The 72,089-nt window shown below is 38.6% G+C and overlaps 3 protein-coding genes and 1 long non-coding RNA gene across 4 annotated transcripts; 3 read left to right on the top strand and 1 right to left on the bottom strand.

Moving 5' to 3' along the window:
• Positions 1-6,985: 6,985 nt before the first annotated feature.
• LOC140243615 (sulfotransferase 1A1-like) lies at positions 6,986-23,668 on the bottom strand. The gene is made up of 6 exons (XM_072323281.1): positions 23,437-23,668; positions 17,350-17,591; positions 16,190-16,313; positions 13,049-13,143; positions 11,986-12,175; positions 6,986-7,095 (listed from the first exon to the last, which is right to left on the bottom strand). The coding sequence occupies exons 1-6, from the start codon at positions 23,666-23,668 to the stop codon at positions 6,986-6,988; spliced, it is 993 nt and encodes a 330-aa protein (XP_072179382.1).
• Positions 23,669-34,641: 10,973 nt separating this feature from the next.
• LOC140243367 (alpha-amylase B-like) lies at positions 34,642-39,362 on the top strand. Its single transcript, XM_072323045.1, has 4 exons — positions 34,642-34,769; positions 35,833-36,017; positions 37,224-37,327; positions 37,735-39,362. Exons 1-4 carry the CDS (start codon positions 34,700-34,702, stop codon positions 38,669-38,671), a joined length of 1,296 nt encoding a protein of 431 aa, XP_072179146.1. The 5' UTR covers positions 34,642-34,699; the 3' UTR covers positions 38,672-39,362.
• Positions 39,363-43,017: 3,655 nt separating this feature from the next.
• On the top strand, positions 43,018-55,878 carry LOC140243718 (uncharacterized). Its single transcript, XM_072323382.1, has 8 exons — positions 43,018-43,106; positions 45,422-45,503; positions 45,876-46,121; positions 47,192-47,269; positions 48,399-48,477; positions 49,104-49,150; positions 51,445-51,509; positions 54,504-55,878. The coding sequence occupies exons 1-8, from the start codon at positions 43,063-43,065 to the stop codon at positions 55,507-55,509; spliced, it is 1,647 nt and encodes a 548-aa protein (XP_072179483.1). The 5' UTR covers positions 43,018-43,062; the 3' UTR covers positions 55,510-55,878.
• An 843-nt stretch (positions 55,879-56,721) lies between these two features.
• Positions 56,722-59,175, top strand: LOC140243703 (uncharacterized). The gene is made up of 2 exons (XR_011902244.1): positions 56,722-58,066; positions 58,235-59,175. It is a non-coding gene; the product is annotated as an uncharacterized lncRNA (long non-coding RNA).
• The last annotated feature ends 12,914 nt before the right edge of the window (positions 59,176-72,089 follow it).

The following is a 72,089-nucleotide window of genomic DNA, read 5'->3' as shown; positions in this document are numbered from 1 at the left end:
TTCGCCTTAGAAATTAAGGGGAGGGGGCGCACCGGGCGCAACTGCTGGCAATTACTGACAGCAACATCAGGAGAATTGCATAACGATAAAATGCGAGCGAGCGAAACGAGCGAGCTTGAAAATTTTGACATTACCCCAAACTGCCGTTTGTAGCTATAACGATAAAATGCGAGCGAGCGAAGCGAGCGAGCTTGAAAATTTTGACATCACCCCAAACTGCCGTTTGTAGCTATATTTTTTCGCTTTAGAAATTAAGGGGAGGGGGCGCACCGGGCGCAGCTGCTGGCAAGTACTGACAGCAACATCAGGAGAATTGCATAACGATATAAATGCGAGCGAGCGAAGCGAGCGAGCTTGAAAATTTTGACATTTTACAGTCCCCAAACTGCCGTTTGTAGCTATATTTTTTCGCTTTGGAAATTCGGGGGGGGGGGGGGGGGGCGCACCGGGCGCAACCGCTGGCAATTACTGGCAGTAACATCAGGAGAATGGCATAACGGTTAAAATGCGAGCGAGCGAAGCGAGCGAGCTTGAAAATTTTGACATTTTACCGTCCAAAAACTGTCGTTTGTAGCTACATGTATATTTTTTTCGCATTGGAGGGAGGGGACGCCCAGTGCGCCCCCTGGATCCGCCACTGGTTGTCAGGGGTGTCGGTTTATGTTCATGATTGGGGGAGGTATGACCAGCGAGGGGGCGTCGAAGTGACCAAGCGGGAGAAGGATGTCCAAAATCTGCACTAATATAGAGCATCCCCTAATTTGTTTGTGTTTGTGAGTGTGTGTGTTACAAATAGATGGAAAAGTTAGGAAATAGCCAAGGTCAAGTCTTATTATTTGCAATGCAAGGCATTTTGATATAGACTAATATGTAAAGCAACACTGCAAAATCAATGATCAAGCTTTGATAGCATATGTGTACAACCTATCAAACAGTGCACAACATTGCAGCGACTCTTTTTGCCATTCCGATATTCTGAGTACACTGCGCACATCCTGCTTGTATTCAAAATGCCAACCAGGAATCACGCTGAATCACAATCTTTTCTCGTTTCCGGGCTTTTTGAACAATGTTATACCTCTTTAATTATATGGTTAAAAGAAATCTTAGAAAAATATCTTTTTTTTTTCTTGATCATCCTTTCATATCGATTTCAAAAGCAGTTTACTAACTCTTGAATTACCATTTTCGTAGGTTTTTTTTTTCTTTTTTTTTCTTTTTTTTTCTTAATCAGCGGATGGGGGGGGGGGTGGCACGTGCCCCCCCCCCCATGCCCCCGTAGTTACGCCACTGTTCCTTGACCTAGATATCTAATGAATTTTAGGCGCAATAAAGTCATCCAACCACAATTTGTAGACTCACACTCAGTTATCTTTCAGTTTTAACTTTCAGTCATTGAAAAGATTCATATCTACTATTACTAAAGGTTAACCAAGTCCATGTGCTATTACTAATTACAATGAGTAGCAAGTAACTTGCTACTCCCAGAGCTTCCAGAGCTTGCTGCTTCCAGTAGGCTACTATACTGACTGTACTTGGTAGTCAGTGGCGTATCTAGGGAAAACGGCGCCCGTGGCAAGCGCGAAAATTGCGCCCCTAATTTCTGAAAAAGTATTCAACCCCAACCCCATCCCGGTAGGGACTTTAAAAAAGTCCTCATGATAAATGCTTTTTGAAGCACTTAAGAGGGGTCTTTTGAGGGTGATTTAAATGTATAAGCTACCCTAAATTTTGATATCATTTTGGCGAGCGAGCGCAGCAAGCTAGCCGAAAATGTTTATATTTCAGCTTTATACATAACATGGAATTCTTGTCATTTTTGGTTATTAAATCTTCGAATTACAATTCTAATCATAGTGACGGCCTTATAGATAACGATTTGTACCAACAGTGTCCAACCCCATCCCGGTAGGGACTTAAAAAAGTCCACATGATGTGCTTTTTCAAGCACTTATATAGAAGGGATCTTTTGAGGATGTTTTAGATGTTATAGATATTGAAAAATTATGGCGAGCGAGTGCAGCGAGCGAGCCGAAAATTCTTGTCATTTTCGGTTATTAAATCTTCGAATGACAATTCTAATCAAGATAATTATAGTGACCGTCTTATAGATAACGATTTATACCAACAGTGTTCAACTCCAATCCAATCCCGGTAGGGACTTTAAAAAAAGTCCACTTGATATGCTTTTTCGAGCACTTCAAAGGTTTTTATTTTTTTTTTTTTTTTGAGGGTGATATAAAATCTGATAAATTTTGATAAATTTTGGAGAGCGAGCGCAGCGAGCGAGCCGACAATTTTTTTATTTCACCCTACAAAACATGGAATTCTTGTCATTTTTTGGTTGTAAAATCTTACAATATTCTAATCAAGATGTAGTGACGGCTTCATAGATAACCATTTATGCCAACAAACTAAGGACTTGGAAAAATACTCTGAATTACTACGAGTGAGTGAGCCGAAATTTTTATATTTCCAGGTCATCATTACGTTTTGTTCTTCTTGTTTTGTTTTGTTTTTTTTTTAATTTTGGCGAGCGGGCGCAGCGAGCGAGCCGAAAATTTTTATATTTCAGCGTTACAAAACATGGAATTCATGGAATTCATGTTTTGTTTTTATCTTGTTTGATTTGGTTTTCTGCCCCCCCCCCCCCCCCCCCCCCCATTCTCCTTCCCCCCGTCCGGGCGAGATTTTTTATTTTCTTCTTCTTTTTTTTCCCCGTTTTTTTTTTTCACGTGCCCCCTTGCTCCCCCCCCCCCCCCGATACGCCACTGTTGGTAGTTGATACTACTGACTTAGCATGCAATGTGCATATAATAGGCTGCAGCGCAGCATGCATTGTACACACCTACGCATCATACACAATTTACGGTACCGCGTACGGTATAATACAGGTAAACGGTGATTATTATGCGCAATGTATCTTCGCGATTCGGTCAGAAAGCAAAGCAGGGATCGGGAATGTCTACTGTTTGCGCGTCGGCTTCGCGCGCGGTGCAGTAACGTAGTATTAACACGTACTGTACACGAGTTCTTTAGTGCGTATGATACTAGTATTATGTAACTCTATAATGTATCATCATCCAGACAAACATTAAAACAAGGAGGAGAGAGAGAGAGAAAAAAATGAACGCAAAAGAAAGGAAAGGTGGAATTCAAAACGGAAATAAAAGCGGTAAAGACAGCTTTTGTTTGCTGAAGAGGGGTGTTGAATAGCTCAAACACCTCCCTTTTGCCCAAGGGGGGTGTTTGAACACCTTAAACACCCCCCTTTTGGCAAAGGGGGGTGTTTGAACACCCAAAACACCCCCCCCCCCCTCGGTACGCCCTTGGGTTCGTTAATGAACATTTGTGGCGTTATTCCGAAGGTTCGTTAATCCGACAATAAAATAGGGTCCGTAACAAACCTTCGGAATAACGAACCTTATTTCTTTTTCGGATTAATGAACCTTCGGAATAACAAACCATATCATATTTTCGGATTAACGAACCTTCGGAATAACGAATCTTCGGAATAACGAACCTTCGGACTAAAGAACCTTTGAAATAACAAACCTTCGGAAAAACGGGCTGTTACCGGCCAGTTGTTCTGTACCACATGAGTATTTTTTTTATTTAATCTAAATATAAGGAGATATCACTATATTTCTCAATAAACCGTAACTGTGGACGGTTTGGTCTGGAAATGAAACAAATTAATTAATCACATTGTTCACATTTTGTATATTTAACAAAACTTTACACTTATTTTACTAATTCAATTTTTTACATTGGTTGTTTATATCACTCACATTTTTACGAACTATTTTGAAAGCACTGATGCTGGGTTTTTATTCCATCTGCAAATTGTAAATTATTGTGAAAGTAAAAACCGCACGTGATGACGAAAATTGCAGCTTTGGGAATGATCAACAGCATTATCAAATCACCGGTCTGATAAGATTAATCTCGTTAAGAATAACTAAGAAATGCTGCTGGTATTGTGTGCCTGAAATGAGTAAGCTTCGAAATTCATTCACATTGCTGACTAACCATACAGATACGAACCACACACACACACACACACACACACACTCACAATAAGTTTTATTCCGTTTCATCATACATTATCATGCTGCATGAATACTGTATATCAAAATGCAAGATAAAATGAGTTATTGTTTGTTTGTTTATCTGATTATTCCTTCTCCATTAAACATACCAGAAATACATAAAACAGGACATAATCTAGTAATAATGAATCAGAAGTAAGATTACAAAATGGATTAACTACACATTTCAAATTTATGATTCATTTCTTCTCTCGGTCTAATATGTGGTGATCATCACTGATCACAATATGTTATATCAGTATGCTTGTCGAAACCTTGTTAATCCGTTATAATTATGGTTCACCTTAAGAATACCGTAGAAATTTGCAAGCATTTATCATATGAATTGCAGATTCATTTGAAATTGCAGAACCAATTTTTATATACAGGAAAGAATAACGAAATGGCTCACAGCTATGTAATTCATCAGAATAAAAGAAAAGAATCAACAGTCAGCGACTGTTTACATATCAGGGCAGGAGTGTTCAACACCCTTGATATTTCTGTTAAAGTTCATTATTCCGAAGGTTCGTAATCCGAAGGTTCGTTATTCAGAAGGATCGTTAATCCGAAAATGTGATAAGTTTTGTTATTCCGATGTTTATTAATCAGAAAATGAAGTAAGGTTCTTATTCCAAAAGTTTGTTACTCCGAATAAAAACAATAATTACGGACCCTATTTCATTGTAAGATCAACGAACCTTCGGAATAACGAACCCTATTTCATTTTCGGATTAACGAACCTTCGGAATAACGAACTCTATTTCATTTTCGGATAAACATGCCTTCGGAATAGCGAATCCTATTTCATTTTCGGATTAACGAACCTTCGGAATAACGAAACGAATGTTCGGATTAACGAACCCTTTTTCATTTTCGTGAATTTTCGTGAAATTTTCATGAATACGTTACTTGTTACAGTAATCTTATTCAGCTAGACTATAACATCACACCGCCGGTTGTTCAGATGATGTTGATTAACGCACATTTGCATTTTTACTTTTGTTCATGCAACGGTAGTCAATTCAATAATCCTGACCTTTTTTTTTTTTCTTTTCATTTGGAACCATCCACGAGATTCTATTCAGGAAGATATTCCTTTATTGAGTCTTCAAAAGAAAACGTAATTACCATAATAAATGATTTTAAGAAAAAATACAATACTTATACAATTAGCACATAAAGTAGATATTTAGTGAGTCATTCAATACACATTTAAACCAAATAAAAAGGTTGTACAAAAAGACAATTTTTCCAAAAACAATGATGTCCCCTATTCAAGCCGGATCTCTGTCCCCAGGAGCCGATAAACCAGTTTGAAAATCAAATTGTCCAAATGTGCTATTACTTTTATTATCATTATTCTACCAACAGAATCCGAATTCTATATCACTCGCTTGAAAACCATGTAGGTTTCATATTTCTTACATTACATATGATATAATCTATGTATCATATACACGTGTATATTATAACTTGAAACCTCAATACCCACAAAATACCAAAGAATTAAGAAAAATTGATATGTGATTATCAAAGTGTGTAATAAACCGTCTAAAAAAACAATGAACGTCATTAAATTTTCGAATTGAGAAACAAAGTTTCTTTTTATTCTGGAGGAGGAGTAGGGAGGAGGAGGGGTAATTAGCAAGGAACGAACCCTTGTTGGTAATAAAGGAGTCTTCGCCAAGACTACCATATGCACCATTGTCATGACAGCCTCTAGCTATAGTACAAACAGGGCCTATGGGACAGACATAGTGTCAGTCAGTGCCGTATATGATGATGTATATCAATATATATATATATATATATATATATATATATATATATACACTCAGCAAAAAAAGTGAGTTCCCCCCCCCCCCTAATATTTTTGGATATATCTCAAAAAGTATTTTACGGATTTTCATAATTCAAACGGGAATGGATAGGGAATTTCATTACTCATAACATGAATGGCATATCATTGCCACCAGATATCATTATTGGTGTAAAAAACGCATTTCATGTCAAAAAAGCATGGGAAAAGTTGCACTTCAGGCTATATGAAGCATATTGTATACATTTCCTATGTAAGTTAGCAAATGACCTTTTTGAATTGTGCAATTCTCAGGAATTTCTTCAGGTTAAACAGATGTTATGCATACCTTTTAAACAATAGCCTTTTCAATATGAAAACGTTGGTAGAAGCCATGTGATTTGTAATTCCAATCTGGGTTGATCACATTAATGTGCCTACATACTACTGTATGGCCATTTTGCATCATGCGCCCAAGTTGCAGATCAGTTTGTTGAGGGAAATGGCATCAAACGTATGGAGTGGCCTGCAAGATAGCCTGACTGTAATCCAGAAGAGAATCTTTGGGATGTCATTAAGCGGAAAGCGAGCAAGAAGGTGAAACATGACACTTCACTGCAAGAATCTAAGAGCATGGGCCAACATTGAGCAGCGCCAAATACAAACTTTAGTTAACAATATGAGGAAGAGATGCCGGCTGGTAATTGAAGCGGATGGTGGACATATCAATTATCAAATACTTCACTGTATGCTCATGAGAAGAAAGAGATAAAGCAATATGCAATCAACCATGCTTAGATGTCCAGAATCATGAGTGATTGTTTGATTATTTGTGTAAAAGTCATTGCAAATCACTAAAGTGCAACTTTTTTTCCATGTATTTTGACATAAACTGCATCTTTCACACCAATAATGATATCTGGTGGTACTTTTTTTGCTGAGTGTGTGTATATATATATATATATATATATATATATATATATACGGTAATGGTGCCGGTGGTGCATGTAGTAGTCTTGCCGCAGAATGCAGACTCCTTTACGACCAAGAAGGGTTTGTGCCTTCCAACTTAGCGGAGGGAGCTGGTAGACGGTTACTCAAATTCAAATGTTAACCCACTCCCGTGGAGTCGTTCTTGCAGTTCTCTGTCGAATTGCTCACTTTGTGCCACAGTGAAGCAGTTCTTCCAGTCACCGACGATGCCTGTAGGATCATAAAAACAAGTAAAGGCAAACAAAACTATAAAAAGAGCCCACTCATTTTGTGTGTTTCTTCAGGCTGTTGTAGTATGTACTAGCACTAGTATCATACCGTTACTATCTCTGTTCTCCCTGCCTTATTTTGTGTATAATAAAAGTGACTCTAGGTAGTCTTAATTATCACTAATACTAACTGGTGCACTATCATTTTTGGTAGTGTCCGGAAGCAAATTGCCTGTGGTAGGATCGATTTCGTTTTACATTTATGTTTACGTTTATAGTTTTTTCTCTCTTTCTTCTGGGCTTCCGATAGGTCATTAATTAATGTTTTGCTTAAGAAATAAAGATATAATTATACAACAAATAAAATAAACACATACACGTAGAGACACACAAGTTGCATGTACAGGAAAGTCATATTTAAAGGGGTGGCATAGTTTGTTTGTTTGTGTGTTTTTTTTTTGTTTTTTTTTTTTTAGATTGGGGCTTAGTTTTTCAACTTCTTTTTTTTTGTGAGATAATGAGAAACCACTGATGAATTTAATATAAAAGAGCAAACTAATTCTAAGAGGAATTTAGTGTTCATTTGATGAAAACTGATTTTGAAATGGCTGAAATATCCAAAACAAAGGGATCCTCATAAAGGGTGGGGCCCAACTTAAGTTAGAACCTCTTTGCTTTATACTTTGCTTTTTATAGCTCAGCCAATTCAGAAACGATTTTTATCAAATAAACTTTGAATTCCTCTTTTAACATTACATACACGACATACGGTGTTTTCTAAGTATCATGCAAAAAGTTAAAGGCTGAATCCTGGTTTCAACCAATAATATACCATCCCTTTAAGCAGAGAAACGTCACGAGTAATACCTTCCTCGTATGATTCAAATTACTTGTCATTAAGTTTTACACTAGTTGATTATTTTGAAAAGTGTAATCAGTTTTCTTGTTAGCAGGTCGTTAAAAAATTAATGATGGAAAAGTAAAAAAAAAAATAATGTCCTTAAACATAGCTTCCCTTTTAACCACGCAGGTTTACATTTTTGAAACGAACAATGCCTATATTGTTATTTTTCTATCAAAACCATGATGAGTCTCCAACGGCTTTTAGTGCAGCAAACTTTCAATCTACAAACAGAAAGCCCCATTAAAGAGCTTTGAATCCAATAGAGACATCAATACACTTCAAGCTCTCTTGATCTTTTTCTCCCCTGTAGCTGGTGTGACCAAAAAGATGAGTTTTGTCGCAAAAATGCTTAAGCTGGGTTTGTTTGTTTGTTTATTTATTTTCGCTTTAATGTTACTCCATCAGCAGAATGATAGAGCAATAAGCTTTCAAGTGATTCATCATTTGTTACATAACAAGTAATATTTTTCAAGATATTATTATAAATATCTGATGTTTTCTTTTGATTTTAGTATTTATGTAGTAGCTTCAGTGGGAAATCTAAGCGTAATTGATAAGTATGATGGAGTTGATCCGTTTTGAGGTCAAACTTTACATATATTTTGACACCTGTTATCTGTTTGAAGCAGAGAATGATTAATGTTCATATTTATAACTCATTTGCTTTGCTTTGCTTGAACTTTTCAGTTACAGTGGCATGCTGTAAAGTAATTCGGAGTTTATAGGTATTAACACCTTTTATTCTACGTATTACTCTACGTATTCCATGTAGTACAATTTCCTCTTCACAAAAGGTTCAGCAAACGACTCAATAAACCATATCCCACAGTTGGAGGAGCTCGTACTGTATTATCCTGCTTTATAAAATGGGTTCAAGAATGTAGCCAATAGGAAGCGCTGAAATGAGACACACCTCCTTCCTTTACTTCAGTACAATTGCACTGCCTGTAATCCTATGGTAGATTGCCGATCGTCTGTGCGCGCGGCGGCTCCTTTGATGAATTGCATGCATACGCGTACGCGCTGTCAATCCTGTAAACAACTTCTAGTTTGGGCTGCCGGCGGCCGGCCGGCCTGTCTTCCCTTGTGCATAACATATGTGGCGTACAAGAGGTACGTACGTATACTGTACCGTACTATACGTACACTTTGTACAGTACAGTAGACCAAGCGTTATGGGACCGGACGCGTACATGGAGTCACTTTGAAGAGCAAATCCAACGATTTAGCAGGTTAATTCTCACGCCGTTTTCAGAGTTTTCAGTCTATATCAAGTCTTTAAGGTAAAGGGTGCATATTCTATGTAAAATAAGTAAGTTTTCATGCGGGTGTCCGGAAACCCAACCCCCCATTAGGCCTACTGTATGTGCGGGATTTCCGCAAGTGCGACGTGCGTAAAAGTTTGGGACGAACATCTTCGGACGTCTTGACCCACAAAGGTACGTGAAAAACGCTGAAAAATGATGTTAGTTTTCGAATTTTCGACCCATTTTATAAAACAAATGATGCACAGGATTATTTCGTGGCGTTAGTGTAGGCGTAGCTCACTCTCGGGTATTTACAATGTAGTGCAACATGCACTCGGCTTCGCCTCGTGCATGTTTCACAATTGTAAATACCCTCGAGTGCACTACGCCTACACTAATGCACTCTATCCTGTGCATCATTTGTATATTATACAGCGGATAAGTTGTATTGCCTAATGATTTAGAGATCTTTGACTCGAATCCTCTGTCAAGGTATTTTGCCCTACCATGTCCTTGACGAGAAGCGCTTGAATTTGTACCTAATACATCAATAAACATTATTTTTACAAGGACTGACTCTAGTGACATGACTGACGGGGGCTGGGTTTTTTTTAACATAATGAGACCATTATATTTTACTGATATTGCATTACCCTTGATGATCTATTTCATCTTTATGTCATATGTTTACCATATAAAAAACAGTAAAACAGAAAGAGAACATATAAATTTATTGCATAATGATATACACGTACTTTAATACATTTTGTCTTTTTCTGTGTATACTATCAGTATTATCTGTAATTACTATTATCATCATGCAACATTATCATAATTATGTGTCCCTGATCACAAAACCAACAAAAAGTCGCCAGACACGGATTCTTAGTTAATGGCAAATTCGGGAAGAGCAGACTCTAAGCTTTTGAATGATGTATAACTCAATTCAAACGGACTCCAATAACCTATCTAAATACTGGAAAGAAAGCACACACTCTGGAAAAGAGTGAACTGAGAAAAGAGGCTCTAAAGTACAGGGTATTCAAGCGCTTAATCTTCACCAAGCCTAGCCCGACCAGACGCTGTTACGCTATGCGAAAACAGCGTCTGACGAGCGCGGCATGCAGCCTCAAAGTGAGGAACCTCAACACAACTAGCACTACAAAACTTAGGAAAATGTATACTTTTCTCCTTTAAACAGAATACTTTACTCACGTTAAATGCATGTTTCTATTACAGAAGAATAGTTCGCCACACTGGGTCCATGGAGACCACTTGCGATAAGTCCGTGGAACAAATAAATGACACTTTCTGGCGCAATTCCTGACCGTCGGTACGTCGCGACGTACCATGTACAGCGACTGGCCTGGCGTGAAAAATTGTGTACCGTGTGGACATGCTGGATATGATGATCAATTTCGGTAAGTTTCATTGCGTACATTTGAATACTGATAGCATCAGATGTAGAGTAAATATTGAAAAGTATACTCGTTGAGTTTGAGGTGACGAAAATGATGTTAAGTACCAAAATTCAAAGCTATCGTAATACGATTACGTCGCTCTCCTAGTGGTTGGTGGTCGCGCGCGTACAGCCCTGTCGCGACGTACCATGTACAGCGACTGGGCTGTGTATAGTTACACCAAGCCGTGCTAGCTGTGCGATGAAAGGGACACAAAAAGATGTAAACCACCAGGGAAACAACAATAAAGGGATATACAAATTAAGCTGAAATTGAACATGTTCTATCAACACAATTTGTCCATGATTAATGCTAATTTTCAAAGCAGCAGCGTTATCCTATCAAAAGTTATTAGACTTGAAAGTGAAGAGTGTGCAAGGGATTTCCAAGACATCATTCTATCCCCCCCCCCCTCCCCCGCCAAAAAAGGGGTTATAGAAAAACTGTTGAAACAACATACCTCTTTCAGGAAGTATGAAAAACTCAAGATTGATTTGGTTGACCCATTTCACATTTTTTGAGACCTCACATAAAATCAAGGGGTGCGACTTTGCGACATTAGTTACGTTCAGAAGGCAGGCCATAACCTCGAGGTTTAGCTCTTGCTCTCTAACTACGACGTGTGTCCACACGACGAATCTTAACCTCGAGGTTAAGCTTCTGCCCCCGTAACTACGAGTGGGTCCCACTCGATGTTAAACCCACAAAACCGGAAGTTTCAGCCCACACTGCTAACAAGGCGTCTATTTCTTCTTTAGTCCAACCCTGTCGGACTCCCTTTAATATCAGTACTCTTTTTCCCACCGGCGGCACCAGCTTCCTCTGTCATGGTATGCAAAGATAGCACTGCACTGATGACTTTATGCTTTATGAAGATATTCGTCGAAAACAATTTTTTAGCGTCGGAGAAGAATATAGAATACAGTAGCGAGTTCGACGTGTTCAGTTTCAGAGATCAAGTGCATGGGAAGAAAAGATGATGTTGTTGTGATGTGCGTCATAGGCTTTTCACCACGTCGGGCGCACGTGTAGTGTATTTGTGGTGTACGTTTGGGAGGTTGACCCGGAAGCAGAGGGAAATTGTGAGGGCTGGAGTTCACGGCGAGGTCACTCTAAACTTCGAGTTCGTTGTTTTTTGTGTCCACACGGTGCTTAACTACGAGTGGGGACCCCCCGCGGCTCGTGGTTAGAGCGCTAATAATAATAATAACAATAACAATAATAACAATAATAATAATTAAAAGAAATGATAATGATAATGAAAATAACAATACTCTCACCTTTGCGGTAGTAACTGACAGTGCCGTGCGCTCTGCCATACTGATTACCATCTTTCAAGGTCTCTTCAAGACGTGCCATCTCTTTTCTGATTCCGTCGATCGAGATTTTAGAAATGACGTCATCCAGTACATCCTCGGATATCGGGTGGTTGATGAAATTAGCTATGCTTGCGACGCACTCTCGCTGTTTCTTTGATTATGAATGAATGAAAACATATTTAGGAGAACAAATAAATGAGATCGGAAATACATATCAAATTTTAAAACAAGTGCTTTTATTTCTCTCTCTTATCTATCAACATGTCATTCCTTTGTTTTGTTGCTTAAAGGGATTGCATAGTTTTGGTTGAGACCTAATTTCAGGTTCCTAACACTTTTTGCTGAGATGAGAAACCTCTTATGAAATATGAAAGAGCATGTAATTCTATGAGGAATTCAACGTTTATTTGATGAAAATTGGTTTTTAAATGGCTGAGATATCCAAAAAAGAGCAATTCTAATAAAGTGTGGGACCTACACTTTATTACGAACGCTTTGTTTTACTTTGTTTTTGGATGTTTCAGTCATTCCAAACCCGATTTTCATCACATAAACTTTGAATTCCTCTCAAAATGGTAAGCTCTGTACTACATAAGTGTTTTCTTGGTATCTCGCAAAAAGTTAAAAGCCCAATTCTCATATCCACCAATACTGTACCATCCCTAATTCCCTTTGTCTGTAGACTCTATCTGTACTTTTTTTTCTTTTTTACTCAAGTAATACACAGGATTAGAGCTGGCACGTCTCAAGGCGTATCGGAGCAATTACTCCGGAGGGAATTACCAACCCCCCTCCCCCTGATTAAATACTGGTTAGTGATAAGGTTAGTGTAACGTTTAGGGGAAGGGGTGGTTGTAGGATTATAGTTTGGATTAGGATAGGGTTAGGGTCAGGGGAACGGTCCGGGGTAATTTCCCGGGGATCATACCCTAGACCAGTTCAAAGGGTAAAATATATCATTTCCATTGAATTTACGTTTCACAAAAGGTTACAGAAATGAAAATACCGTTTCTTTTATACGCACCGTTTTCATGTCTTCGAACTTTAAGAACATGACGTTCTCTAAGTGTCTGACTTTCCAGTATGACAAGACATGCTTGTCCCAAGCTCCGTAGATGTCTAGACGACGATATGAAGGGAAAAGCCAACAGTTAAATCTAGGTTGGTCCAGTAAAAATAACACAATTGGAATAGTTCATGTTGGAATCCGGTTGAGGTGTTGGTTAAAGAATATCGTATATCTTTATTTCAAAGCGACACGATTTTCGATGAATAAAGCCTGTCATCACAAAACACGTCTTAACGCTTATATATGTTTTCTCGAAGTAAGATGATTATAATATGGCTGTCCCCATATTTCGTGTGTGCCTGTGTTTTTGCCTGTCTGTTCGTATGCTTGGGGAGTTTTTGTTTGGGTTTTCCATCTCCAAGTTTCATAAGTGGATTATAAACACATTCAGAATCTAAACGTTCGTGTTGTTGAATACAGACATAAAAGGAATAAATGCAGTCTACACAGAAGTTTAGATTCCCAGAAGTGATATGAAAATGATAAAATCAGGGACATTTTATATAGATACAGATAATAATGAGGGACAAGGGGTGCACGTCACGAGAATTTACGACACCACGAGTCACACAGCCTATTCTACGAGTTATACAGCTCACGAGTCATACAGCCCATGAGTTTTACACCTATAAGCAAACAAAGCCCACGAGACCGACACATTAAACCCTGTGTTGTATCTGTCGAACTAGTGGGCTGTTTTTACCTGGTGCCGGTATCATGGGCTTTATTTCCCTATAAACTCATGGGCTGTAGGATTCGTGGGCTGTATGACTCATGGATGTCGGTCTTATGGGATGGACCTAAACAGGAAACTGGGTATATGATAACTTGCAGACCAGTGAAAGGAAACAGAATTATTCTATGAATTTCCCCCGAGAAGGAAATACCCCGGACTCAAGGTCTGTAACATACATCTTTAAATCAGTATTTTTTTTACAAATAAGAAATAATCTCGCCCAAAAGATCCCCCAGTCCGAAAAGCTGTTTGTTGATTTTTTTTTTCTTTTATAAACCCCTGATTTTAGCTCCTTTTTTCTTTCTATAACGCACAGGATCGAACTAATCGATAATTTAGTTCGGAATTTAAAGAGTAAGAAAAGGGCTTGTTACGATAACATTGATGATATTCTTTTAAAATATATTATAAATTCTATTTTTAATCCCTTGGTACATATGTTTAGTTTGGCTGCAAGTAACAGTATTGTCCGCGAGGTTATGAACGTATCTACGGTTATTCAAGTTTTCAAGAAAGGGAATAGGGAAGATGTCTGTAATTACAGACCAATATCTTTGTTATTCATTTTCTAAATTACTTGAGAAAGTTGTTTACCCGAGACTTTTAGATTTTCTTACTAAGCATAGTAATATTTCTGATAATCAACTTGGTTTTCGGCAAAAACACAACACATCTTATGAAGTCATTTGCTTCAAAGTCTCTAAAACTCTAGATACATTTTATCATACCATAAGCATGATAGGTGTATTCCTGGATTTCTCTAAGGCCTTCGATACCATCGACCACAAAATACTTTACAAATTATCCCATTATGGTATTTGAGGTACGACCTTTATTGAGAGGTTCAGGAATTACCTCACTAATCGCAGAAAATTTGTATAATATCGATGGTCAAACTACATCTGTTATGCACGATATATCACTTGTGGTTTACCGCAAGGAAGCTTACTTGGACCACTTTTATTATTTTGTTCTCTATATCGACGAAATAGAAATTCATCAAGTTTTCTTTCCTTTTTACTATTCCCTGATGATTCAAATGTGTTTTTCTTGCTCTGATCCTGAGTTATTGACTGATACTTCGAATATCGAGTTGATTAGATCACTTTACTGGATAAGAGCAAAGAAATCCTCAATTAATCTTCAAAAAGATATATATATATGTATGCTTTTCAGTATTTCTTTGGAAATATCATCCCGGAACATTTCCTGGATAATGGAGTCACAGCGAAAGTTTCCTTTATCAAATTTTCAGGTTTGCTTCTTGATAATAAGCTCACCTTAGCCTCTTTGTAAGACTAAGAGCTTGAATAGCCTGTTTTCTCAGTGCACACTCTCTCAAAGTGTGTGCCTTCCCTCCAATATTAAAATGGGTTTCGAGAGTCCATTTGATTTGACTCATGCATCATTAGTCTGATCTTTCAGAATCTGCTCTTGACTAAAAATCCATATCTGGCGACTTTTCGTTGGTCGTCTGATGCAGGGTCTATGTAATCATAACCACAGTCACGAAATAGTCACTCTTATGACACATTGACATCATGTATCATGACAATTCAACAGCTTGTAAAAGAAACTCTACAAACACACACGTGTATGCGGATTGGTCTTTAGCTTCCAAATCCCTACTCTCCTATATATGCACACTTTATACCAGAGTTTTTCATACCGTTGAATACTAGGTGCTTTTGATTCGTTTTCTTTTTAGTTACACACTTTGTCAATTTGTCACACTTTATTTCTGAAATAAAGTGTGAAAAATTGAATACGTGTTAAAAGGCTTGGATGTGAGAAATCGATGACAGAAAAACACGACATTATTCAGGAAGTCAATGAACGCCAATCTATCCACGATATGATAACTATTCATATTTATGAATCGATCGGTTAAAGGTGCATGGTCCCGGTGTTTTAGTCAAATGCGTACGCGGGCGCACGGCGCAAGTTTCCGATAGAGACCTATGCTATCGACTCCTCTTTGGCGCTTACGCTGTGGCCCACTTCCCCGAGTCCGAAGAAGTCCGATCCACTGTAGTCAGTGGTCCGATCACAGTTCGGCTCATGATTCGGCTGAGGGGGATGACCTCTATAGCAAACTTCTTTTGTGATGTCATTATAAGAAGCACATATGCACGCACCCTGGCATTACTACAGACTGCGCAATGCGCAGAGAAGACAACGAAGGCAACATTACTTAGCAACACCTACGCACTTTACTATTGATGACATCACAACTTCGGTAATCTTCATATCAATGCTAACGGTGATCGGCAGTATCATCAACAGCGCCCTCTGCACTACCGGGGCTATGCACCTTTAAGAAGAGACAAAAATAGAATATTGCCTTCAGTGTCTCTTACTTTGATCGGTGAACACGTTGTTGAGAAGCTTGTCCCATGTGAAAAAATCGCCTTGCGGGGTGTTATTTACAAACCTGAAGTAGGACGTCATCACGTCTTTAGGATTCCTCGCCAGGTATATGACCTGGGGATTGAAAACAACATGACTTTGTAGTGAATGTTTGTTATTCCGAAGGTTCGCCAATCCTTCTTCGTTATTCCGAAAATGAATTAATAAGGTTCATTTTTCCGTAACACACAAATCCCTTATACCTGGACTTTTGTTTATCTGACAGTAAAAAAGGTGCGCTATTCAGATTATATGAGGTTTGTCGTTCTGAAGGTTCATAGATCCGAAAATAAAATAAGCTTCGTTATTCCGAGGCTCGTTAATCCGAGAATAAAACAAGGTTCGTTAATCCGTACAGTAACTGTTGAGAGTGAGTGTACTACAGAGTGTATCAAAAAAAAAAGGAAATCCACCTTTGGAGGGCTACCATTTCGTAGTTGTCGGCTATGGAGATTGTAGGCCTAATGTTGATTGTGAGGAAAGGGGAACTCTTCCTCTTTCCATTGATACCTAATTATGTTGACAAATGTCATGAATGACTGAGCACATAAACATTAAAGACAACAATGACAAATTGCACTTTCCCAAGTTTGCGTGTTATTGTGAAGGAACAATGCATGTCTCACTGCATGGATGAGATCTGTCAATAAAAGTTGCTAAATAGGCCAGCCTGTGCGAACGCAGGTTTGTGTGTAGGATTTGTGTTTAGGATTTGTGTTAAGATTTTTCTCCTAACATAGCTCTCAGTGACAAACCGTGTCTTGAATATGAAGAGACTAAAATGGATCATGGTTTCACCTTAATGGGAAGGACCAAGTTTTCGACAACGTGGCCATGTTGAAGGTTATGAACCCTAAAACATTAGAAGACGCCCTTAAACACGAATCTGCATGTCACAAACACACGCACACACACACACACACACATACACAAACACGCACACACACACACATATTCATATTCCCTGATTCAGTGACATGCCACAAGGAATACAATTTTACGTGAAACTTATCAGTTCTGTTTCTTATCACAGAAAAAAAAAATATTGCCTGCGACCGTTATTGAAAATTTGAGGTCAACTGGAGGTACCGAGAAGGTGAATGCATGTTACCGTCGCTTTGGCTTCAAAGATTCCTGGCGGTAGGAGATGGAGCGGTAGATGAGAGGTCATCACTCTGGGAGAATCCACTTTCTCTAGTTCGTGATAGAAAGGCCGGATCGGCGAGCGGGACTTGAACGTGTCCTTGCTGGACATGCCCCCCTCCAAGTGATACTTCATAGATGCTCGCCGCACGTTCTCCCACACTCCGTCGGCTAGGAGTAGATGTACTATCTCTACCATCCAGTGAGTGCCTGAAGAAGAAAGTTAGTTGTCCAAACTTGTTGCTTCCGAGACTTGATAATTTGCAAGATTTGTTGCAATAGTTTGCCATACAACAATATTTTATGTAATTCTCAATATGGATTTCGCTCTAATTTTTCAACTGAAATGGCTCTTGTAGATCTGCAAGATAGTATTCTTACTGCGTTAAATGATAATTTGTATGTTATTGGAGTTTTTCTTGATTTGTCTAAAGCTTTTGATCTGATAAATCATGAAATATTGATTAAAAAGCTTGATTGTTATGGTATTAGAGGTCATTCATTAAAGTGGTTTAGAAGTTATTTGAACAATCGGACACAAGTTACATTATATAAAGATACTTTATCGGATACATGTGATATTTTACGTGGAGTCCCCCAGGGTTCCATATTAGGTCCATTGTTATTTTTGATATTCATTAATGATATGTGTAATATTTCACGTGTGGTTAAATTTATTTTATATTCTGATGATTCTACTTTATTGATTTCTCATTCTGACTTGAATGTGTTGATAAATAATTTGAATAATGAGTTATTCAAATTCTCAAAGTGGTTTTGTGACAACAGATTAATTGTTAATATTGAAAAATCAAATTATATGTATTTTTTTAAAGGTAGGAAAAAGATTCCAGAATTGGAGCTTTATGATGTAAAAATGAATGATGTAAAATTATCTCGAGTAGAATATACGCAATTTTTAGAGGTTAATATTGATTGTAATTTGAACTGGAAAAAACATATAACTATGACGAATAAAAAAATTTTGAGAAATATTGGAGTAATTAATATGTTAAAAGGTATTTTACCTGCAAAGGTTTTGATTTTGTTATATAACAGTTTGATCTTATCTCATTTGAATTATTGTAATGCTGTATGGGCGAATACTCCTCAATCAAATTTACACGACACTTTTATCCTTCAAAAAAGAGCAATTCGACTCTGTACAAACTCGCATTATAAAGCGCCGTCAATCCCTCTGTTTCTGAAAATGAATGCTTTGAATATATATCAATTGAATAAGTTTAATATTCTCATGTATATGTTCAAGCATAAAATGAATTTGCTACCTGAGATGATTTCTGGTATGTTTAAATCTAATTATCAAATTCATAGTTATAATACTCGCAGTAGTAATAAATATCATTTACTTAAGGTAGATAAGATGTATGCAATGCACACACTTAGACACACTGGACCCTCATTGTGGAATTCCTTACTTCATACAGTTATAAATTCTCCAACTACAAATATTTTTAAGAAAAATCTGAAAAGACACTTGTTAGAAAGTTAGATTTGTTATTATGAAATACACTATGATTATAGATAATTTTATGGTTTTTGTTTTCTAGGGGTGATATGACTAAACACTATAATTTCATCAATGATAATATTTTTTTGTGTATGTTTGTCTCTTTGTTTTTTTTTTGTGTGTGTTTTTTTTTTTGTAATACTTTCACCTGTCCTATGTCTTGATCGTAATGCAATATTATTTCCTATTATTCTGTCTGTTGGGAACTACCCTGACAAGACTCCGGTCTTTTGTAGTTTCCATGTTTCATTTTATAGTTGTTATCATGTTACGTATGCATGTTCATGTACTCGTTTACTGTCCTCAGTTTGTCATTGTAAAAATTATATGTTTTTTAAATGAAACATAATAAAGTTCAAGTTCAAGTTCAATTATAGGGAGTCTGCTCAAAGCGAAAGAAAAATCGCTTATAAAAAAATTCTCTGCATATCCAAAACATGACGTGGAGTTTTTTGTCTTTATCAGCATGCACACAATAAGTGGGAAATTCAATGCATGTTTTGAAGGGAAGAAAAATTTTTGTCTTAAGTTACGTTCAGACGGCAGGCCCTAACCTCGAGGTTAGGAAACCTCGAGGTTTAGCTCTTGCCCCCTAACTACGACGTGTGTCCACACGACGAATCTTAACCTCGAGGTTACGAAACCTCGAGGTTAAGCTTCTGCCCCCCCCCCCCCCGTAACTACGAGTGGGTCCCACTCGATGTTAAAACCACAAAACCGGAACTTTCAGCCCACACTGCTAACAAGGCGTCTATTTATTCTTTAGTCTAACCCTGTCGGACTCGCTTACAGGTACTCTTTTTCTCTGTCATGGTATGCAGAGATAGCACTGCACTGATGACTTTATGCCTTTATGAAGACATTCGTCGAAAAAAAAAATTTAGCGTCGGAGAAGAATATAGAATACAGTAGCGAGTTCGACGTGTTCAGTTTCAGAGATCAAGCGCATGGGAAGAAAAGATGATGTTGTGTCGTGCGTCATAGGTTTTTCACGTGTGGTGTATTTGTGGTGTAGTACGTTTGTGAGGTTGACCCGGAAGCAGAGGGTAATTGTAGGGGATGGAGTTTACGGCGAGGTCACTCTTAACTTCGAGTTCGTTGTATTTTGTGTCCACACGGTGCTTAACTACGAGTGGGGACCCCCCGCGGCTCGTGGTTGGAGCGCTAACCATAAGATTTCTCGTGGCTCGAAACATCGAGAAAAACCTCGAGGTTTGCTAACTACGAGTGCGTCTTCACGGTCCCTAACTACAAGCTCTAACCTCGAAGTTTCCTAACTTCGAGGTTAAGGGCTCCCGTCTGAACGTAACTTATGTTACTCAGTATATCTGCTGTGGGAAAATTGCACATTCTTATCACACGGTCCTGCGTTAAGCTGCGTTTACACCAAATTCGGCACGCGTCACGGAACGCGGATTTTGCTACGGTGCGCCAAAAGGTACCAGGTCTGGTTCTGTAGGGTAAACTGGCACCTTGTCTACAACCACACTGTCCACTGTTCACCTAGTAAAATGCCATCTCGTCTAAACTCGTATCGTCTACTACCAACTCGTCTACCAACCATTTTGTCTAAATGCCAATTAGTCTAATTGCCATTTCGTCTACTAACCTTTTAATCTAATCTCTAATTTGTCTAAGTCACATTTCGTCTAATACCCATTATGTCTATTGACCATTTCGTCTATTAATCATTAGGTCTATGAATGAAATAGTCTACAGCTCATTTTGTCTAATAGCCAATTGGTCTACATCCATGCTGTCTAATACTCAATTAGTCTAATAACCAGTTAGTCTACTCCCAACTGGTCTACACCCAACTGGTCTACACCCAACTGGTCTACTCCCAACTAGTCTACTCCCAACTGGTCTACACCCATCTGGTCTACACCCAACTGGTCTACTCCCAACTGGTCTACACCCAACTGGTCTACTCCCAACTGGTCTACTCCCAACTCGTCTACACCCAACTGGTCTACTCCCAGCTGGTCTACTCCCAACTGGTCTACTTGTTATATAGTTGTTGTTGTTGTTTTTTGTCTACTCCAAACTTCATCCAGTTTCCTTTCCCACTGAAATAGGTTGAACACTCTTGGTGCCCCATTTGGTTTGAATTTTTCGTTCTATTTATGACAATTCGATTACTTTTTTATTAAAAAAAAAAATAATGTCACAGTGTGAAAAACTTGCTGGGCGGTCGAAATGTAATTCTGTTTCGTAGGACTGACAATTCATTTGTGATGGAGGATTGCAACTGAGCTAGTTTATTATCATTTAGTTCTTTTACGGCCAGGATGTTGACTGGATAGTCGTGTCTCTCCATTGATATGTCTTTATATTCAGCATGTGCGGAATAATTAACAACTTTAAAGAATAGACTATTTTGATTTTTGTACCAGGGCAGGGTTATGAATAGTTCGTGACAGTGAGACGGACTGGACACTAGACAAAAGTGGTATGATGACCAGATGGGAATGATCAGTTTGGGTAAATTGTTGGGAGTATACCAGTTGGGAGTAGACAAATTAATATTGGGTATAGACGAGTTGGGAGTAGACGAGTTGGGAGTAGACCAGATGGGAGTTAACCAGTTGGGTGTAGACCAGTTGGGAGTAGACCAGTTGGGTGTAGACCATTTGGGTGTAGACCAGTTGGGTGTAGACCAGTTGGGAGTAGTCCAGTTGGGTGTAGACCAGTTGGGTGTAAACCAGATGGGTATAGACCATTCTGGGTATAGACGAACTATGGGTTGGACGATATGATAACTAGACAAAGTGAATGTAGACGAGATGACTTGTAGACGAGGTGGGAGTAGACAAAGTGGCAGTAGGCGAAATGGATATTAGACGACTTGACAAGTAGACATTGTGAGTATAGACGACTTGGCTATTAGATCAATACATTGCTCAGTAGACGAAATGCTCCTTAGACGAGTTGGGTATTAGACAGTACGGGTAGTGGGCAAAGTGACTATTAGACAACATGTGTACCAGACAAAACAAGTTGTAGACCAAATAGGTATTAGACCAATCGGTAATAGACGATTTGCCAGTAGACCAATTGGAAAATAGACAGAGTGGCTGTAGACGAGGTCACTATAAACCTTCTGTTATAATATCACTTCCCCGCTCCTATTTTGTTAATTAATTGTATATCAATCTTATACTGTTGATTTTTGTTGCTCGTGATCTTTTACATTAGAATAACAATAACTGATTCTTTTTTAGCAGAACCAGACATGGTTCCTTTGGCGTACTATAGCAAAAAACGCCTGTACCTTGCTCGGTGTGGTAAAACCACCGAACTAAAAACACAGTGTAATGCGTGTCCCTATTCCCAACATACACGAGACCGTGCAGCCGTGTTGCGTCGCCATCTTGCTAGGGCATTTTTTCCTTATATGGAGTGCACGCTTAGGCGCGGCAGTACGCGCGCAAGCAAGAGTGCGCCGTCCGGTGGCTAGTGATTATGACGTAACAATTGTTAAAAAAATGAGAGAGTGGTTGGATCATAGAGCTGTAAATACAGCTCTATGGGTTGGATACACATTATTTTGCAACGGACGACCGACAAAGTGCACTCCATATAAGGAAAAATTGCCCTAGCAAAATGGCAGTGGTCACGTGAGTTAAACAAGTTTTGGTGGCTGCGTATTTCCTGGGTGAACACGCATTCCACTATCTTTTAGTTCGATGGGTAAAACGCGCCATATGAACGCACGCCCGGTTCGTTTTCCCATGATGCTTTGCCAGCTAAGATCTTCCTAAACCAGATGCATGAAGTTATACTTGGTAATGCTAGAGTAATATAAAATGCATTAAAAAATGTAGAGCAATTCCAAGAGTAGGCCTAAAGACGTAACCATGGGTGATTGAGATTACCCGCAGCCGAGTTTTGAGCATGACCAAAACTTTTTCCGGGTTAGTCGCGGGGATTGCCCGCAGGGTAGGTCCACGCAGAACGCCAGTAGGAGGCCCTTAGCGGCAGCACCTCGCAGGCAACTCCCACGCAGGTACTTTCGCAGCTGTAACGCAGGTAGTTCACAGTCCCCGTATGCGGCCAAGATAATGACATTCTGTCGGACTTCTACCATTCCTTCAGAGAAATTCCGTCACTGAGCTGTCAGCCCCCGCTTGCCACGCAGGTCACACAGAATACCCGGAAGAAGAAATTGTCCGGTATGGTGGAAAATCCCCACAGGCAACAAGCCCGCGTAGCTTGCCCGGAAAGGTGTGACGGCGCCTATTAAAACATGGCTGCGGGCACAAGAATTTGCGTGCGCACCTCCGGGCGGCTACGGGTGTGATACGTGCTAGGTACTGTCATGTGCGGGTCATCTGCGGGGACCTCCGGATGGTAAAAATTGTTCTTCGCAAGTCGCACGCAAGGCTTGCCCGGAAAGGTGTGACAGGGTCTTGAAGGATATAATTATTTCCCGCCATCCAGTTACGTTTTGTCATGTATAAGGAAAAGAGAGTAGTACATAATAACAGGTAGGAAATAGATTGTTATAGAGTATGACCTTACCTGATTTCGGAGAGGTGACTATAATGATATCATCTGGATGAAATTTCATGGACTGGACCCCTTCGATAAACTCGGGCCTCACGTGAGGGGGGAATACAATGCCCTTGTAGGTGTTGAGGACAATTCGGGGCGGCCGGGTCGTCTCGTTCGTCGACTTCTTCTCTTCCTCTGTCAAGTCCGTAAAGTTCTCCTCTTCCGCTTTCCCGTTTGTCAACGTCCTCTCGTCCGCCATCTTGTATGACACTTGAAAATTAGCCAATAACCAATCAGTCAGAGAATGATCTCGCATAGAACCAGAACAATGTATCTTTCAATAACACACACAATAGGAGAAAGTCCGTTACCACATACATTAACCTGATAAAGTAGGGGAACTCAGCCCTCGAGAGAATGCAGTGTGGAAGACAAGGTTAAGATTCGAGTATGTTCATAAATGTGTGTTTTCTAGCAGTTTATATTCACAGTGTGTTCACATCCGATAGATGACTGTGGGAATACACTGTGTATTTAGAGTCTCCGGTGTGCGACACAGTGTTCACGGAGTCAACATTACTAACACATGGTTGGGCACTGCGTTCACATTGTTCAAACGCCAGAATTTTACTTTTTACTAATCTTACTGGTTCACGCTGTATCTTTCAAGCGCGATATAACTAGAAAAATATGAAATGAGATGATCTTTAGTTTCATTCTATGTTGGTATAGGCGTAAAGCCTTTTTGCAAGTTTTTCCGGCTTTAATGTTTGTGAAATTTCCAGGGTGTGCTGCACTTAAATTCGACTTTGAGACACTCCGGTATTTCTAAACTTATTATGTTAGATGCGATTGGGATGTCTCTGAGAAAATAAATTAATGAACAGTTTGTCATACTATTGACCGAGATGCCCATGGATGGGGCAAAATGTTTAAACATTATTTTGTAAACCTTAAAAGTTCTGTGTTATTTGAACCTACTTGAAGCTCAGACACATGATTACTTGCAGAAAAGAAAAATATAAGAGATGTTCAAGGATATTCAAGCATGTTATAAAGGTAACTTGATTTTTCAATCTCGTGTAAACATTTTGTTTTTCTGATTAGAAAATGCCCCTTCTATTTTATTCTGGTATCACCACTACTCAAGACTTAAAAAAAAAAAAGAAAAAAACATCCCACATACATACAGGTATAAAAACAACCAAACAAACAAATACATTAAGCTTGACCTGAGAAGAAAGAAACATCATTCTTTTAACCTAATTTGATTAGAAATCTGATAATAAAAACTAATGAAACGAGTGGAAGCTTGATCGATTTCGTCAGTATTCGATTTCGTCAATATATTGATTATAGTCAGCAAGTTACTATGTAAGTCATTGAGAGGAAAATGAATTTAAATCACGTGAAAGTTGTGTATTGAACCTGCTGGGAACGTATGCCTTGGATGTACGTGTGGGCGTGTGTGTTTGTCTGTCTGTGTGTGTGCGCGAGCATGTGTTTGATCACGAATTAAAATCTTATTCTTGCGTGCGATGTACACATATTGACTTGCGATAGTAAGCTTACCATCACTTGCGAAGCAGAAGGGACTAAATTGTATAAATCTAAGGGAGTCGTTACTGCCTTCTATTGCTGAGCTGACTTATATATTTAAGATACAACGTGCTCTTACCTTGTTATTTCCAGTAATTTAATAGAGGAGGTTATCGAGTTCTTCAAGAAGCGAGTCTGCCAAGACTTACGGCTCCGCGTTCTCTTGGTGAAAAAAAAAAACACTTCTCCTGTGATGATACGCGAGCAAACGGGAGATGACTGAGGCGAATTCATACCCAACCACTATACTAATATCTCTTAGAACCGACAGATGGGTGGAACCTGCACGGTTATAAAGCATCTAGCCAATCACCGACGCCCTGAATTTGTAATATTTTATTACTTTATTTTATGTCGGTGTGTCTGTGCGTGATTCATCATCCGTATAAAGTAGATCATGAAAATAATTCAATCTTTACCAGCTCAGTTCGTGATGTCATTAATTTAATGACTTCCTTAACGCTGAAACAGAAATGATATCAACAATGATATTCATTTTTTTTTTGGGGGGGGGGGGGAAACGCATATCATCAAACATGATAGTCTCTTTGCGTGTATATGAAAACAAGCATCTTTAAAACTGTTTTTAGAGCTGTTCTATATGTCTTGCCTATGTTACACACGCATGTAAAGCATATAAAAAACATTTACATACCATTTATCAATCACAATTATTGTTTTCACTATTGTTTTTTTTTTTGTATTTGTATCTGTCAGTAAGTCTTCAGACAAATATTCAAAAAGACAGATTTCGGCAATACGTCGTTGTAATGATCCATAGCTTGGCATGAAAGACAACAAAAACATAACGACAACTGAATAAATCGTGCGGTAATCACGATAATTTGATATCAATGAAGGATCATACACATGATCTCATTGACTCTGTAGACATTAAAAGATGTGCGGGTAGCTTCTTAATGTTGCCTGTAATTTTGCTTATTTTCATTATCATTTTCCACTAGTCTGCAGATAATCATAGATATGATTAATCATCAAAGTTAAGAATGGGAACTATTCACTGACGGGAATTCAATGTGTACGAACGTGTATTAACTCACTCACTGCGTACTGAAATGTGTTCGCCATGCATGAACGCCGCTGAGCACTGCCGTAATAGCAGAGGCATTGCCATTGCCATGGAAGGCCTTGTCCAATTTGGGTCATCTCATGGGCTCGACACCTACGACTCAGGAAGAATTATTCTGAACATTGATCCTAAATCACACTTTTCTGTTAATAATAATGATAATGATAATAATAATAATAATGTTAATAATAATAATAATAATAATAATAATAATAATAATAATAATGATAATAATAATAATAATAACAATAATAACAATAATAATAATGATAATAATGATAATGATAATAATGATAATAATAATAATTCACGTTTGTAAAGCGCATAATGATTAACAAAATTCTTTTTGCGCTTGACATAACATATACAATCATCAATTAATTGAACAGATAAGTTTTCAGTGCCTTTTTGAAAGAATCAAAGGAAGATATGCTTCTGATTGAAAGAGGTAATGAATTCCAAAGAGTGGGAGCTGATAATGACGCTATTGTGAAGAATCGGTTACCATATGTCTGGTGTTTACAGGACAGACTGACAAAATATATTGTGATGGTGATCGAAGAGTTCGTGTTGGAATATGATGATGAATAAGTTCTGTAATGTAAAAAGGAGAAAGATCATTCTGAGCTTTAAAACTCATAATAAGTATCTTAAATACAACACGTTTCTCAACTGACAACTAATGACGTTTATGCAGAATTGGTGTGATAGAGTCCCTAGAGCGTGCACCTACTGTCAACCTAGCTGCTGTGTTCTGTATTATTCTTTGAACCCGATTGACATCCTTCTTTGGAAAGCCATACAACAGAACATTACAATTATCGACATGAGACATTTGTAAGATTTTATTGACTCTATCGACCCCCTCTCGGGGTATGAGAGTACAAACATATTTACAATATATGAATACAAAAATATAAGTGATAATGTACATGTACGTGTGAAAATAACAGATATAAATAAATATGTTTACAAAACAAGGCGTAAAGGACGTTTAACTACTCTACCACTACGTGTACGAACATTCACATCTACTTTACTTTCTACAAAAATACTGTCTTTCTTCTTTGGTATTGAAGAGAACTGAAACATAATAATTCTGACAAATTTGGCTAGTTTTTTCAAATGGCAAGCATTATGAGACATTATCAACGAGTGCACAAGAGTTCCAATAGACTTTCTGTTGAGATACAGCCGAATCTGTCCAATTTTCCGAATGGCTATTGCTGACTGACAGGTTTTAGTGAGGTGATCAGACATCAACAGATGTTTATCTATGATGACACCAAGGTTGCGTGCTGTGCTGACTGCAGGGATACCAACACCATCCACAGTGATATCAGGAGGGAACGGAGGAGATGAGGCAAACCTAGATGTAAAGTGTATAACCTCAGTCTTTGACGCGTAGACAAGCAACTTGTTCTTGAACGACCAAGATGTGATGTCTTTGATGCAGCTGTTTACGCGCGTGATCGCCATCTCCTTGTCTCTTCGTGGGAATGTCAAATGAATTTTGTTTGTTTGATTGTTTGTTTGTTTGTTTGTTTGTTTGTTTGTTTGTTTGTTTTTATTTAATCACGGGATAAAATACCCACGATCAGCCAGGTGAGGCTGTTTTTCAGAGAGGCCGTGAATACAGTGTTACAGCAACAACCAAAACAACACAACAGTTAACAAATCAAAGCAAATTAACAATAAAAACCAAAAAAAAAATGGAGATCATCTGCATATATCATCGAAAGTAGTCCATGCGCTTTGATGATATCGTATACAGGTGCACTGTATAAGGTGAAAAGAAGAGGCCTCATAACGCTGATGCCCTAGGGACCCCACAGTCATCTGTGACCGAATGTTAACGGTGATTTCCAATCTTTACGGTATGGGAACGTCCAGACAAATATGAAGAGAACCAGTTTTTAACAGATCCTTCAAATCCATGCCGCCTTGTGAGCCGGTCGAGTAAGATGGCATGATCAATGTTATTACATGCTGAGCTGAAGTCCAGCAATATACCAAAATAGCTAGCTTCCTGTCGCCGAGCTAAACAGAGTAAGACGTCGTTATGTGAAAGCGTTAGCGCAGTCTCCGCACTATGCTGTCTTCTGTATGCGGATTGTGTGGGAATATGCACATACAACTGTTTTCCGACAGATAGTCCATGATTTGACTTGTGGCTGCCCTCTCTATGATCTTCCCGAAGAAGTTCAGATTTGAGATAGAGCGGTAGTTCTCAACTTTCTTGAGAAGTGGAGTAAAAACAGCCCTTTTGAACACATCTGGCGTAACACCAGACCTGAAACTTGCATTGACCATATCTGTAAAAACAGGAAGCAGTTCACCAATACATTTCTTGGTAAGTGCTGCCGGCAGGGGGTCAAGTTCGCATGATGTAGAGGATGATGACCTAACATTACGACTTACGTCATCCTTTTTGACCTCATGAAATAACTGCAATTTTGATTGACAACGATCACGTAGATCAACAGACAATCCTTGGCAGAATTTGTCCTTCAACTTTCCAATCTTTTGCTTGAAGTACTCCACAAAGCGATTTGCTAACTGTGCTGGAGAGTCAGAGTGAGGAAGGACTGTACTTCTGGTTGGTGACGACAGCTCACTCACCAGCTTAAACAGGCCGCTTTGTGTGCATCTTATCACGACAGAAATCGACCTTTGCCTTTGTTGTATCTACAGCACTGTGGTCGGAAGATGTCTTTGTGGACTTGAAGAAATTTGATTTGACCATCTTCCTCTCGCAGCGTCTCCTTTCACGCTTCACCTCATGAAGAGAGTCAGAGTACCAAGGATTATGTGGACGTAGAATGATCCGTCGTTCAACAAGCGGAGCATGGATGTCCAAGATCCGTCGGAGACCAGTACACAGTTATGTGATGAGAATGTTGACATCCTGCTGATCGTTGGGCATTGAGGAAAACATACACAATACATCATTGTAAAATTTGTCCATATCGATGGTCTTCAGTTTTCGAGTAATAACATGCTTTGAAATTCTCTGTGGCTGTTCAAAAAGTAAGTTACAGGCTACTGCTGTGTGGTGAGATGGTAAGTGATCATGCGTAGAAACAACAGAAACAAAACTGATGTCATTCCTACTGATGATGAGGTCAAGCTTGTGACCTGATGAATGTGTTGGTCCAGTTTCATGGATTTTGAGGTCAAATTTTTGTTAAGATACACAGATGGATTCTAGAAGCGTTGAGAATTCTTGAATAAATTCTGATGGAGATGATCTGTTCTTCCGGCTCAATAGTGGTCTGTAGACAATTATCAATCGCATCACATGAGCTGATACTCCAGATAAGGTGAAGTCCATAATATATTGAAAAGACTTGAAGGAAAAAATTTGATTAGATTTCGTGTTGAAGCCCTTATGCACCAGCAAACCTATTCCACCTCCTATCCTTCCGGTACGTGGTGTGTGATGAAAATCATTGTTAGGAAGTGCAGCTCAGATGTTTGCAAGAGTGTGATCATCATTAATTGTGGAATTTGTGAGCCATGTTTCTGTGACCCCAATAATGTCAGTTATGTCTGACAGAATGAAGTCGCACAAGGAAGTAACTTTGCCTTTCGCCTTCAGAGATCTAGCATTCCAGAGTGCAAACCTGACAGTCTGATCTTGAAACCTGGAGATAGCTTTTGGAATGGGCTGAACATGATGCTGCGTTTTAGGGAAGCGTGGCTGTGTGAAGTTGGATGAGACACGTTGAGTTATCTTCACCTCAATGCTGTGTGTTGTATTGGAGGTTTGACATGGAGACATAGCAGACAGTCTACGTCTTCCACGACCCTTTGTTCCACGATGTGTTTTTCTTTTGACTGCAATGCCCAGATCATGTATTCTATTCCAAATGTCTCGATGTAGTCTCAAGCAGGATTGTAACCGTTGTAACCGTATTCGTTATAAACGTGTTCTTTTTAATATAGCGGGAGTGCACTATTATGCAAGTGTGTGAATACATTGTGAACACAGTGTAAACACATTGTGAACACAGTGTGAAATCTCTCCACACTGTTAAGTTCGAGCGTTTTAACAGTATGAACACATTGTGAATCATCAATTCAGAGTGTCACATGGAACATTACAATGTGAACACTCTGTGAAAACCAAACCACAGTGTGAAATCATCAATTCAATCTGTTGAATTCGAGCACTTTCGCGTAGTCGACTATTATGACCCGTTCACTGTGAACACACTGTGGGACACTGTCCCACCTCCCTGGTTCTTTCCAGTAGGGAGAACTTCTCAATTAGTCATAATTCATTATATCCATATCCATTTTATCCATAAACTTTCTGCTGATTGAGATTAGATCTCTTATGTCGGCTTACGTTCGGAAGAGGGAAACGTCGTACCACTCGTATTTGGCATCATCTGACACAATTAAAAGCGACAGGTATAATTGTTCGAAGTTATACCTGTCATGAAAGGGGTGTAAATGTCGTGAAATGCAAATACAGTATACAGATACTGCAATACTGTCAAGCCCCACAGTTTCTCACACATAGTAATGGCATATAAACTGATATCTCAGGTAATGATTTTAGTGTTTATTTCCAAGCGCCCAAGAGTTTACATAGGGCGACTTTTACAAGTCGTCAGTGCTATCGCACGTGTTATACCTAAAGTGATACGCTTATCAGAAATGGGGGGATCTGGAGATAACATTGTCGAGCAATACGGTAAACATCTTACAAAATACCGCAATATCAAGGCCTTCTATGCAGTCTACAGTACTGGTGTAGCTGCTGTCAACGTTCTTATGAACGTATTCCTGCAGTCATGCCGTTGGACATATCAGTGATTTCACGATCTGTGATAACTCTCGCTCGATAAAATTGTTCCCAGATGTGTTGTGCGCAAGGTCTCCATTATTATTCATATTCAGTAACAGAACTGATCGAGGTCATCGCAAACAGGTAGACATAGTCATTTTTCTCTCTCTCTCTCAAAGTTCTGATAGGGAGAGGCCGCCATACTTTGACAAGATCGGAGTCAGTTGGTGAGTTTCTTCCACAGCTATTGTATTCTATGTTTGATTACATAAGATACGCAAAATAAAGGCACATTCTGCATGTTGTGCTCAATAATGTCAGTAACAAAATTACACACTGTCAATGACATGCACAACTTAATTACTCTATAATCTCTGAATGAATTTCGTAATGCAATACATGATGATCTGTATCCTGTAATCGCTTAGTCATGCTCGAGACCTTTGTAAGCTAAATGTCATCGTATTAATTCAATCCAATCTAATGCAAATGATTCAATTTCATTTCCGACAAAACACAATAACCTACACTATACACTCTTTTGGTAACAAAGGAGTAATGCAGTTGGGACACTGTGATATGAACAGAGTGTACAACCATAATATAGCGAAACTTTCAATTTCCTTTAGAGAAGTCCACCTACACAACAAAATATAAACCACTGAAAATACGGGGGAAAAATGTCTGTGTAAAGTGTTTACAGATGTCTGACCCTCTCTCATATATTAGATCAGCATTTTACACACATGTATATCGCAGCTTTGATGTTAATTGAGGGAATACATGAAGCTTAACAGATTGGGCTTGGGGATAGGTTTTGCAGGAGAATTTATACCTAATTAGTTTATGCTATCCTGACATGCTATTATTATCTTCCCTGATTTATATTTGTATCACTGCTGCGACAACGGTACAATAAGGACGTTATATTCAGAGGTTTGAGACCTATTCCGATCTGCATGGATTCCAAGACACCAGTTTAATACTGTAGATTCAGTGTATTTTGATCCATTTTCTCACCCGTTGCGTGTCATTGGCTTCTTCTTTGTCTTATAGACATCAAAGGTATTGTTTACCATTGGGAGCAGTGATTTAAAACTGTTCGAGTTATCAAATTTGATGCATATGTGAAGGTCTGTTGTATTACGAAACATCATACCATATAAGAATTAACTCAATACACTGAATAGCCTAAAATATATGGAGATATCACTATTTTTCTCAATAAACCATAACTGTACACGGTTCATTCTACAGACAATCGACTATTGTTCACGTTATATTTAACAATACTTAACATTGATTATACTAATTAACATTTTTATTTTGGTTGTTTCTATCCCTAATTCACAATTTAGAACTATTTTTAGGCCCTAAAGCTGAGTTTTTGTTTCATCTGCAATAATGGTAAATAATGCCTAATAATTGTAAATGTAGGGCCTACATTGCATAATTATTTTATTTCATTTTCATTTTATTTTATTTCATTTTATTTTATCTTATTTTATTGTTCCACATCTCAGACACATATAACATGATACAATCGACTGAACATACAGTGTAAGATTGGACATAGCGTTGTAGTTACAAGGAAAACAAGAGAAGACAATTTTACAAACATGAAATGTGGGGGGACCTACTAAAAAAAGCAGAGCTTGTAATGTATAGGTCCCTATATTAGTAATTGCTCTGTTGAATTGAATTTAAATAGATAAAAATTGAATTGGATTTATATCTCAAATTTCACGACAAAACAAAATACGATACATATCACTAAAGAGGCGCATTATCAAAATCATCAAATAACAATTCTAAACGAAGACGTACAGCTACAAAGGTGAATGCAATGATATCAGAGCTAATAGACAATACAACGCTTTTGTATATCTTTAAGTACATGATGGAACCAAGACTTTTGTCCGTTACGAATATAAGTATAGAATATGACGGAACCAACTCAAAGCAATGCTTGTAAGTACAAGTAAGTTCCTAAGGTTGAATGTGTTTCGTATAATACATTAAACAACACAAAATAATTAGCCATGAAAATAACCGTATAATCAGTTTTTGCTGATACAATGTGTATCGAACAGCAGAAATTCGTGTCGTGCATGCTTTCTCACAAAATACTGTAGGCCTGGCAAATCTGAATGCACAATAAAAATATTGTATTCTAACTCTTCTCCGAAAATTTGTACCCACAGTAGTCACCATGCGAACAATTCTGTCTTTGTCTCTGCTTGCTGCGTTCATCACCACAGCAAGCAGCGCCATCACCGATCCAAACTTTGCCGACGGTCGAACCGTGATCGTACACCTCTTCGAATGGAAATGGAGCGACATCGCTGAAGAGTGTGAACGGTAGGGTCAGTCAGAAAACAGATTTATGTTGTTTATGTGGTCTTGATTTTGTTCGTCGAAAGATAGCAACGTCTTTGAATAATTGCCGTCAATCAACGCCCACGAGCCTGACCTGACACCCACGAGCCACACATCCCATAAGCTCGACGTCGAAAAAAAAAAAAAAAATTGGTCCATGAGTTATACAGGCAACGAGTCATACAGCCCATGAGTTCGACAATAGGCAAATGGGCAAACAAGGCCCAAGAGCTCAACACTAGGCAAAAAAGGCCCAAGAGACTGATAATGCATACATTAATGAGTGTCAAACTCCTTGGCCTTGTTTACCTATTCAGCTTCGTCGGACTCGTGGGCATTTTTTTGTCTAGCGTCGGACTCGTGGGTCTTATTTGCCTACCGTTGGACTTTTGGGCCTTATTTGCCTAACATCGAGCTCGTGGACTGTATGACTCTTGGGTGTCGGACTCGTGAAGTGCACCCACCAAAAGATAGGACAAATCAAAACTGACAGAAAGAAATCTGCACAGCACCATGCTCACATAGTTTAATCCTATGTTTATACGAGGAAAGTCAGCCCCCTGTATTCAGGGGAAGATTTTTTGTTTTCATTTTATCTATTTTTCCGTATCAAAATCATACTTATCCTATCTAGCGGTATGAGACGGGTTATAGGAATTGTATTTGGTGCGAAGATAAAGATTGCGCTACGTTGAGCTCAGAGTGAATAACATTGCACCCGATCACCGTCCTAACACTCGGGCATACACTTATCAAACGCACATATAAAACTTTTGACTGTTCTTTTTTCTTTTACAAATATCTAATGACGCTGTGTAAATGCTGATTATTATTAATCATCATCATCATCATCATCATCATCATCATCATCATTATCATTAATTAAAAACCGTAATAAGGGTGAGAGAGGCTGTGCTGCAAAACTGTGGTGTCTGTAACGTCGAAATCAATTACCAGTTACAGGCTTGAGACGTAGTTTTCAACTCTTCTCTCCTGTTTACCTATAGATTGTGTGCGCGCATTTTAGGAATGCCGTTGACCTTATAATCTGTCGTTTTGGTCTTCATCTTTATTGTTTCCTTTTCTCACTCTTCCATTTGAGCTTTCCTTCACGTCTTCTTCCTTGGTATCAATATTTTCATCGTTATTTTGCAATACATATTTCAGTATATCAGTCACAATAGTTACTACAGTAGGAGAAATGAGAAAAAGGGGGACGAGTCACAATGATTTCAATTTTTCTGACGTCACCCAGGTTTTTGGGGCCCTATAAATTCGCGGGTGTGCAGGTTTCACCCCCAAGCGAGCACGAGTACTTTCCTGACAACGAATACAGCTTGTACCCGTACCCCTGGTGGCAGCGATATCAGCCTCTGGGCTACGCGCTCAACAGCCGCAGCGGCACGGAGGCCGAGTTCGAAGACATGGTGACCCGATGCAACGCGGTGGACGTGCGAATCTACGTCGATGCCGTTATCAATCACATGGCGGCAGGTAAAGTCATTGGTGGATTTGTCAGTGAATTAATCAATCGATAGTTTGATAGTCAATGAGTGCAAGAATGACATGATAAGTTAATGTGTGTAGTCGATAGGTTAAATGTTAACAAAAACACAACATTCATTAACTTTCCTATTGCATAGTGGTTTTTTTTTTTATTTAATAGCTGCAATCATAACTTTCTTGTAATGTATACATGATTTGCGTATGATTCATATATCTCTCTCCTTTATCAAACAATCGGATACAAGAATAGGAAACTTTCAGTTGACTTAGTATACGTAGGACAAAATAAAACAAACACAGATCATTTTCATCAAAATCAGCTGTAAGAATTAAGATGTGATATTGCGAAGTTTCAGTATTGTTAAAAATAGAGCGTCCGTTACAATATTACATAATCATGCAAAGTAGGATGATGTATGAATATCTTTAATATATTCCCTTGTATTGCAATAAAATCAGTGAGAATATTTTGAACCTTCCTATTCAAGTGATTGTGAAATTTGCAAAAACTATTTATAGACTATGACTTTTACTGGACTTGTGCTGTAACTGATAAACTAAAAAGTTATCAATGAACTTTACAATATCGATCATTTTGTCTTCGTTTTATGGGCGCGTGGTGAAGTGATATCATCATTGCCTCTTTTCATCCTGCAAGTGAGGTTATTAATATTACTCACAGACAAACCTGCAAAACTGAAATTCCAAATTTCTGTCATTTTTTTTTTTTTTTTGCGATTTTAATGGCACGCTTGATTCTACACTATTCAAAACAATAAAAGTCGAAAGGCATTGTTCCTCTGACGGTTCTGGGGCAATTACCCTCTGGACAATTACCCCAGACCCTTCCCCTGACCCTGACCCTGACCCTGACCCTACCCTAACCCTAACCAAAACTCTAACCCTAACCCTAATCTTTACTCTAACCTTATCACTATCCAGCATTTATCCGGGGGTAATCGTCCGGGGGGATAATTGCCCCGATATGGATCATGACAGCAAAATATTCGGCATGTCTTTTGGCACACAATAATATTGGTGCTCTATACAGGTAGCTATGATTTCCCGAGGGTTCCATACACCGAGATGGACTTCAACGTTCCCCGCGGCCTCTGCCCCTCTCCAGACGGCGGCATCTGGGACGTCAACAACACTGACCAGATGCGTTACTGCAACCTGCTGGCGTTGAGCGACATCTATTATGGCCCGGGCAACGACTACTACGGCAGGGACAAGGTGTGCTTAATTGGACTGTAATCTTCTTGGTGCCTCTGCATTGCAATACCATTGACATCTCATGTCGTTTTCATGCCAATGACAGTCTCAAAGCTGAAGAAACAGAAATATTAATAGGCGAAAAAATTGTATAGCACTTTTGCAGAATGCCAGCTAAGAGAGGTCAAATGATAGATGATTTCTTTTCATTAATCTTCGATTCATCCGGGCAGAGAAAAGAAGACGTTGCGTGCTGAAAACCTAGAAAGAGCACATTAGCAAGAGGTTATCAAACTATGGAATTACAGCCCTTATCAAGGTTTTAAATAAACACGGCAAAACCACAATATTGATCTTCTTTCTGTTTTCAATGCCAGTGACTGTACAGAATTGGAAGGAGTTAATAAGCCAGTTCGGGGTTAGCTCATGGGCACATCGGTGCAAATGACCTTTCTTCTTTCTCAGTTGATTAGGCACTCCACGAGTTTTCAAGCGAGAGAAGGTATTTCAGCTTACCCGACGTAACAATTTATGGAATTCATCAGTCATGTTCAAAGAAAGAATGAACTTGCGTAGACCAGGTGACCAGAGTGATCCATCAATTAGCACTTTGGAAAGCATCCATTTCATTATTTCGCATTGAATGTATTAACAATCCTTTTCTATTGATATTGTCAGATACCGCATTTGCTGTCAGGTGGATGTGCTAGCAAGCACCACTCATAATGATCACTTGAATAATCATTACATCACAGATGCTTATCTCAGTGAATAAAAAACCAACATGCTCTGCCGGTACTGATGACCTTTTTCTGCTCATGCTCAAAGTGGAACCCCGAACTGGCTTATTGACTGACAATTTCCTGAATGATTAATTTTATGTTAATTTTCATTTATTCTTTCTCGCTATCCCTTACTTTATTTTTCAAAATATAAACACTCCTTTTAAACAAATAATCATTCCTGTTCCTTAGAAATAAATATTTTCTGTCACTCGTGAAAACTGTTCTTGTCATTTTTATGTAAGAAGGTAGGTCGCATGTTCGCTGTAGCGATGTTGAATTTTGAGGAAAATCTTCATAGTTGAACGTTCCTGTTTGTTCGTTTGTTTGTTTGTTTGTTTGTTTGTTTGTTTGTTTAGTAGGTTGGTTGGTTAGTTTTTGTTTGTTTTCCTTGTTTACCTCATCTTAAAGCACTCTATAATTATATGCACCTGTCTTTTAAAAGGTGCTGCAGTACATGAACAAGATGGTGGACATGGGCGTGGCTGGTTTCCGCATCGATGCTGCGAAACACATGGTGCCGTCAGACCTCGTCGATCTTTTTGGCCGGTAAGCCACGATATTACTGGTATTCATCTCATGAATGCCTTTCATGACTTCATCAGTAAAGCCAGCCGTAATCAGGAAAGCGAATGTATTGTTATTCGTGTTTAAATGAGAGTATAAACATCCCCCCTTTACACTAGCTTCTAGCACAACATAAATCATGAAAGGAGATAGTTTTGTTTTTGTTTTCTTTTTGTTTTTGTTTTCTTTTTCTGTTGTTGTTGTTGTTGTTGTTGTTGTTGTTGTTGATTTCAGTTTCAATGTTGATGTTGGTGTACACCAATTCACGTTTAGGAAAATCCTGCTATTTTGAAACAATACCAATAATTCTAAAAATATATTTCAAACATGGTGACGTTAGTTATAGATAGCCACAACTAAATCCCCTTGTTGATTACTCTTTCCGACAGCCTGCACGACTGTCCATTTGGTGGTCGCCCTTACATCTACCAGGAGGTCATTGACCGCTTCAGCAACGAAGCCATCACCCCGAGTGAGTATTTCGACACGGGGGACGTCACGGAGTTCAAATTCTGCGATCAAGTAGCTCTCATCGGGCGAGGCTCACAACCCGTCGACGGTTTCGCTGATCTGGGTCATGCGGCCAAGTGGGGCATGATGTCAACCGAGAACGCACTCGTCTTCGTCGAAAACCACGACAACCAGCGTAACCACGGCGGAGGTGGGGAGATACTCACTTACAAAGAGCCGGCTGAGTATAAGAAAGCAGTAGCGTTCACGCTCGCCTGGGATTTTGGAACCACTCGAATCTTTAGCGGATACGCCTTCAACCACAGCGACGAAGGTCCGCCTTCCGACGCTGGAGGTCACACCCAGTCCCCGACTTACGACGACCGGGGCATGTGCGGCGGCGGATGGGTGTGTGAACATCGATGGCCGCAGATCCGTAACATGGCGTGTTTCCGCAACCAGGCCGGCGGAGAACCAATAACAAACTGGTGGAGCAACGGGAATAATTTCATTGCCTTCTCTAGAGGCGGTTCCACTTTCTTCGCTCTCAACAACGAACCGTCTACTCAAAGCTATCGACTGCAAACAGGCCTTCCCGCGGGCACGTACTGCGATCTCATCACCGGTGACCCTACGGACACAGGCTGCTCGGGATCATCAGTGACAGTCGACGACGACGGCATGGCTGACATCGTACTGGAGAGCGGAGAAGATTCGATGCTTGCCCTGAGCCTAGGAGCGACCTCTGGACGCGGCCAAGTAGAAGGATGTGTTGTGTTAAGCAGCTCTTCCAGAGTGACGCCATATTTCTCTTGGTTGTCATGTTTGCTTTCCCTGTTTATTTTACATTGCGATAAATTTAAACTCCTCTTTTAGATTTACTCACAAGACAATATTACTACGTAATTGCAATTTTGACGGAGATTGTTTCTTTTTTCTCATGGGAGGAAAATTTTACGATATTTATTTACTGTAAACATCTGTGAGTTATCATGGGTATTTAGGAATTTATGGCACCTTAAAATGCTAATCTACGATAGGATCATAAAGAAGAGCACCTTTGAACGCTATTAGCTTTCAGTTCTAGGCTACTAGGAGACCCTATCAAGATTGTTATTTGCATTTAATCTAAATAATTTGCCTGTTTTTATTGCATAGAAGGATACAGAGTTTATGTGTGTCTTGCTGACTTCGCGTTGATATGATGTTATTATGCATCTAAACTAGTACAAAATAAACTCGGACATCTCAGGATAAACAATACTGAATAACAAAATGTGTCACTACAGATGGAGGGAGAGAGAGAGAGAGAGCCGTACAGTTGAACAGATGAAAATGAGAGAGAGGACTTGTTTGAGCGAGTGTTTGGACAAATTTCGGATGATATGAGTCATAGGTTAGTGTTCTCTCTATAGACCTCACTTGGACAATGTTGAAGCTTTACTTGTGTCCTGTCAGATACACTTAACAAAAACAAAACAAAAAAATATTAATGTCAGTCGATCAGCGCTTGTTGTCGATGTCATATCGTAAATTAAACTTTGCTAAATAAATTGATTTTCATCTACTCTTGTTCAAATGAAGTATTTTTTTTTGCACAAAACTGTATAAAATGTAAGTACATGAGAACAAACATCGCTCAAACAGCTTAATCTTTCACATTTGGTAACAAAGTCGACAATAATCGGAATCGGACTCGTGTCCTCCGATTGGGAGTGTCGGGAGTGTTATCCACTATGCCACTATACCACAGCGCCCCCACAGTACAACTCAAGGGCTACATGACTCCTGGGCTGCATGACTTGTTGGCTGTATATGACATGTGGGTGTTGGTCTCCTGACATGCACCCGTTTTGAGGAAGACCCGAGCAGTCAGTTTAGCGGGCTAAGATGCCTACTATACGATATTAATAACGGTGATCACGTTGTGTTGCACTCAATTTGCCCATGATTAAGATTTACATGAGCCTGTCAAGCTGCTTTTTTTTTTTACTTTTTTTTAGCTGCATGTACCTTTTTTCTTGTGTATACACTTTTCAAAATAACATGGACACAAACTCATCTCAACGATTTCATTAATGATAATCTTATTGAAAGCGATATGATTTTGAAAAGAATTTGTCAATTGATTATGACATTATTATACAAAATGCCAGCGCAGTGTTCCTGATAACAAAAACAAAACAACGGCTCTTACCATTTCAGGTGTTTACTGGAGTAGTAAAGAATTACTGTGACCACTACGGAGCTTGGGGATTACAGAAAATTACGGTAATTGAAATCAAAATTGGCAAAAACATGCAAGTGCATAAATGAGAAACGCGCCATTTATTAAATACAGTATTGTCACGATGACAGATCACAGATCACATGACATATCACAATCAGATAATCTTACAATAGACAGAAGGAAGTTCGGAGATGAAAAGAAGTCGTTCCGGGTGTCCAAGGTGTGATCTTTGTTGGATAGCTTCCGTTTGATTGTCACGTGTTTACAGTGTATCTTACGGTATTACAACGTCAAATCAATATGTAACGATAAATTCCATTATTAGTAAACCTATAATTAGGGTCCGTGCGAGCAAGTGTGAACGAATAAACACAGAGCTAGAGCGCCATCTTTAGGCAGGTCTGTTATCGAGACAAGTGCGTTTACGAACCAGCGGGTGCCCCCGCCCCGCACAGTGTTACTGTGGATGTCGATGAGTTAATAGAATTTTTCTGTCTTTGTAACGTTTTAACTTGAAGCATAGTTATGCATTGTAAATGATTACAATTCTATATTATGATAATAGATAACTCGAATGATTGTATCTATACTCTATTCTGTTCTAATGTTTCGCGTCAAGAGGTCTTCCCAAAATTTCATCTCTTGGAAATTTTTGTATGACTACCATCGCACTCAGTCTGGTGGTCATTCATCACATTAAACGCCTGGGTAAGGTTGGATTAGTTTCTTCGTTGTCTCTTAATCACTGCGGCACTGTTCTTTGCACAACAAGCAACAAAACCAATAGATACCATTGGCACACATTGATTCATCATAATAAGGCCCCCATCTCACTTGGAAGGCGACCATGGCGATCTGTGACGATTCATCGCCGTCCGTCTCCATTTTTAGCCTCCGAGGCGATTACACTACGGTTTCTCCACGCTCAACCTGCGCTGTAGGCGATAGCGCCACGATGATAATACGACTCTGCCACGTTGTTGCCGCATTTCCGGGACGACGAGACGCGCTGCTTCTGCGATCGAAACGACTGCGTTGCGATATTCGTACGCTTATATAGACCTCGCTACAACAGTGATACGATCGGAGCGACAGTGATACGTTTACGCCGGGCTCATGCTACGATCTCAACCGATCGAGGTATAAAATGGGTTCCATGATTGCATTTCTTCAGGCAGATGTCGGTGTCAAACCAACATTCACTTCAATTCAATTCGTTTATTCATCTCAATCATCATAAAAGCAAATACATTGTGAGATCAACATAGCAAAAGAAATATTGATGAGGAGAACGGGGACTACAAAAAGCGATAGCTTGAAAAGGCGTAAAGCCCCCAGATTACAATGGTAATAGAATGCATGTACATAACGAAGTGAACAAAATTTTTAAATGAAGTCAGGGGCGGTCCGTAAAGAGGGGGCGCCTTTACAAAATTAAAAGGGGGCGCATGCGCCCCCTCACTTTTTTCTTTTTATTTCTTTTGTTTTAACAAAGAATAAAGAATAAAGGGCGCGCGACCAGTGCGCCCCTCTGGATCCGCCACTGAATACGTAGTAATGTCTTAGTGTTGTTTTTCCTTTGTTCCTTCTTTTTTTTTTCTTTTTTTTTTTTTGTTGTGTGATCCACTGTGCGTTTGATTGTGTTCTAATTTTTGCCTTTTCATTATTTTTGTACACACAGCCTGATGAATGATGCCTGTGTCTCAACTGTTGTTTCCGGTTTTAAGTGTGTGTGTTCTGTAAAGATACTTTAAAATACATTAAAATAAGCATATTGTATGAGCTATAATAATTATGTATTTTTCATAAAATGTTTTATTTGTAGATTATTCTTTAGATTTGATTTATAGATAAATTTGGATATGTAACATGATTTTGTTATTTTGCTTTTTGAGTGGTCTATGCTTTAACTCAGCTTTTCAGTAGATCACTCATTTCCATCGATTTATTCAATTACTTTTTTATCGATACCACTGCATTAGCATGCATTGTTTATATTCCATGGTTCTTCAAAAATACATAAAAAACACAATGATCTGCATTGCAAGAAAAAAAAAGTGATAACAATGTATTACTTATTCATGTATATTGGGCTTCCTATTCGTAATGCTTTTCTGTTATGGGTTTAAATAAAAGTTCAATTTTTATTGAATTGATTTTAAATAAAAAACAAACACTACAGCGCTTTTCGATTGGCGATCATCGTTCGCAGAACTATTTTCATCAATTTGAAAACATGAAAAAAAATAAAAATGATTGCACCGTGTTAATAATAATTCACAATATTTATAGAGGCCTTATCACATTAAATGTCTCTAAGCGCTAGGGGAAAAGGAGAGAGAGAGAAAAAAAAAAAACTTCCAAGGAAAAAGATACAATTTCAGAATGGTTAGACACTGCACACAACAACTATTATTACCACAGCTGTTCATGCTCAGACATGAGACTATTCGATAGACCAACAAAAAAAAAAAAAAAGTTTTTAGCGTAGATTTATTTTTTTGTTGTTGAGTCTGTTAGTTTTGTATACATTCAGGTAGATTATTTCACAGCTATGGGGATGCTGACTGAAAAGATCATGAACCGTAAGATTGGGTATTAAAAGGAGGATAGTTCTAAAGTGATTTGTTGTTTGACCGCAAGTTCCGGGAGGGTATCCGCTTAACAGCTGTTGAAGACAGAAGGGTAGCCTATAGTGTTTCGCAAACGTTTGAAAGTTAACGAAAGAATCTTACGGTTTATCTTACGATTTTCCCCAGGAGGAGAAGTATCTCTTTGACTGCAGTACAATCATGTACGTTCCTGCGCACCCTTCATTCAGACACAGACAATTATTTCAGGGCAGTAACTCGTTCATTGCGTCCGTTGTTCTATTCTTGTTTTTGTTTTATTTTTGAATAACCGACTGCAGGAAAAGTCTAAGTACTCGTAGGGGTCAAAGGTTGTTGTACGGGCAACTGAACGCCATCCGCTTGATCCTGATCCGCCAGTATGGGAAGTGAAAACTGCCTTTTGTGAGAGAAAATACAATTTGACAATGAATGAAGAAACCAGGGTCTCGAAATGTATAACCAAAAAACTGTGAGTGCAATGTTCTTTCTGTATCATTCCATTATCAGTCTGTCATGCTTTAAATTTGATGCTTTGTTGATTAAGCTGAGAGGTAACTTTTGCGGGGTACGGTTGTAAGTAGTTCGTAGTCCCTCATGTATGAATTGGTGTTGCATGGGTACATGGTGTGGTGAGCGATCAATCTGATCTGAACCACTGGCTGTCGTCTAATTACTTGTAACAGGAACAACGTTAGTAATACTACATCTAACGTTAGCAGTTCCATTCTTAGATTGCAAAATGTACATTCTGGGCCACATTCTGCTTTTTTTAGTAGAAAATTGTGTCAACATGCAACACTGCTGTGACTGCCGGAAAAGAGTGACGTCAACCGTGTCAAGATGAGAAAGAAATATGTTTACATTGTAGGTAATTATGTTTTCTATTTGTAATTTACACTAGATCCTCATCAACACCATGCACATGCAAAATTAACTAAATGAGGGAATTTAGCAAGTGAACTAGTTTCTAGACCTAGGGTCTAATGTATACTGTACTAACAACATGTTAGAAGCATAGTACACTCACGGCGCTACAGAGAACTACACTGTACATTGTCATTGTAGTCTAGGTTTAGGGACTCTAGGGGCGTACACACTGTAGGGCGTACTTCTACAACTAAGACTTGGATAGTTCTTCTTCTTCTTCTATAATCTTCAAAGGGCTATAAACTGCAGCCTATCGCGAAGATGAATACAACTTGTGTGCACGATGAGAGGAGGGGTGTGGGCTTAATCACAAGGTGTGATTTTAAGATGGGTCATTAAGAGCTCCTTGAACTGCTCAGGTGAGACTGCACAAACTACAGAGCTTGGAAGTTTGTTCCACTCAGGTATGGATCTCTGGGCAAATGCAAATTTGTCGATGTTGCCCCTGGGGCGGTATGTTTGGAGGCACATGTCGTGATTTTTCCTAGTTTTAGTTGAGTTGATTGTGAAAAATGTATCTGGATGAATTGCAATGAAGTCGTTCATGATTCTGTACACCATAGTTAGTCTGCTCACAGTACGTCGTGAAGAAAGGCTGGGCCATTTCAACTTATTAATCATAGTACAATTTTGTTGATCTACATTACGTACTTCATTTGGGGTTTACTTACAAAGGTAGGCCTAATTATAAGTTTATGTTACTGTAGAAACGTAGAGCGTTCCTTATTTGCCCCTCAAGGTTTTACTATCCCTCTGCTCTGATATGGACTGTACTTTTGAGAATGGCTGTTCCAGTGTTTCTCAAGACAGTCAAGGGTAGTTTTAAACTGGTTTAGGTAGGCCTTCACTTGATGCTCTTACTGCTGTGTCTGGCAAGGAGTTCCAGTTGTTACAGCTGCAAACAGAGAAGGACTTGTGGCGCATCACATCCAGATCTTGGATTTCTATTTTTCATTCTGCGGCCTCTGGTTCTGGAGCTGTCCACTAAGAAAAATATACATGTAGGCCTATGCCCTATGTTAAGTATGTAGGCTCCTGCATGATAATGATCTTAGATGATCTAGATTTGTAGAACCTCTGTTCTTTGTCTTCTGTTGGCTGTGTGCAAGCATCTTCGATAAAACACAATTTTAGACCAGATGCCTGTTCAGTGTTGTTGTGGCCATACTTAGTTTGGAATATGTGACACATTCCAAATGATTTTGCTAGCTTTATATACTTTAGGCTACTTGGAATTTAAAGGGTTCCTGTTCTTACCCACCCCCGTAAAATTGTGTTTTTGTATTTGTTTTTGCACTTGTCCAGTTTTCTAAAAGAGGATGGCACGTTTTACTTAGGTCAAATAAAAATGGGGTGTTGTTTATAGAGGAAAAAACACTGTGAAACAATTATTTGCCTAAACTCTAACCCTAACCACAAACCTACAAGTACGTGTACATGTACACTGTAATACAGCATTTGTTTACCTACATTTGTAAGGTTTCACTTTGCATAACTATGGTGCTGAAGGTAAAGCCTTGTGCCAAGTTCTACTTCTAAGGCAAGTATTATAACAGCTGCTTCCTTGTCATTCAGAACAAATTCAAACCAATTTTATGCTTGTATCTAGATTGATGTAGCATTCAGTCAGTCACCTACACGGTTTATAGTTACGAACTACAAAGCAGCTCAAACTTTTAATGTTTTCATTGAGTTCAAAGTCTGTAATATAAATATGGCTGAAGCTTATAAAAGGTATGTTATAATGTCTGTAATTGTTGGATGACATGTGTCACTGTGACACCAACAACGGAAAATACTGGAAATCTCCCATCACCAGCAATGTAAACAAACAAACTTTGTTTTGCAACTCCCCAGGGAAAGGTACCTGAACCGGGAACGTGTGGAAAGAAGATTTGATACCTCAGGACAAGGCCTCTACAGGACACATCCGCTGGTTGTGAGTAAAATGTTGTCCTTAGTTTTAGCCAACTGAGTGTATCCTGTTTTACTGATCATTCAATAATTGGACAGCAAGGTATACATTTGTGTGTTTTATGAATGAATCTAGCTAGATCGTAGAGAGATGAAAGAAAACCTTTAAGAAGCAGTGTTGGAACTTATCTAAGAAGATTCCACATTATTTGTGGTTATGATGGAAAATAGACATTTTGATCTACTTTAATATGCCCTGTGTTTAGCAACAATCATATGAATTACAGAAACATTTTTATGTGTAGACAACAAATTTTATTTGTAGACAACAAATTAATATTATCTGTGAATAATGTATACAGTGTATGTCTTGGCTTTTTTTCTATGTGTACATCAGGTGAAGCTTGAGCTTGCCTATCTCATTGCTAATGAGGACCAGAAGAAATGTGAGCAAGAGGCTTGTCAGGGCAAAGGAGATGGTGATGGAGGGAGCGGATTGCAGCACAGTGGAAGACGAAGGAGAAGAGGAAGGTCTTCCGAAGACCAAGCGCTGACTCCAAGAATCCAGAGACTCCCTCAGAAGAAGACTAGGATACAGATGTCTGAGATCAGCAGGCTGACTCAGTCTGCTCATACCACTCTTGTGAGTTAACAATGTATAACACAGGTCTTTCTCAAATTGGTTGCAGAAAATAATGGGGAAATTTTGCCTGTCTGACTTTCGGGAGAATTTTCCCATGCAAGGTGTGTTGAATGAAAGTGTATCATGAAGCAGTGTATTAAGGTGAAAAAATCTGAGGGCAATTAGACAACAGATGTACATTTGCAAAAAAAATAAATAAATAGATAAATAAAAATGTGTTTTATCTATTGAACCATCATATGTGCAGTTAGAATAGCAATCCTGTAAACTTGTTGTAGCGTCCTAAACTCGTTGAAGACCACACGTAGTCTCTCGAAAGTATACTCGGGCAGGTGTCTGCGGGAAATGCATGTTACAGCTGGTCCTTAACGGGTTAATAGTCATCATTAACTTTATTCACAGAAGGACTATGATAGTGATTTTCAATATACATGCAAGCAGTGACTCCTACTGTGACTCTTGGCACACCTGCTCACTAGTTATATTGCAATTTTTGCAACCAATCCAACCTCATCACTTACCTTACATCATATCTTTTTATTGTTAGTGTATATAAGCACCATCTAGAATATCTTATTCTGTTCTGCGTGGTATTTTGTTACGGAAAATGAAAGAGTTTGACAGAGTTTCCAGCCAAGGCTGGAGTTAGGTATTGTTTTATGTACTATTCTGGTTTAGCAAAAGGTGAGGAAGTCGGAATTATCTTTAAATACATGTTTGGTGATATCATGAACTAGCTAGTCTGTTATTTTGCAGATCATTCTCATGATATACATATAGTCCAAATTTGAGAAATCTGTATACTACTGACTGTTGGCATTGCATAGTTATGACTTTAAATTTGAAAATGCAAGTTTGAATCAAAGTATAGCTTCTCAAAACTGATAGATACAACAGCCATGTATCTCGGCCGTCAACCAAGCGATCGCTACGAAAATCGGCACACACATTGCCAGTGATGTAATCTAAAATACTATAAAGTTGATTTTTCAAAAAAAAATAGCATGCACACATCTTTCTACTGTTTAAGTCTTTCGGTTTGATTTTTTTTTTTCTTGTGTCTTTCACAGAAGAGCATTGATGCAGACAAGATCAGCACAGTGTATCGCTTTAGGCAACAGATGGTCCCTTACGATGTCCGCCATCAGGTAAACACCCTACTGTAAACCCTATTCTCATGGATGGTTACTTCCAGAGTAGCTGGAGTGCAAACAAACAGCTTGCCTTGTACAGTACATGTGCAGATTTGGAGTATGAATCGGTGTGAATGCATGTGCTTACAGCTAGTGTACAAATTTATGTTAAGATACAAACAAAACACTTCATCAGCATTTAGAATCCTCGATAGCTACCATTCTTTTACCTATTTTATCAATAATATTTCCTGTGGCTATCAGAAATGATAAGGTGGACACAATGTATATCTGACAGTTTCTGGTAATTTGAAAGTCAATTATGGAAGAAAAGTAGATAATTTCATCTCAAAAGTACGCCAATTGTGGGTTTTTATTTTTACAGTACTCTAGCCGCTGATAATTAACAAGATGTCCGACCATGAGAATACACAGAGACTGAGCATTTAGAAATGGAAATGCTAAAAAAGATAGAAACAATAGAAACGATGTAAATGAATAGTGACATACGTGTGGTGTTACATTGTAATCATACCAGGTTTTCAGGCATTAAACGAGATTAGCATGTTCAAACACTGTGGCCCGCATTCACGAAGGTGGTACAAGAGAAACCACAGTTTAAACCATGGACAATTTTTATGGAGCACCAAGTGTCGCATGGTCTATTTCATTAGGAAATCTGTCATTTCATAACAAAATGACAAAATTTTTCGATGAAATGATCATTTCGTTAACAAAATGACTGATTTCATAATGAAATAGGCCATGCGACACTTGGCACTCTTTACAAATTGTCCATGGTTTAAACTGTGGTTTCACTTGTGCCACCTTCATGAATTCGGGCCTCTATGTTTAAAGGTTTCTTCTGAAAAAGGTATCCTTTTCAGTCACTTGTCCTAGTGAATGAAATAATGATTGAATAAAAGAAAAGATTTATGTAATAAGTTTCTACACATTCATGTAATAAAGAAAGAGAAAAGGGGAGAGAGAAGCAATTAGATTAAGAAATATGTAGGAACAAAAAATATATTCCAATAACGACACATCATTTACAATACCACGGTATACTCAGAAGAAACATAAACCAATTAATTGCTTGTATTCATACTGGTCTATGGATTTTTCTCCTCCTATGGATTCACAGGGCAAAGTGAAACAGGTTTCTACCAATGTACATGCCTTCCTCAATGCTGAAGAGGCCTGGAGATATCGGAGAGAGAATGGTAAGTAACTTTCCAGGAGGATTTTAGGCTGAGGAAAAAGCAACTCTGAATTAAATCTGTCTTTCCTACATAGTAATCCATGCAAGGATCTAAGCCATCAGACAAATGATTACTTTTTTATAGAGGTAACACCATTCATTGGCAGTTTGTTAGCATAAAAATTCAGGCGAATTTCACCCCCTGTGACTAAACTATTGTACAAATGCCTTTAAAAGTTTGAACACTGTAATCTCTGCGAAAATCATTTCTCACATTTTTAGCTTTTTAACTTTGAGTGTTACAGCAAATAGAGTATTCAAACTTTATCAAAAACAGTTCCGACAGCAGAAGACTTTAGTTGATATGAGCACTCAGCTATTGTATTCTTAGAATGGATGTACCGTTTCTCCAGCAAGGTAGCCTGTAGGTTTGAATGGATGATTTTTATGCTTGGCCTGAAGATAGTGGCATTATAATTTTTTGGCTTGCCAATGACAGTGTGTCCACAACATATCATGTACCTCTAAACTGAAAGTTATGCTCTATTCCATTTTTGCTCTTTTCCTATGCCATTCGAGTCTTACCTAGACAAAGACATGTTCAAGTCTGATCAGTCTTTTCTTTATATGCCTGATTTTAATTTTCAGATGAGCGAGAGAAAGTTAGGAAATTTAGAGAGCAACAAAAGGCAAAGGTAAGAAATGCTGTCGTATGCCATGGTCACCTCGCATCGCACAGCTGCAGCCCTTGGTAGTGTTTTTAAGGTCAGGTGAAGTTTCACACAAAGTTGTGAACTATCTTAACCCGTTCCTGACGGGAACCTGGTATACCAGGTTCCCTTGGGAGCAACTGATATACGGGAACCTGGTATACCAGGTTCCCAAAATGAAGACGAGTGCCTGCTTAAATGGCCTAAATTCATGTTTCTTTGTGTTAAAATGCCCAGAAAAGTGGGTTTGATAAAAAGATCAGAGTTTATTCTATCAGGATTTGTTCTTCTGTTTGAAAAATGCATATTTCATGGTATTATGTACCTTTTTCCTGATTTACTTTTTTGCTTGTTCTGCTGTAAACTTGTGCGAACATGTACATAGCGATCAAGGGTGAGATCAGTTAGATATCTGGGTTCGCTGACCCCAGTCACCTCATTCAGGTACCTGTTTTTGTGTAGAACAAAAGATTCTGTGAGCTCATAAGCGCACGCTCTATTCATACCTCGCACCCGATCTATATTTCCATTGTTCACTGGCACATGTAGTTGACAGTGGAAAGGGGGATACAATGTACCGCTTGACTGCCTTCACACAGGTGGATTACCAACCTGTCTGTCTCTCTTCAGACGGGCAAAAAGAATCTCGTTTGGGGGCATTAAAGGCACTCAGAGAATTGCGGAGGGAACGGGTTAAGCCTCCCCAAAATTGGCAGTTTGATCACAATACAATCCATTAGAAAAAGGGGGAAAAGATGAAAATCTTACACATAAGCAAGAACAAAGTCATTGAAATTCGTACAGAATCATAGAAGAAATTAAAGTTTCTGTTTGCATTCTTTTTTGAAGAAATTATGGACATCTTCTTTGTCTTCCTCTTCTCTTCTTTTATTTTTCATAAGTTGAAATTTCAGGAGGTATGACGAAGAGTGAATTCAGTCGATTTATGTACAATCAATTTAGATACAATTTTCCAGTCAGCCTTTTTGTTCACTTGAGGCTGTATGTATTGCTGCGTTTCAAGGAGTGTGAAAATTACTCCCTGTAATATCTTTTGCTGTTTTAATCATCATGGAAATGTGAAGTAAAAATAAACCGGTAATGGCATGGATAAATATCTGAAATGTACAAATTACAATACAATAAACCGTATCAGGGCAATCACCCCCCGAGGGCAATTACCCCCTGGCTAAATACTGGTTTTAGTGATAAGGTTAGAGTAAAGATTAAGGTTAGGTTTAGGGTATAGAGTTTGGGTTAGGGTTAGGATTAAGTTCAGGATTAGGATTAGGGTGAGGGATCCTGATTAATCTGAAAATAGCAATTTGCTTGCCTAAAGCAAGGAGGTATTAGTGAACTAGTACCTCCTTGCCTAAAGTGAGCAGTGGCATTTAATATTCATTGCAAGGGCTAACCTGACATAAAAGTTGAAACCAATATTCTTTCCTGAGTTCGTAATATGTCCCTCAAGATGACATATCTGTGGAACAGTGTGCAGAAGAGCTCTTCTTTGTTGCCATTACCAAATCCTTTACAATTGTAGATTGGCAAAACCAGTGACAATGCAGTTTACAGACAATAATTTATGTCATGAGTTCATGAGTTATTCCTGCATGCCCTTTTAGATTTATAGACCAAACACACCAAAAATTGATTTAAATCTAATGTTTGCCAATGGGCTTGTTATTTTGGCAATCCAAGAGTTTCGCAGGAAAGTGATTTTGGCTTATGGGCAGTGAAATGGCTTCATTTAGCCCTTTTTCCTGCTTCCATTCTATGTCATAAAGAAGTATTGAGTAGAGGGTCTTTGACTGGAGGAAACCAGATATCACTCAATGTCATTTCCACTAGGCCCATTTTATCAAGACGCAAACCGCAAAGGACCAATACAATTATGTTTTATCGGAACTGTTATCAGTGATAGCTGTAACTCTATGAGAATTCCACAAGCTGGCAAGCTTTCTCATCGCTAAACTGTAAATAGCAAGAATGTTCTTTAATCATTTTATAAAAGCCAAAATTGAAGTTTCAAGCTAAGAACAATGAATGGTCAAGGACCCTATGAGTGGGACAACTCTGATAATAGTGGATCGTATCTAATTTTATCTATGCTCTTATGCAATATTTGTTATGCACATTCACAAGATCCTCCTTTGTACTGGTAGACCTTCTGGCCATTAATAGAGGAGTGATTCATATTTTGCAAGAGGCCCAGCATGAGAATGATTTTTTTTGTTTCTCCCTGCCCCTCCCTCCCCCCCCCCCCCCTCCACCTCCAGGCAAGAGCACAAGCTGCCAAGGAAATGCGTGAACAAGAGCTGGCCAAACTCCCACTAGGTGTCAGGTAAGTCAGTATAGTCTTCCACACTTCCCATAGCATAAACTGCTGAATCATTATTCCCCTTGTCCCAAGATTGAGGGAGGTCCAGGTAGTGACCCTTTGCTGACCCTGTGTGTAAGGTACAGAAAAGAGAGGGAAGGGGGGGATTAAAAGGAGTATCACCACCCCCCCCCCTCCACACACACACACACACACACACTCACTCATAAACAGAGGAGTGAGTTTAGTGCAGCTAAAAAAAGGCAGTTCTGTATTGCATGTGCATCAATATTTTCATTGACTGCCTTGAATCATTAGTATGACATAATATGAACAGTGTTCTCTGGAGATGAGGCTGTTACAGCTGCTAAAATTAACCCACGAAGACCAGATAACATCACACTCATCTTTTATCATCAAGGAATGCATGATCATCAAGTCTGAAGTACTTTCTCTATTCGAGATCTTACTAAGATTTTGCATCTGCGCTGATGAGGAATATTCATACATACTGAGTACATAAACAGTAATCTAACTGGACTTAATGCAAAAAAACAAATGTACATTAGAATGCTTAGGCGTAAAAATTCCATGTGCAAATTGGGTAAACCGTTATTTGAAATCACAGTATTTAGTGTATACCATTATCAAAAACAGAAACAAGATAAAAATAAAAGCTTTGATTATCTAATTAGTCCATGTTTCATATAGGTGATGTTTTCTCTACCGTGATTGTTATGGTGAGGGTGAAAAAAGAAGTAGGTGAATAATTTGTTGAGAAATACCACTTTTAAAGTCTGAAAGAAAGTTTTGAAACATTAATCACAAGAACTGATTTAAATCATAAAGGTCGTTAATCATGCAGATGATTGGATCCTTCAGACTTTGATGACTTTAAACTGGAAAACCATAGCGCATGCAAATAGTAACCATGATATTGAAGCATCAGTAATGTTGACTTATTCACAGTAGGGTGAATTAAACTGGGGTGATTATTTTTAGGAGAACCCAAGAGGCTAGTGTGGAAGTGGCAAGTCCTGTCTCATGTTGGCAGGATATGTGGTTCTCCTTTGTTCTAGATCAGATTTTGCTGCATCATTCCTTAGCAGAGAAAAAGAGGGGGAGGGAGAATGTGGATGTTTCAACAACCTCCCTAATAGACTAACTGATTTAATCAGCTCTCCACAGGTTGTAATGCTAACGTGAAATATAATCTACACATCTGGGCAGTTTTTTTATTTTATAGTGTGGTAAGGCCTTTTTCATACATAGGAGGATTTTTTTTTTTTTTTTTTTTTGGGGGGGGGGAGGGGTTATCTAGAGTATTGAGAATTATCTGTTAAAGGGACTGTACAGTACTGGTTGAGGTGGGGATTCAGGTTTATAACATTCCTAAGTGAGATAATGAGATACCTCTTATGAAATATGAAAGAGCATGTAATTTTAAGAAGGATTTAACATTTATTTGATGCAAACTGGTTTTCAAATGGCTGAGATATCAAAAAAAAAAATGATAATAATAAAGGGCGACAGGCCACGCCTGTATTAGGATCTCTTTGTTTCACCTTGTTTTTTAATATCTCAGCCATTTCAAAACCGATTTTCATCAAATAAACTTTGATACCCCTGAGAATTGCATGCTCTTTAACATCTCATATCTGAGTGGTTTCTGAATATCTCACAAAAAGTTAAAAGCTTGACATCAATGCAACTATCATGTACTTTGGGAAATTGTGCATAGTCTGATGTGCACAATTTATTATCTAGGCCTATCAAAGTTCTATAAGGCCCTGATTTTCAAGGAAGAGCCATGCATAACCCTGTAAATCATAAACCTCACCAGTATTTTGTCAAAAAGCTGTGCATGCAGAAAAAGACATTGTGACAACACATGCAGCTTAAATGGTCGTCTAGAAAATTTAATACAACAAAGTTAAAACTTAGTTCCCAAAATTATTATCATCGAAGTCTATGGGGCAAAATTATGTTTGGTTATAATAAAATTTGGATATAACAAGAGAAAACTGCCAATCAGGGTACTGGTATAATTTAAGTCTCCTCTAGTAGTGATGCATGGACCAATTTGACTATTGATATAAGACACATTAGTGTGATTATAACATGGAGAAGATATTGTCTCTCTATAGTTGTGATGATAGATATACACACTAGTCAAAATTTTTCCGGAAAAAAAAAATGATTTGTGTTACATTTCATGCATATCGTCGCTTGGGTGATAAGACCTTGTATCTGCAATTTTGGTGAAAATGAGTTTTTTTGGATTAATGGTCAAATAATGGGTTAAATGATGTCCTGTCCAAATCCCAACTGTCTTACTCCAAAAATGAAGCCACCACGGCATGTCAAAGGAAAGGCTATCCCATTCACCACAGTGCTTTGGCCACCATGTTTTTTGGCTCTCCTGAACATTTGACATTTTGTAGATACGAGGTCTTATCGCCCCAGCGATGATATGAAATCTATGGCCTGACTTTCTCAGAGTCCACAGAAGTGTACAAAAAAACAAAAACAAAAAAAAAAACAGCTGAATACTGCTTATCCAATAGTGATGAGCCAAAGGAGTGAAATGGAGTCAAAAGGGGCCTGAGCTTTCAATCGTAAGAGAATCTTTGTCAGAGTCAAAATGACATACAGGCAGGGAAAGCAATCACATATAAGAACTACACAAACAAGCACAGTCAGGGGAAGGCTTGGGACACAAGAAAAAGAAAAAAAGGGGATGGGTCAGAAGTGACTGGCAGGGAGGTAGCCCAACAAGGAAGGGAGGGCAATTAATGCAAGAGGGTGGACAGACAAAAGGCAGAGGTAGGCCGGTGATGATCCCAAGGATCCAAGGGGTCAACCTTTGAAGGATAAGGGTGAATAGGGAGGGAACATCAAACAAGAGGGATAAAGAATAGAAAAAGAGTGAATGATTCTACTAGGATCAAATCTCAGGCCTCGTTTGACTCCATTTTAGTCAACATAAGTGTCATTTTTAATGCATTATTATTTCAGACTGGAGATAATGAACCAGAGGGAGAAGCCACGAACTATGGCACTACTCGAGAGAGTCCTGGAAGATGGTGAAAAGAAACAAGATACTTCTCCACCAGCTGCAACGTCACGAGATAACCCTGCTCCTTTAGCAGATGCGGGTAAGATCCTGGATGGTTCTGAGCAAGACAGGAACCCAGAGGATGAATATGAAGATGACTTTGATGAGGAGGAGGAGGAAGAGGAGGAGGAGGATAATGATGGTAGTGAACAGTTGAAGAAGGAAGTGGAAGAACAGATCTCCGAGCAGGAGCACAATGTACACGGAGATACGAAGAAGCTACAAGAGTCCGAGACGGAGGATGATGCTCTCATCGCTGCAGTGACTTCAGCCAACGATGCCCACAGCATCTCCTCCTTTCCCGCCTCCACCTACACTCTGGCTTCCTCTGCCGCATCTCCGGCATCACCTGATGCTGCAGGAGGTAACCATGGCAACACTACAAATAATGATGAGGGCAGCACTGTCTACGAGGATGACAGCTTTGAAAGCGACAGTGAAGAGGAAGGGGAACTGGCCTTCTCCAAGGTGGACACCCGTAGCAGTAGTGTCACACCTAGCGAGAATGCGTCTCGACCGCTGTCTCGGATGCAATCCGCAAGAACAGAGAGTGCGGGCGACGTGGCATCAAACCCAAATCAAGAAGATGACGTTGCCATCTCAACTAGTAGTCTTAATAGTCATGGGGATGGGGTCAAAGGTGAAGATGCATCAGTCGACCAGTCAACAGACTCTGCCAAAGTTACCACACTGGCTCACCAGTTAGCACGGACTGCAGTAAAGAGTGCAGCCCATGAAGAGGATGCAACATATTCAACCACATCATCCATCAGTGTGAGGACAGCCGACAGGCAGGCACAACCACCCGGGCAAGATAGAAGGAAGGATTCGACTCAGGAATATGTGAGAACAGAGAGTGTCTTGTCATTGAGTGACAGAGTTAGGCGAGACACTGAGGCAGACTAGAGATACATTATAGAGAGAATCACAGAGATGTCGTCACAAAAGAAGCCGCTGTAACATCCAGCCGTAAAGCAGTCAGTACCTCAAGCCACAGGCTCCCAGCAAAGTCTTCTGTGTTATGAGTATGAAAAGTTGCATACCGGTATGTGATTGAGTGTGTGTTTCTTTTTTTATACTATTTTTGTCTTCCGTACTGAGGAAAATGAAATGGCAGTATTACAATATTACTCATAATTGTTCTTTTTTTCTCTCATGAATGATTTGATGTGAGGAAGGAGAAAGAAAAAATTTGTTCTCATTAGTATTGTAATCACTTGAAATGACTATGGACTGCAAATGGAATGGACTATTGACTACAAATGGGCAGAAAAAAAAAGTACTGTCATTCATCAAAACTGGAAAGAAACTATGAAGAAGCTGATGGATTTTTGTTTGTTTGTTTTGGCGGCGGTAGGAAATTTAGAGAGAGATGTACATACAATTTATTAGCTGCTAATGAAATGACCCCACCATGACACCTCAGGTGCATGTACTGGCATTTCTTTGTACAAAGTGGTTTCCTTTGTCATTCAGGAGGCACATGCTTTTTTTTCATATTTGCTGCTGTAAATAAGAAATAGCATTCCAAAGGTATATGTATTTATTTCGTAAGATGCGTCATTGCTCGCTTTTAGATGCATTGTCAAGAATCTAGAGTTCTTACACTTAGTATTTCTGACTGTCCAAAGCAATTTAGGGTAAGCATGAATTTCGGTATCATCTTTTTCTTTTAAATAGTAAGACTAACAATACAGGAGGATAGCAAAGCTCTCTGTAGTGTATTCAGAGTTCGTGTTATGTTTAGGAGTGCTGGCCGACTAAATTGACTTTAAGAAAAAAAAAATTGTTGAATCTATAAAACTGAAATTCTTCCTTTTTCCTCTTCCTTAGGATCTTGCCTTGTAATACAATGTATGTCTTCCACTAATTAATGTCTTCCAAAGACTAACATATCAATCTTCTTAGTGATGTATGCTTGCCAAATTTTTTCGTACTTTTCTAATGTGCCGTTCCTCTGGAGATACCCAAATCTGGCATAACTGTGTTGAATGGCAGTTGTTTGCTTTTCTTCAGCCAAATGAAACTTTTCTTTTCTTTTTTTTTTATGACATTCACACAGTTTTCAGCACTTGCACATTCAAAGATTGTGTCTAAAAGATTGAAATACAGTAAAAAGGGAAAAGAAAAAAAAATGATGTTCTTGTTACGTCAGTTCACAGTCATTTACAATGAAAGCAGGCCATGAACAACCACACAATAGCTGCCTTAAAATGGACAGGTGGGGGTGCAGTATGAGCAACTGACATGTTTAGATAATGGCCCGTATCTGCACAGTGCAATATAATTTCCCATATAGAAAATTTAATTGTATTTTAGATTATGGTACATGATTTGGAAAAATAAACTTCAGGTCAAAGTAAATTGTGGTGCACTTGGAGCATGGGTCAAAAAGCTTTCACCATCAATAGAAGGTTTGGGGAAATTCAAGAAACACAGCGAGTAGGAATGATATAACATTTGATGAGGTTGGTTGTAATAGTTTTTGATATTTTGGCAATAAGGTGACCATGAACAAGAGCGATCTGATTTGAACAATGAGAAAATTGAACAAATATTGTTAGCATGTGAAAGAAGTTACAGTGTATCTTGCATACAGTGTGTGTAACCCACATTCTATTTACATATGAGTGAAATTACTGTAGATGGATCATGTGTGTTGCACGTTAATGTGTATTCCAAGGTACAGTAGTGAGGTGTAAAATTTCTTCAATTTGTCACCCTCTGCATATGAAATTTGTAAGATCGCAAAACTGCTGATCTGTAATTTAACAAACATGTCAGTAAAAAGGAACCACGGGACTCGAACCTGTCATCTACTGCTTGTTTGTTTGTTGAATCACAGATCAGCAGTTGCAATCTTACAAATTTCATTTGCAGAGGAAGACAAACTTGAAGAAAATTCACACCTCAACCTTCACCCCTCTGATTAGTATTCTCTTGCTTTCAAGGTACAGTATTGCTGACTTGTCTATCACTGTAGCGAATTTCAGGTAGCGCAATTCAAATCAATGCGTTCAGAACAGAGGCTCCCATGGTTAGACAAGTAGTTAGGCCGTATGGTTTCGCCCTGTTTCCATAGCCATATAGTGTGTGATATGATACTGGTATTCTTCATAATTACAGCAATCTGCCAGTTGCCTTGTTCATTTCTGTGTGTGTATTGTCTTAGGAATACTAGTACTGGAACGAAGAAAGAAAAGAATGTGTTATGTGAGTGAAGGTACTTTGCAGGTGGTACCAGGGTATTTTATCATGTTTGCTATAATTATACTGGCCTATTACAGTGACTCAATCTTTCATGGTAATGTGAATTGTAGTCGGCCAGTGCATCAGCATTTGCCAACGAACTGCTTCAGCATTTGCCAATGGACTGCTTTTCAAGACAGCTGCGAGCTGTTATGCACCACCACAAAATTCTGCGTTTTGAATCTGAGCTTTTCCAGAGTATAATCATTCACATGTTGATGTTAAGCCATGGGGGTGTTTCATAAAGCTGTTCGTAAAGTTACAAACGACTTACGAGCGACTGGTGATCAGTTCTTGTGGTGAATTATGGAAATTCTGATAAGTATAGCACATCACGCCTGATCACCAGTCGCTCCTAAGTTGTTCGTAACTTTACGAACAGCTTTATGAAACACCCCCAGGTGTCATATTTGAATGGCAATTAATCCCTTAACCTACATACCTCGGGGCAGTAGACGTGATGTCATCTATTCATTATTGATGTCCATTTAACAATCAGTGGTCATTCGATTGTCATGTGTTCATTTCCCATTTGAAACAATTTTCAGTGCTCTCATATGTACATGTGCAAGTAAGACAGTAAAGAGGTATTCATAAAATCATATTTATGGCATGCATTCATAGATGACATTTAATTTCCTCCCCATATACAGTTCAAAATGAATTGTAGTTCGAGCTCGGGGTCAATGACATTGGACAAAATTTTGTACGGGTATTCTTCAGTTTATACCCGACAGGTCATGATGTTCCTCACATGATTTAGGCATAAGATGGCGCATGGATAGATTACAGTCTGACCTTGATTTCTGTGATATACATGGCAAAGTCAAACAGGGTACACAAACTGTAATTAAAGTTAGAAGAACATAGCTGCCCCGTTTTGTTTATATTCGTTTCGTTCTGAATATGATGCTGGTATCAAATGAAATTGAATGATATTAAAAGAACATCATAAAGAAAAAAAAAAAGATGCTCAGAATTGGTCCCTGAAAGATATTCATGTCCAGGAATTTGATGGGTATAATGTCTATTGCGAGATGACGTTTTTGGTGTAGATACCATGTATAACCAGGTGGACCTTTGCCTTGTGTTGCATTCTGGTTGTCATTTTCTTCCCATGTGATGTCACACAACTATACGTAGGTCTATAAAATTGGTGAATTTGCATTATCCGTTACGTCTTTCTTCACATCATAGGATATTCCCTACTCAGTCATGATCACTGATTGAAAGCCACTTGTCCTCTGTAGGGTGTGACCTATGAAATGTATTCATGTACAATAAAGTATTAAACGTGTATTTAAGTTCTTGTTTTCCTTGAAAGTTTGGACACCGCATATAGGCCAGTGCGTGTGGTTATTTTTGTGTTCGTAGTACAAGTGTATGTATGAAAAGGGAGAGAGTGTGTGTAGAGAGAGACAGAAAGCGGCCTTGTGTGTATACAATGTATTTGTAAGTGACGTAATCAAGTCATGTTGATGGATGATGATACTTACTCAAACTCTTTTATGATCAGCACTCGCAGCGGAGGGGCAATCTAAAGCTCCATCAAAAGGATATGGACTACATGTATTGGAGGTGAGAGGTTTTAAGTCCCTAAAAAAGTATCTTGCAAACTTTCCCAAAGCAGCTTTTTGATTAATTAAACTTAAGAGTTTAGAAGATACTCTATAATCATTGTTCATAACTGAAGTCACCATTTCAAGAACTGTTCTGCGAGTTCGTCAAAGTGTTATGAAAACGCTACCCAGGTCTTTAACTTGTCACGAAAACTGATTGTAAGCGACTGCGCTAGCAGAAGCATCAGGAAATTGTTCTGTAGTTAGGCTTCCTTTTCCATTAGGCCTAATACCCCGTTCCCACTGCCGATCAGATCAACTCGATCACGCGAGATCAATCCCGATCACCTATTTTTTACCCCGTTCCCACTGCCGATCAGATCAACTCGATCACGCGAGAGCAATCCCGACCAAATGCTCGATCGTCCTTCAACACGATCCCTTCCCGACCGCTATTCGATCTTTTACGATCCGCATCCGACCATTCTCGACATCTCCAGAATCTCTCCTCGACTGCCACACAGATCTCTACTCGAACATCCCGATATACACACAATCAATAAGCTTCAATACACGATCGCTACACGGTCAATACTCGATTTCTACTAGACTTCCTAGATCAGCTCGACATGACTCGATCTGTGTAAGATCTTGCATCGAACGGGTCGGCAGGTTCGTACAGTGATCGGGTGAAGGAAGAATTGGTTACAGTATTCGTTTGGTTATATGAGACAACTCAGTATTTATGCTTGAATACGGCGTGGCCAAAAAGAGTGCTACAAACTGACTATTGATTGCAAAAGCATGAATGAACGAAAGAAATGATTATCTTTAGTGTAGGTTTTACCGGCCAATTTTGCCCTTTTGTCAGTCCATTTGATGAAAAGTTCATTCAATTTAGCGAAAATCCTCATCACTGCCCATTCGGTCATTCAAAATTGCAAGTTGTTCGTTCAATTTAGCATTCCGATCAATGAGATTTGCACATGCGCCTTTCGAATTCGTAAAACGGGCATTCAAATTGGCACGTGCTCTTCAGTCATTCAAATTCGCCAGCACTGGCGAAAGGGATATTTCAGACATTCAATTTCGCGTATGGGCAGTCAAATTCCTAACATGTTCATTGAAATAAACGTCATGTCATTTCTTTTTTTGAAAAGGTGATAACGTTTTGAAAGCGTATTTCTATGTGACTTATTGTTTCATCCACACACTGTTAAGCAGTAAAAGTATCGTATTTTTGACCATATTATGTAACTTTGATGTTCTGTAACGCCCCTTTTCTTTCATACATGACATTTTAGGCCAACATGTACCAATACTCTAGTTTAACTTCATCTTCTTACAGTCACGGCACAAGTTAGATACAGACGTATATCTCAAGGGGACAGAAAAAGAATTATATGAATATTAATGATCATAACCTTGACTTCCTACAACTGGCCGACACAAGGAATAAAGCGCACAACGGCGAGATAAGTTGTGGCCATGCACATGTTGCACTATCTTTGGAATTGAAGAGTCACTAAGCACATTAAAGAAAACAAAAATGTTGCCAAAATCTCTGAAATGAGTACGAAAATATGAAATGTAATGACGCTTGGAAAACAATAACTATGTTAAGAAAATAAAGAAAGAAGCAAACCATAAACATGCGTGCTAAATTGACTGCAAAAGATGTTAAATTGATCGCCCAAAAATGAATTGGAATGAACGATAGCAGCATGTCCGTGATTACGTGACTATCATTCTAAACTGAATGAACGAATAACCAAATGGTGCTTGTGTTACGAATTTCAATAGAAAAAGTGTTAAACGAATAACCAAATGGTGCTTGTGTTACGAATTTCAATACAAAAAGTGGTACTTAGAATGAGGCTAAAGGTAATTTGAATGCTCCAAAATGAATTTGAATGAAGAGATCATAAAATTAAACTATACCGAACATGTAGATATTCTGTGGTATATTTTGCTAAATTGAATGCAGCAATTAGGAATTGGACTGACAAAAGTGCGAAATTGGCCGGGAAAACCTATAGTTGATAGAAGAACAATTCCTATTTTGAAACCACAATCATCAATTCTCGTGCAGGCGTTTCGATTCTGTAGTCATATTTCCTGAAGAAAAAAAAAACGATGACAAAGACTGATCACTACTGTTTGTGAGCCACTCAAAAAGGTACCAAAAATGCATTCATTTGTATTCATTCATTTTATCCGTTTTCAGTAGCTATTTTTGACGCATTCGTTATCAGTTTTTACGGCTTCACTATCGCTCAGTCAAGTAGGATATCAGTGCGGAAAGTTACAGATTTTGTAAATCACAAATTTTCATGGAGATCAAAGCCCCTGCACGAAGATTGATTATAATTGTGTCATTCATATGCATTCGATATTTTCACTGGATGTGAAGAATAGCAAACCTAAGTTTGATGTCTCATTAAAAAAAAAAGAAATGTCACACCGCCACGCTTCGTATAAGTGCAGGACATATAGGTGGGCTGAAATAAATTTGGTCTAAATTGAAACATAGGCCTATATGCCCATAAATGCACCATTCATAGAGTTGAAAAAAATTGACTGTTCTACACCCCAAATAAGTCGTGTTATCTTTGTCATTATTGTTCTCATTATTAAAGAATGAAAAAAGTGAATGAAAAATATCTATGTATTCATTGATAAACTATATAGGCCCAAATGTGTGTAAAAGAAAATACATGTATCATATTAATTTCTAAATTCATGAAGTGTGCTGATATGTGGAACAGAGTGCATTATCATGAAAATAAAATAAAATTTTACACTAGCAAAAAAATGATGAAAATCTTGGTTGTTTATTTTTTTTTTGTCAACTTATCCCAGCCAATCGATATCGAGGTGGACTTCAAGCAATGTACATTCAACTCTCAATTAAAAAAAAACCCTTATTAAGCGAAGCAAAAGTGTAACATCTACGTAAATAAAAGTAAAGTAAGTCACTGAGCATTTATTATGAATCTACGTTACAACTACTGTTTTAACACTTCAGCGTAAGAAATTGATTTTATATCAACGTAACCAACTTCAACTTTGAAACAGACAAGGTAGCAAAAGAATTCAAGAAACATTTCTCAGTTTATAAGTAAAGTATATAATCTAGAAAATTTCTTTTCACTATACAGTCATATTACCGGAATACCGATTTTTTTTTTCTCAGTTTCAGTTGTGTTTCTTTTCTTACTTCTGGTATTTTTGTCTGGAGAGTCTAATTCTGTCATGTCTGCTGTTTAGGGTTTGTTCTCTTTTCCCTCTCTTCGTGGCCCTTTTCTTTTCTTCAGTGGGCCAGGAGTGGATGAAGAAACTGACGACATTTAACTTTTTAACGTGACCAAGGACTGTATATGTTTTTTCTTAATACCTGAACAATAAATGAGTGCTAAGAAAGTACGTCTGCACCTGCTGCAACCACTGTCAAAAAGTGCTCGGTATGATCGAGTGCCGGTCGAAGCATGATCGAGTTTAGTCGAGTATCAGTCGATAGCAGTCCTGTATCGGTCGTGTAGCGGTCGAGTTATTCATGAAACTGATGAATCCTGGATCGAGATGATCTGAAATCAATCGTGTAGCATTCGAGTATAACTCAAGATGATCGGGAACTGAGCTCGGGGGAAAATCCGTCCCGACCACACTAGATTTCTATACGACCGATTCCCGATCAGCACGATCTCTTCTCGATCACTACCCGAGCTGTTGGTGTTCGGGCTTCCTACTCGAATATTTTGGACATGTCCAAAATTATCGTGAAGGAAGTAGGAGCGATGCCGATCAAGGTAGATCGACCCCGAATACCAATGCCGAGCGAGCCCGACCAGGCAAAAAAAGCTTGATCGGGATTGATCGAGTTGATCTGATCGGCAGTGGGAACGTACCATAAACGCCAGAACGTTCTCCCAAATCAGCATAATTATAATGATTTTATGTTCTGCCTATGAACGAAGGGAATTCAAGGCTCTATTACCCCGCTTTTCAACTGGTGGGCCGCGATGTCGACCAATAACGAATGATAAAGTCTGTATTCAATATAGGCCTACATGTATTACTGGGCCTCGAAACAAAATTCATAGTGGGCCCCGAGTCTAAAAAGTCTGAGAAGCTTTGCTCTACTATCACGTGATCAACTTTGTCCAACCGTTGACGTAGTGTTTCCTTTACCCATGCAATATACTGCAATGTCACTACCAAAGATGCATCATACAAGCACGCGATTCATTTCAGAATATGCTGCACCTGTCTCTGGTAGATGGCATGGTAATAAGAGGGGGAAAAAATCTTCACATTCGACGTGCCCACTCTATTACAGCGTATTAAAAGTAACTAAGGACTATGCTTGTACATCACAACGTGGACGTACCATAGAGTGGTCATGCTCTTTGAAATTGTCAACTTAGTTGAGCTATAATGTAATTACGCGCTAAATTGACTTTATTGTGTATCCAACATCCTATGTCACACAGGGGCGGATCCAGGAATACCGTAAAGGGGAGGCGCCTTTACAAAATGAAAGGGGGAGGGCCCACGCGCCCCCATTTTTCTTTTTATTTCTTTTGTTTTAACAACAACAAAAAATAGCGGGGCGCGCCCGGTGCGCCCCCATCTGGATCCGCCACTGTCACAGGTAGACTTGGTAGCAGTCTCGGGCTTGAAAGGGTCGGGGCATTGGTTTCGAAAAGGTGTTGAGTCATTGCAAGAAAATATCAGCTTATTGCCCAATTTTGATATACATGTAATTGCGATATTCATCAACATTATCCGCCGTATACATTGATAGACAGACAGATGGATAGGAAGATAACGTAGATAGGTATAGATAGATGGGAAAGAAAGATTTGAGTAGATAGTATAGATAGATAGATAGATAGATAGATAGATAGATAGATAGATAGATAGTTTGATATATCATATTTTTCTTATCCCTTCATTATCTTCATTAAATATGACATCATAAGAAAGCCTGATTAATTATCTTTAAAATGACACCTCACTTGCTATAATTGGGTGTTCTTGGAATGTGCAAAACAGTTGAGTATGGGGACAAATCAAAAGTGAAAAGTCGCAACAATTCTGCTATTGATAATGTACAGTTTTGATGAAAAAGGCCACTGGATAAGAAATGCTGAAATGAGAGCACTTTCAAAAAATCCCATTTCCTAAACATTAAATGGCTGTTTGGTCGATATTTTAATGTTTGATTTTAATTTGCAGATACTACTGCAGTTTTTTAATTCATGGATGAAGCCTGGAATCTAATGATAATCTCACAATGCATTCTTTTCAAGCACATTCCTTCCCTGAAACGACAAAGCAAATGGGAATTATACTGTTTGACGTAACAGGTTTGCTTTATTTTGCAACATTTCACATTTGACCTTTCCTCACACTCAGTCGTACTGTGCATTCCAGGAATGCATAATGTAATTAAGTGAGTTGTCGTTGTAAAGAAAATGAATCCGGCTTTCTTACGATGTCACATTTGAATGAAATAATGTAGTTTTAAGAGAAATAATACATCAAATTGGAATTGCAGGATTTTTTTGAGGAGCTTAGATAGATTGATAGATGATAGATAGATAGATAGATAGATAGATAGATGATAGATAGATATAGACAGATTTAACTGAAGAGATGGATAGATATAAACATAGTAAATGCAGAAATAGATGAAGAGATACAGCTGATAGATATGGAAGTGGTAACAGGTGTTCTTTCACTTCATTTTTCAACCCGAATAAAGAACAAAAACGTCATCTACCAAAAATAGACAGATAGAAAAAGAAGTGTGCAAAGGGGTAAGAAAGTTCATCTTTTGCTTTCAAGGATAGTCTCAATCTGCCTGTGTTATACTACCTTAAAGGTCGTCTCTATGGAATCATCTTGCTCATTCTTTTGACAGCTAGGGAATACCAGGGTGTATTGTGATTACTGTGGAGTGCTTCATACGTCATTTTTAACCGTTCTTAAAGGACAAGTTCACCTTCATTAACATAAGGATTGAGAGAATGTAGCAATATTAGTAGAACACATCATTGAAAGTTTGAGGAAAATCAGACAATCCGTTCACAAGTTATGAATTTTTGAAGTTTTTGTGCAGTCACCGCTGGATGAGAAGACTACTGCAGTGTATGATGTCACATGCGTACAACAATATAAGGGAAATATAAAGAGAATTTCACAATATTTCATCTTTTGAAAAAAGTACACATTCCCTTGACTCGTTACTGATATAATATGTTATGGGTAATAATATTTCCATTGCCTTTAGAAAGAGGCAAGTCAAGTGGTCTTTTATCATGCGAAAAAAGTGAAAATATGTTGAATTTTCTTTACATTTTCTTTATACTCATATGACATCACGAGCCTTAGTAGTCTCCTCATCCAGCGGTTCCAACACAAAAGTTTTAAAAATTCATAACTTTTGCATCGATTGTCCAATTTTCCTCAAACTTTCACTGATGTGTTCTACTAATATTGCTGCATTCTCTCAATCCTTGTGTTAATGAAGGTGAACTTGTCCTTTAAATAGTAGGCCCATAGGTGTATTAAGGTCAGTGGGAAACGTGGATTTACGTGAGATCTTAAGGACAGAAAGGGCGTGGGTGGATCTCGATTACCTTTATTGTTAATTTGGATAATCAAAGGGTCTTAACAGTTCAGTTAGTTATTAAATGTGTGTATTTTCTTTTGTGCGGTGTGTGTTGTTGTGTGCTAGTTTTAAAGAGAAGGCATCCTGAATCTGCGGAGCCAGTGAGAAGTTACGGAAGCTGTAAGTACGGGCGTGATAGAAAGGGATCGGTGCGGTTGTGTTATTGTTAATGTTTCTCTTTTGTGTTGTTTTGGTATGTGGGGGGGGGGGTAGATGTCTGTGTGAGTTTCAGCCACTATCATTTTGCTGCTAATTCGGGGGTGGCATGTCGAGTAGGGATAGCCCTCTGAAAGTGTGTAATTTCATCACGATCATTTCCTGTATGAGTACGGCTCCAAGAAACTTGCGAGACATCTTCGCTTCGCGGTACGTATTAAAGGTAGGCCTACAGTTTACCACTGGGTGCAATGAAAATGTTAAAGTTATTACAGTAAGACTGATGTATATGTGTAGGTCAGTTGTATCACAAAACATCCAACCATATAAAGATTTCGCGATAAAACCTAAATATAAGGAGATATCACTATTTTTCTCAATAAACCATATTGTAGACGGTTCAGCATAGAAACAATTTTATTATAACCATTGTTCACATTTGGTGTATTTATATAACAATACTTAAGATCGATTACATGGATTCAAATTTTTACAGTGGTTGTTTCTATCCCTTTTAGAATTATTTCAAAGCACTAATGCTGGGTTTTTGTTTCATCTGCAAATAATAAATTGTGCCTTTAAGTGGCTTTTCCCCTCTGTTCTCCAAGTAGCTGTGTCATGAATGTGATTACTGGTTCCCCCCCCCCCCCTCCTCCTTGGTTCTTTCTTCTTCTTTTTTTTTTTTTGTCCAGGTGAGGTATTTTTTTTTTTAATGAATTTGATTGCAATGAGTAGGTAGTCCTTTAGGTTCAGTCAATTTAAGTCAGAACATTATGTGTACAGCTGCATTGTATCATTAATTTCACGTGCAATAACACAGTGATGCACCAAACGTAAATGGAACAAACAAATTAGTGGATGCTATACGTATACATCCACTATTTTGTTTGTTCTTTTTTTTTCTTTATTATTCTAAAACCTCTCGTATTTGTTAATGTGTTCATTACGAATATTATTTCGTTTATATGTATATTACTTTGAGCGATAAATGTAGGATCCCATGCCCTGAAGAACAGCTGTATTTTCGAAATACACATGGATATGCAATCCTCCGTTTCCTCGTATTGCAGATTTCATGTATATTGTATATTTTATCTGAATACGGAAATGAAACAAAACAAAAACAAAAACGCAAACAATAGGCACTGTGGAGCAGAAACTAACCAGAAAGTGCTATTTGGTAATATTCTCATTTCCAACATAAGATTTAGTTTCCTTCAGGCCAAGATGGTTTGTGACTGACGAAAAGTTGGTGGTTAAAAATCGGAACAACCCATCATTATGCGATAATAAACATCCCCAGTGAAAGCAAAACAAACTCCTGTAAATGATATTATGTATTTCATTGTTTATTGAATTTATTATGTATTTCTTTGGTTCTTTTTTACTTTTTGTTCTTGTTTTTTCGTCAAAATTTGTTGCAGAAATTTTTTTCAAAGCATAATCAGACTAAAATAAATCATTATCAGCCATTGAAAGTAAAAATATGTATTTTATATGAATTAATTGCATAAATTATAATTATATAGATTTGTTGCAGAAAATCTTTTTAAAGCATAATCAGACTAAAATAAATCATCAGCCATTGAAAGTAAAAATATGTATTTTATATGAATTAATTGCAAAAACACAATTTGCATTGGATTTGTACACAAAATCATGTTTTTGAGGAATTTTTGGGTCGACAAATTTTTTTCAAAAGGGCATGGCTTCAAAACGGTATGCCCGGGAGCGACAAATTTGGTCTCAAAAGTTGCGCGATACTTGATAAAAAAAAAGTCATAAAATGTCGCGGCGAGAGCATCACGCGTTGCGGAATAATCACGCGAAACGTCGAGGGGGGGGGGGGCAAAATGCCCTCCCCCCCCCCCACCCCGTTGGGAATAGGGTTAAAGAAAGACATTCATTACGCTCCGTTTTGATGTCATTTTAAAGGAGACCTCCAGATGATTTTCAGACTTACAGCAATTGAAAATCTATAAATTGGTTATACTGGGTAGCGAGTTTCAGAATATGTAGTAACTGTGATAAGGAATGTGAATGTTTTCAAAATTCATTGAAAAAAAAATCACAATGAACGAGGATGGTGACAAAGCAGCTTCACATAAGAATGCATGATTTGATGCTCAAGGAAGCGAGACAGAAGTAGAAAGCATGTATAAATTCTACGCAGATGAAGCTAATGAAGTAAGTGATGTAGAAATGAAATACATTGCTACATAATAGGAATATACAAGCGACACTCTTACACGTATGTCGTCATCCTTGTTCAGTGTAATTTGTTTGGGGTTTTAAGAGTATTGATTTATCCGGTCAAGGACCACAATAAATTCCCCAAATCCATACATATAATGAGAAATTATGACAATCGTCTGGAATTCCTCTTTCATGTGACTAGCAGTCGACATACAGGAGCACACACACTATTCGGCTGCGAAACCTGCTGAGGTACGTGGACACTATACCCGGTTGAATAGCATGCAATCGATTATATATACCTGCATAGAGAGAGCAGTGTTGCTTTTTTCCAAATCACTGCACAAATATTTCCCCTTGCTTGTTTGTAATCCCCTTACAATTTCCAAGCCCCTCCTTTTCAATTCGAAACGCATGATACACTGCACGGCCAAATGGGAAGTCTAGCCGGTGGTGTATAGCGTGGCGTGAAATGCGACTCGCAATAGCATTGTCCCTGCCCATTACAATAGTTCCTCGTCAGTCCGAAAAGAAAAACCCAGGGTCCTTGTCAAAAAGGGTAATGCCCTCTTGAAGACGATTAGTTTCCAGTAACGTTCACCTGATACCTATAGGTTTATCCGGTAACGGTGAGAGTATTCAAAACCACGATACTGTGCACACTGGACCTGGTATCGTCCCAACTGATAATTCATGGTACGATGCAATCCGAAATTGCATGCAAACGCGGATGGACACGAGAGGAATCATTGGACTGATTCTGGATACCCGGTATGATGTCGCCGCCGAAGCTTACAGATTATCATACGGAGGCGCCAGGTGCCCGTATAAGAGTTCTGTTTCCGCAACGCTGCGTGTGATAACTACGGTACTACCAAGTAGGCCTACTCTTTCACAAATCAAATTCGGTACGCTACAATTATACAATTCCTAACTGGACTTGGTGCGAGTAATGTGTAAAGATTGTAATATCGTCATTCTGCCTATGGAACTATGACAACGTTGTTGGTCCTAATTGCAACACCACTCCAAACGATCGAATGAAAGGGATAATTACTTCAGGATCTCTTTGTTATAGTTGAGCGTCGACGATGCAGTGATTTAATGTTTATCGTTTAACATACTTGGCCATTCTTCGTAAGATCAGCAAAGTCAACAGTGATATCCTGTGCTCGCTTCCTGACCCTTCCAACATACATCCGCTCCCTGTATGGACAGACTTATAGCTACAGGCTTTGTCCAGCGCTCCTGAGTTGGTTGGATGACAGTATTCCTTCCTTAATTACTAACAGCGCACTTGTACCAAGCCAAGGTGGGCAGTTTTGTTTGTTCCGATATCATTGTCATTCTCACAGGGAGAATCAGAGAGACACAGACAGAGTAGGTAAAGAGAGAGAGAGAAAAAAAATCAAAGTTTGTGTGATTAACACGTGCGGCGATTCAGCTTGCTTGCATACGCGGAAGGGGCTTATTACCCAAACCTGTTGGTTGGTTTCGTGTAGGAGTGCCTGCGTATTGTTGAAGTGTCACCGGGTCTTTTTTTTTACGAGCGAGCGAGCGAGAGAGAATGCTATTAAAACCCTCTCTTCCTCATAGATAAGTCAGACTTGGCGTGTGATCATGAAAATATTGTGGATTAACGTGCGCCAGTGCGGACGTATGGCTGCTCGCTGGTGCGAAATGTAGGACTGCTTGGACCATTTGTATAGCGATCGATACGGGGACAAACTTTTAAATTGTTTTCACATTTCTGATCCACTGACTGACTGATATCTATGAGTTCCACCTATAACCAGGTAAGTGCGTTTTCTATTGCTCTGCTTTCCTGCCTCATAATTTCATTGAAATGACAGATGGTATATCTATTGAACGCCTGAAAAAAATCAATATCTTTACCCTTTTCAAATGTCATTGGTATGAGACGAGTATGACGACAAGATACTAATTTGCAAAGTTTGAAGATTCTCTCGTACATTGAAATAAGCTGAATCCAATGGACACGTACCTCAGATCAACCTTTTTTTTGAAGGAACGTGCTTGTTTAATATCAGTCCCCCTCCCCCCTCAAAAAAAAAAAAAAAAAGACATCCCTCACTATACTCGTATACTGTTGCATCGTAAATGATTGTGCTGGTCCTTGAGTGTGCTTCTTAACCTGCAAAAAAAAAAAAACAAAAAAAAAACAGACAAATAAACAAAGATTGTTTTCTGTATCTAAAAGCAATTATGAACAGAGTGAAACTAGCGAAACTCTGAAAGGATGGCCGATTTAAAGGACAAAAAAGTCAATATTTTTTTTTTTTTAATTTTGCGGTGCGTCATGTTGCCTTCTCTGCTTCCTCATCACACGCTTTAGTTGTGAACCCCTACATCTTCCCCTCCCACACACAGAACCTCAGTATAGGCCTATACATCACAAGGTAGACTGTGTCCCTGGATTGAATAACGATTGTGGTAGTTTCTAAGGCAATTCCCGAAATCAATTAACCAATGATTTCCCCTCCTGAAAAAAAGCACAACAAATCAATGCCAGCAAACAATTCAGTTTGCTTCAGACATCCGCTTCGGAGGAAATGTATTTTTCTGTTGTTATTGATATATCATGCCATTGTCTAAGCTTATTGTAGGCCTATTGTTTTCAAGGTTTAATTTGCTGCTGCGTTTGCATAACATTCATCCCACGCTATTCTACCCACTGTCTGCTCTACAGCCGCTTGTTACCTTTTACGTGTGGTGATTGTGACTTGGCTACTCAATGTAATAATGTTATGTAGTTCAAAGATACAAAAAAAAAAATGAAGAAAGATAAGTAGGGGGAAGGAGGAAGGTGACCAGGCAGCTGGTAAAGAGACGATACCACTCACGCTGGTATAACTAATTTTGTATCAATGCAAGTATGTGAAATAGAAATATGACCAATGTAGGCCTACCCGTGTCATTATGGTCATGCTTGGCAGCAGTAGAGGTCCTATACATTTTCAATTGTGACCCTGCACCTCAAAACAAACAAAAAGTTGCCAGACATGAATCAAGACCATATTCTGAAAGAACAGACTTTTAGCTTTAAATTGATGTATAACTCAAATCAAATGGACTCTCCTAACCTATCTAAATAATGGAAAGAAAGCACAAACTCAGAAAAAGTGTGAAATGAGAAAAGAGGCTCTGAAGTACAGTGTCTATTCAAGCGCATAATCTTGACCACTCCGTGCTGGCTGTGCGGTGAATGGGACAAAAAACAGGAAATAAACCACCAGAGTAACAACAATGAAGGGATTATCAGATTAAACTGAAATTAAGCATGCCTCATTAACACATTCTGTCCATAATTAATGCCAACTTTCAAAGCAGTAGCACTATCCTTTCAAAAGTTATTAGAGTTGAAAGTGAAGAGTGTGGACAAGGTTTTTCAGAAATTAAAAAGGGATTCTAAAGACACACCTAATCACACTATTCTACCAAAAATGTTCGAGATAAACTGCTAAAAAACACACTTTCCTGCCCGTTTTATGATACCAAATTTTAGCATAATGTAAAAGAAGACCCGCTCTTTCAGAAAATATGAAAAAGTCAAGTTCGGCTAGGTTGACCCATTTCACTTATTTTCAGTCCTCACGCAAAATCAGTGTGTGCGACTTTATGTTCGT

The sequence above is a fragment of the Diadema setosum genome, chromosome 20 (genome assembly GCF_964275005.1).
Source record: "Diadema setosum chromosome 20, eeDiaSeto1, whole genome shotgun sequence".
In the NCBI taxonomy this organism is placed as follows: Eukaryota; Metazoa; Echinodermata; class Echinoidea; order Diadematoida; family Diadematidae; genus Diadema; species Diadema setosum.
The sequence above is the reverse complement of the archived record's forward strand: the minus strand, read 5'-3'. Positions and strand labels throughout refer to the sequence as shown.

What these genes read in the sequence shown, in the direction of transcription:
- LOC140243367 (XM_072323045.1), top strand. Translation starts at nt 34,700, where the DNA reads ATGGTGACCCGATGCAACGCGGTGGACGTGCGAATCTACGTCGATGCC. An exon ending in ACTACTACGGCAGGGACAAG is followed by an intron (nt 36,018 to 37,223) that starts GTGTGCTTAATT and finishes GTCTTTTAAAAG; the next exon opens with GTGCTGCAGTACATGAACAA. An exon ending in CTCGTCGATCTTTTTGGCCG is followed by an intron (nt 37,328 to 37,734) that starts GTAAGCCACGAT and finishes TCTTTCCGACAG; the next exon opens with CCTGCACGACTGTCCATTTG.
- LOC140243615 (XM_072323281.1), bottom strand. Translation starts at nt 23,668, where the DNA reads ATGGCGGACGAGAGGACGTTGACAAACGGGAAAGCGGAAGAGGAGAAC. An exon ending in AGTCACCTCTCCGAAATCAG is followed by an intron (nt 17,592 to 23,436) that starts GTAAGGTCATAC and finishes TTTCTTCTTCAG; the next exon opens with GCACTCACTGGATGGTAGAG. An exon ending in AGTTCGAAGACATGAAAACG is followed by an intron (nt 12,176 to 13,048) that starts GTGCGTATAAAA and finishes TCATAATCAAAG; the next exon opens with AAACAGCGAGAGTGCGTCGC.
- LOC140243718 (XM_072323382.1), top strand. Translation starts at nt 43,063, where the DNA reads ATGAATGAAGAAACCAGGGTCTCGAAATGTATAACCAAAAAACT. An exon ending in AAATGTATAACCAAAAAACT is followed by an intron (nt 43,107 to 45,421) that starts GTGAGTGCAATG and finishes GCAACTCCCCAG; the next exon opens with GGAAAGGTACCTGAACCGGG. An exon ending in GAGATATCGGAGAGAGAATG is followed by an intron (nt 48,478 to 49,103) that starts GTAAGTAACTTT and finishes TTTAATTTTCAG; the next exon opens with ATGAGCGAGAGAAAGTTAGG.